This window comes from Emydura macquarii, unplaced genomic scaffold, assembly GCF_026122565.2.
Source record: "Emydura macquarii macquarii isolate MOO-44397 ecotype Brisbane River unplaced genomic scaffold, CSIRO-AGI_Emac_v2 contig_1253, whole genome shotgun sequence".
NCBI classification, from domain to species: domain Eukaryota; kingdom Metazoa; phylum Chordata; order Testudines; family Chelidae; genus Emydura; species Emydura macquarii.
In genome coordinates this window covers 34,640,153-34,710,518 of record NW_027131390.1, presented here as the reverse complement: position 1 = coordinate 34,710,518, position 70,366 = coordinate 34,640,153, and the positions used below count along the sequence as shown (strand labels likewise).

The 70,366-nt window shown below is 49.7% G+C and overlaps 3 protein-coding genes across 5 annotated transcripts; all 3 read right to left on the bottom strand.

Annotated features, from left to right (window-relative positions):
- Window positions 1–7,163: 7,163 nt before the first annotated feature.
- Window positions 7,164–17,210, bottom strand: CNGA2 (cyclic nucleotide gated channel subunit alpha 2). The gene is made up of 6 exons (XM_067548433.1): window positions 17,098–17,210; window positions 14,981–15,091; window positions 14,045–14,218; window positions 10,366–10,473; window positions 9,272–9,378; window positions 7,164–8,587 (listed from the first exon to the last, which is right to left on the bottom strand). Exons 1-6 carry the CDS (start codon window positions 17,208–17,210, stop codon window positions 7,164–7,166), a joined length of 2,037 nt encoding a protein of 678 aa, XP_067404534.1.
- A 12,216-nt stretch (window positions 17,211–29,426) lies between these two features.
- LOC137153283 (fetal and adult testis-expressed transcript protein homolog) lies at window positions 29,427–44,810 on the bottom strand. Of its 3 annotated transcripts, XM_067548434.1 has the most exons (6): window positions 44,703–44,810; window positions 40,680–40,893; window positions 38,927–39,093; window positions 37,007–37,092; window positions 32,705–32,783; window positions 29,427–32,198 (listed from the first exon to the last, which is right to left on the bottom strand). In XM_067548434.1, exons 1-6 carry the CDS (start codon window positions 44,778–44,780, stop codon window positions 32,067–32,069), a joined length of 756 nt encoding a protein of 251 aa, XP_067404535.1. In that variant the 5' UTR covers window positions 44,781–44,810; the 3' UTR covers window positions 29,427–32,066. The 3 variants fall into 3 exon arrangements, with proteins under 3 accessions (XP_067404535.1, XP_067404537.1, XP_067404536.1); XM_067548436.1 differs by lacking the exons at window positions 29,427–32,198; window positions 32,705–32,783 and adding an exon at window positions 32,784–32,906; XM_067548435.1 differs by lacking the exons at window positions 29,427–32,198; window positions 32,705–32,783 and adding an exon at window positions 35,055–35,272.
- A 7,661-nt stretch (window positions 44,811–52,471) lies between these two features.
- On the bottom strand, window positions 52,472–59,992 carry PRRG3 (proline rich and Gla domain 3). The gene is made up of 4 exons (XM_067549734.1): window positions 59,866–59,992; window positions 54,721–54,784; window positions 53,619–53,856; window positions 52,472–53,008 (listed from the first exon to the last, which is right to left on the bottom strand). Exons 1-4 carry the CDS (start codon window positions 59,990–59,992, stop codon window positions 52,472–52,474), a joined length of 966 nt encoding a protein of 321 aa, XP_067405835.1.
- Window positions 59,993–70,366: the final 10,374 nt, after the last annotated feature.

The following is a 70,366-nucleotide window of genomic DNA, read 5'->3' as shown; positions in this document are numbered from 1 at the left end:
TACAGTGGGGCTGGGAAGCCAAATTCAGTGACAGGTCTGGATTCATGCTAGAGATGGAACAAAACCAGAACCTCCCCCAACCCCACACTCCAGTGATTCAAATTAATGAGAGCCCAGACCCCAGTTCACTCAGTTTCAAGCTTGGGTTTGCCAAACTGAGACCTTCCACCTTGCTCATTCTGGAGATGAGACAAAACCAGAGTCTATCATCTGCACCTTATCTCTGAGACCACCAACTTTCCTGTCCACAAACCGAGGGGAGACCTAGGTTATCTGGAAACCAGTTCTAATCCAGACCTGGCTTGCAATTCTCAAAATCAGCACCGCCTCCTCACTGCCTCAGTCTTGGAGTTAAGGCCCAGGACTTGCAGTAGAGCGATGTTCCACTCCCAGCTGTGTCAATGGATTCCACTCACCACTAGGGCTGCTCTGGGGATTAGCTCCTTCCAGGTCCAACGCCCCCTTTTGCCATTAACTCACGCACCCTGTCACATTCCTCTCTCTCTGCAACTCAAGGCGCTCTCTCTTCATGGCTTGGTCCTTCAGCCAGATTACTATAGTCCTCCCCTTCTGCATTAGCAAAGCCCTATTGGACAACTGTCTCAGGCCATCTTCTGCTCCACTGCCTAGTATATGCCACTTCCCTAGTGGCTGGTAGGGGAACCCAGGCCTGCCCTCTACTCCTGATTCCAGCCCAGGGATCCTGCTTTACCTCAGACCCTTGTGCTCTTTCCCTGGACCCCTTCCTACATCTTCTGGCTCCCCATCTCTGGATTTACCAGCCCAAACTCCTTCCTCCCAGGCAGTAACTGCCTACTGCTTAACTTCATAACCCCAAACTCCCCTCCCTTCTCCCAGGGAGTGACCATGGACTACTTCCCCTGCAGCCCCTTTTTTCATCCAACTTCCTGGCTTTATACGAGCCCTGCCTGTTCCTTCCATCAGCCTTTTCAGCCCTGGTTCTCCCCCAGGTGCAGCCTCAGAAGTTAATTAACCTTTGCCTTGTGTGGGGTTGGCACCCCCTGACAGTGACTCTCTGAGTGACTTTAGGCAAGTCACTTAACCTCTCTGTGTCTCAGTTTCCCCACCTGTACAACAGAAATAACATTCTCGCAGGCCTGGTCCAGCTTCCACTGATGCCAACAGCAAGACTCCCACGGCCTCCCACAGGAGCTGGACTGGGCTACTCCTTGGGCAGGGTGGGTTGTGAGACTCAATGAATTAATGTCGAGTTGCTCTGAGGGAAGGCAACAGAGATACATAAAGTAGCATTAGAAAGGAGTTATTCTACCACAGCTGGCTCACCCATCCCTAGGGAACATAAAGCTGTTCATTTCACATTCCCAGCCCATCTCTTTCCTTGAAGGCAAACTGGCAAAATATTTGCTGCCATCCTCTTCTTCACAGTCTCAGGGTTCGCTTGGGGAAGAATAACGCTGTTCTACCCACACTGGGGGGTTAGCTTGTGTTATGTCCTAGTGCCTTAGGCGCTGAAATGGGGCTTGTTAAATGACGCTGTGCTCCGTGTGCTAATGAAAAGGGATTTCGATAAAAACACCCTCCCACTAAAGAGGTGCAGAAGGAAGAGTGGCAATAATATGCTGATATTACATCAGAATACATGGTCTTGCACAGACTGGCTGCATCTGGGGACAGGTGGGTACTGAAACCTTAACAATTACCTTAGCCTCTGCCAGCTAGAGGGGTTTTGGTGAGTGCCGTAGAGTAGATGGGGGGTAGTTCACAGCTGCTCTAGTGCTGGTCTTCCCCTGGAGGAACCACCGTACAGAATGGTTTAGGAGCCTTGGCTATGGAAAACGTTCAGCAATATTCCCATCCTCTCCCAGCAGGAGGCACTGTGGTAATGGTTTTCAAGCCTTCACTGGGGGGGAGCTTGGAGCTAGTCCACACCTAGCCGCATCCAGCAGAAGGCACTGTAGAGAGCAGTATAAGCATCATGGCTATTGAAAGCTCACAGCTCTTCTATTCCTAGTCCCCATTAGCAACAACAACAAACCAAATGGGGGGAAAGTGACATTTCAAAATGAACTGCTAAATCCCCTGCCCCTGATTTCATGGGCCTGTTTTGCTAGGAAAAGGGCTGCCTGAAGGTGCATCGGTGCCATCGTTCCTTTCCCTGCAAAACACGCCTCATCCTGCTCACTGGAGTATCCTCAAAGCTGGTGTTAATTTCATTAACATTCCCTTCGAGCAGTTCGTCACACTGTGATTTCCTGGCCGGATCTGCTCAGCATTCTTAACGCCATCCTTGGGGTAATTTGTCTACAGGCGTCAAACTTTCCAAGTGGATGCATATGTTGCATTAAAGATTGGTTCTTCAAAAAGCCAAAATATACTGTGAGATGCTATCAGCTGCCAGCACTGGCCTGTCCGGGCTGCAGGGCTAGCTTCTTTGGAACTAACCATAGCTGCAGCTGCTCCCTGCAGCCACTGTCCCAGTGCTGAAATGTCTATAACTGAAGGCATCTTAGGGCTTGTCTACACTTACTTCCAAGATTCAGCGGCAGTCGACCGGAGTTACGCAAGCTACGCAAAAAACTTGCATAACGCCCATCGACTTCTCTGCTTCTGTTCTGCGCGCCGTCTTCACTGCACTGCGCCGAGGGGAACTGTGTTCCCGTCAACGCAGCGCTACGCCACTTGAGAAGGTGGTCTTAGGAAGTCAATTTCTGGATTGACTGAGCGGGTCTTCACTGATCCAGAGAAATCGATCGGACAGTGGCAATTTTGCAGCCTTCAGTGAAGACATAGCCTTAGAATCCAACCCTCTCTAGGCTCCCTGCTGCCACCAGCCTAGTGCGGAAATGTCAATTAGCTGTGGGCTAGTCCCCTAGAAACCAAATCTCTTTGCTCCCCATCATTGGTCCCTCAGCGCCAATCCCAGCTCAGGACCGTAAATCTCTCTGTTCCCTGAAGTCGCTGCTCCAATCTCCAGGATTGCCCTAGCGGTGGCCTGTCTTTGTGCAAATGCTCCTGAGATCCTCCTGGGGGCTGCATCTCTTCATTTCTGCCACCCGCTCCCGCTCTGACACTTAGATCTCCAGTGAGAACATGGGACTGGCTCAGAGTCTCTCTATCTGCAGGCTGGGACAGCTTCCTTGCCTGTGGCTGGAGGAGGAATCGGATCATTTCCTGAGGGTGATAGGTGGGTGAGATGGAGGGATCCAATGCTCGGGGTGAAGCCAGGACCTACTTCTCTTTCATTATTCCATTCTATCCCCATTTCCGCCTCTGCCTGGCTCTGTCACGGAGCCAGCATGTGGCAGTCAGGATTGTGTGCAGTTCTGTGGTTCACAGCACCCTCGTGTGGCTCCTTCCCTGCAGCTGCAAGGTGACAGCATCCGAACTGGCAATGGATCTCTGTTTCTCGGGGAGTGGCGTGGATTTACAGCTTGACCTGCATTTGCAGGGACACGATGTGAGCTGCACACTGCTGGGAACACCTCGGGGCATTTTAGTTTGGGGGCTGATGGGATGGTAGTCATTTGCACTGGAGAGAGGAGCTCAAAGATCGGGGGTTACCAGGAGAGGGCAAACCCATTCTATGCTCCTTCCTAGTTCTGGTCCATCTCCTTTCCCAGCTGCATCAACAATAAAAGAAAGCAAAAGCTTCATTTATGGTTCTCTCCTTTCACCTACAGCAGCTGGCTGGCAGGACCATAGTTAGTGGAAATACCAGGTTATCTAGGGAATAGTTTCCAAGGGTGAGGCCTAGGCTGGGGTGAGCCTGAGAGAGATGACAGGAGGATTCTCCCTATCTAGGCTCCTACACTGTATCTGTCACTACAGCAGCTGAGCACATCCGGAGAAGCTGAGCAAAGCTGCTGTACAACAAAGGACCAAAAGGAAGTTGAGGCAATTAGTACCAAGACAGAGGAAGGCGAGTGGTTAAGGAACTGGGACCCAGACACCCTGTGTGAACTACTTGGGCAGGTCACTTAATCTCTCAGTGCCTCAGTTCTCCATCCAGAAACAGGGATAAGATTCCTTTCTCCCCCCCACGCCGTCTGTTTTGTCTGGTTAGGTTAGATGTTACACAGAGACTCTCCCTATGCATTTGTACAGCATCAAGTATAATGGGGCCTGTAGGTGCTTGAATCATACACATGCTAAATTCCCAGTGTGTGAAGGTGCAGGGACTGGGAATAAGGGAGCAGACAAATCTCCTGTCCAAGCTAATGAGGTCCACCTGATCCCAAATCTACCAAATGGGACAGGATGTGCATGGCCTTTTGGCTCAGCCTGGGCCTGGATTCTAGGGAGATAGATATAGTTCTCACTCCATCCCAAGGGAATGAAGTGGCAGCTGTGGTTGTGTCGAGATGTGAAAAGTGATCCATTTTCACTTCAGCCATGAAAACTGTTAGCATCACAAGTGTTCGAAATCTATCCACATGGTGGATATAGGGTGAAACATGACCTTTTCCATCAGCAAATGCCTCTTTTCATGGGGAAATTCAGCTCCAGGGAGGGGCTGCACTAATCATGAGTTTACATTAATTGGAGGAAAATTGCCAAGATATTAACCAGTTGGGATCAGAGACGTCTCCATTTGCCCTGAAAAATAAGTCCTCTGATCTCCAAGTGTGTAATAGGAGTGTACACATCTCTACAACATTTCTGCTCTCCACTTCTACTCTGAGGGTCTGGCAGCCCCACATGCTACATGTCCACTATGGGAAGGGACATGACCCTAAATGCTCCTTAGCAGGGAGATGATAAAAAATACCAGGTCAAATGGACTGCATTTTCTCATGTCAAGTTGCTGGAATTGGGATCAGCAGGGCACCATCGGCAGGAGAGAGGGCTCTGCCACCTGCAGGGGGCAGATATATTTTTCTAACCCTTTAAAGCGCATTATAAGCATTACAGGCCAGATCCAACCCTGGCATAAATTCCATTAATGTCAAAGGAGGGATGAATTTGGCCCACTGAGATACAAAAGGAAGCAAAAATATGCGAAAGGAGCCCATCATCTCTGGGCAGAGGAGAGTCAATGGGCCATGTTAACAGATTGAGTAGGATTTTCTCAGAGATCAGTAACACAGGGGGATATGTATATATCATTTGCTGTGGCTTGGGAAAACTGTCAAACTCCAGATACACACATGAACCATCTAACCTGCCTACAATTTCCAGGATGCCCAGCTTCTGCAGGCAGGGACATTATAGGCTACTGTGATTACAGCACTCAGGCATTAGCTAGCTCAGAGCTGCATGATGATAGTCCACAGCCCCCAGCGTACCTTGGTTCCGTAAGGACAGTGATGTTACAGGGTGCAACAGATCCTTTGAGGGCTCCAACTCCCAGAATGTTTTAGTTTGTAATCATGCAGGGTGCAGATGGCCCGTCCTGCATGGTAAGACTCATTGGTGTTTAAGCAGTCAAAATCAAGCCGTTATCGCACCCACACAGGTCGTTAAAAGGACGGTGCAGGCTAAAGTATTCGCTGGTGGGTAGAGAAACTTTTTGGAGGTTCTTTTGTGTCCCAAAGCAGAATCTCACCAGCAGATATGATTCCTAGGCTCACCATTGAAGGCCATGTGGTCCTAGGTGAGCATCTTGGGTTGGAGGATTTCCCAGCTGAAACTCAGGTGCTGAGGCAGACCAAGAAATGGTGTTTCAAGCAGCAAGATTCCAAGAGAGATAGAGGCCCCACACAGCTGCCTCTCAGGGACAGAGCAGAGCTGAGGTTGCTGCAAGAGAGAGTTGCCTGGCTGCTGTTTGTGACCAAGGAAACAGCTCATGTGCAGCTTGTAAATAAACAGGCTACACTAAGAATATACCGGGGGTGAAATCCCAGCCCCAGTGAAGGCAACAGGTGCTTTGCCATAGACTTCAAAGGGACCAACATGTCATCCCCTGACCCTGGGTCACCGATTTCTCCTCCAAATGGACCTGCAAGGCCCTGACACCTACTGCTGCTTGGCAAAGGGGAATGCCATGGAGAAATGTGGGCTCTGCTAACACTCTGTGAGTTACTCACTGTAAATGCAGGCAGCAGAGTCTTGCCACAGCTTTGTACCTTTAGAACAGGTCCTTTTAGTATGGCCGTCCCTGGCACATCCAGTCGTGATGAGAGAGGAGGGAGAGACAGTATCTTACTTTTGCACATAAAGGAGCAGGTGCAGCCAGCCCAAAGCATGGTGCAAACATCACCCTGGGCTTCTCTAGCCCAAGTAAAATTCAAGCTGCCACTGTACCCAGCAGTTAGGGAACAGCATGCCTGGCAAATCCCACTCTCTAGGACATCATGATCTAGTAAATGCCTCCAGGACAATTGCTTCACAAGCTGAGGGACCAGGTACTAAATACACACAGCAAGAGTGTTTCTGCCTGTTGAGTAAGATGTTCATAAAGGAAAATACAACCTGGCAAGGTAGGGACGAGGTGCTCCAACCCCCACCCTCCACTGCCAACAGCTCCCGTTCAGGGCTCGAGAGAGTCTGACCTACAGGGGAGATGCTGAAGCAGGAGATAGGCCATTGGCAGACAGATAGGGCTTGGGCTGGATTTTTTCCATCAGGTTTTAGTATCTTAAACATATGGAACCATACACTGGAAAATCGGTATTTACGTAATATAGGGTGTGTCTTATAAAAGCAGATATCAAAATACATTAATGAGCAACTGGTTTAGGGTTCAGTTTCTCGCTCTTTTGGTTGTTTAGAAGGGTCAGCATTCCCATGAGATAACAAAGAGCATCCTGACCAGCCCCCTTAAAAAAGGGAGAAGGACAAGTGAAGATCTCTGACTACATCAGTGCTTATGCACTGCCACCTAGACACTGATGGGACCCACAAGTGCCCACTGACTCCCCCATACAAGGCATTGAGTTAATGAAGTCCTGATCTCTAAAGCAAGAAAGAGTAAAGAAGGCAAGAGGACCGCAGGCTCCTTGCAGAAGCTAGACGGAAATGTTAGTCGCAGCAGAGGTCATTCTCGTGTTTTTACTGATCTGTGAAGTCTTGGACTAAGGCAGCAAGAAGAGAGAGAAACCTGAGAGCTACTGGAGTCAGCAGTAGCAGCACTTCTCTGGGTTTGAGAGAAGTCTCACATAAGGCTGTGGGAGCAATTTGTTCCTGGACTATAGAAGCTGGCAAACGCCATCTCAGCACAATGCAGAACATAGCCACAGCCCTCATTCCTTCCCTTCGGATTTAGCTTCCTCTTCTTCCTCCAGGGAGCTGGCTGTGCCATCAGAGAAGAATTCATCCTGATTGTACTGCTTTACCTTGGACTCCAAGACAGTGATGCGCTGTTTTAGCTTCAGCTGGGCAGCATTGTACTCGGTCAGGAGCCGGGCAAAACGGGTGTGCAGCGTCTCCAGGTTGGACTCTAACCTCTCCAGCTTCTGCTCCGTGTCCTTCCCTTCTGCATTCTCTGCGGCCGCAGACTCATCCAGAAGTCCTTCCTTGATCAAGATCTCCCGGCCACGCTCCTCCAGGACCTTCTTGGCATCAGGGTACTCGGTCACTGCTTCCATCAGGTCATCCTTAGACAGGCAGAAGAGATCGGAGTAGCCGAGGCTTCGGATGTTGGCCGTGCGCCTGTTGCCCATTTTGCTCCCTTTTATGTTGAGGATGCTGATCTCGCCAAAGCAGCCTCCCGCAGTAAGTAAAGCATACTGGGTCACGCCATCGTCCGCCACAACGGCCAGCTTTCCCTCCTTGATGATGTACATCTCCTTGCCAATGTCCCCCTTCCGGCAAATGTAATCTCCAGGGCTGAAAACCTGAGGCCGAAGCTTCAGCACTAGCTCCACTAGCAGACCAGCCTCACAGTCCTGGAAGATCCTCACCTTCTTCAAAGTCTCCAGGTGGACATTGATGGCAATCTCCGCCCTCAGCTTGTCAGGGAGGTTCTTGAGTACCTCTTGCTCATCCACAGCCTTCTTGTTGGTCCACAGGTAGTCAAACCACTTGATGACCTTGGCCTCCATGTGCCTGCTGACCTTGCGGAATTGCATGTAGTGCTTGATGGCATCAATTTTGGCCTGGAACTCTGCCCTGGTGGCATTCATGTTGGATATCATGGAGCCCACATTCCCGACTATGGTGGCAAAGATGAGGACGCCGATGAGGAAGTCGACAATAACGAAGAGGTACTCCTCATCACGCTCAGGGGCTGGGGTCTCTCCAATGGTGGTCAGGGTCACAGTGGACCAGTAGAAGCAGTAGACATACTCCCTGTTGAGATACCCGTACTCAGGGTCTGTGATATTGGGGTACACCCAGGTGTCTGTCCCAAACCCAATGGCCTTGGAGATGGCGTAGTAAATACAGGCGTTCCAGTGGATGATGATCAGGATGTAGAGCACCAGGTTGCTGATCCTGAAGATATTTGGATAGCTGGTTCTGGTCTCAGTCCGATCGAAGAACTCGAACATGCGGGAGAAGTGCAGCAGCCGGTTGAAGCGTAGTTCAGGCCAATGTAATCCCACTGCAAAGTAGGCCAGGTCTGTTGGCAAGATGGAGAGGGCGTCCAGCTTGAATTGTAAGGTGGTAATATAATTATCCCGTAGCTTCTTTGGGTCCTTGACCAGCAGACCCTGTTCCAAGAAACCTAACAGAGAAACAAGGGAAAGAATTGTCCTGGTTCAGATACATTTGTTCTCCTGGCTTTGGAGTAGCATTCACCCCAACATACACATATAGTCATTAAAATATTTCTAATTCCACCTGATCTGCTCAGTCTACAAGCCTTCGCCAACCCTCAAGGTCTTCATCTGGAAAAAGCCACCTAAGGGTACTACTTAGGGATTTACTCTGATGACACAAAAATAGGAGGACACACTGATGTTTCTGCCCTCCATATAGTGAATTAGCTCAGAGCTCTGCAGTGACAGACAGAAATTGCACAGCAGCCAACTACATTCTGGGAACATTAAATTCTACCGTTTTTCCATTTAGATTACTCATTAACTTAACAGATACCAAACCAAAGACACAGACCTAAAGCTGTGCCCGAATACTAATGGTAATGTGAGTAATTTTGTACAATTATTCATAGGTGAAGTTAAAAGCTGGATGATGAATCTTTCATTTTGAAACTTACTCTATTTCACAGAGCTTTTAATGAGATACTCTCTCCAGAGGCCATTTCCTGCTAGCTAACACCAAGGTATCGATTAAGCCACTCCTCCTAAAGGAGCCCCAGATCAGGCACGTCCCTGACAGCTTATAGCAGATCTCAGGTGATTAATATTAAAACAAATCCTTCCAAGTCCAAGATGCCCCTTCTGCTCACCTGTTCGCAGCCTAATGACAATATCGGCGATATAGATACAGTCCGAGACATAGTCCAGCACCAGCCAATGAATAAAGTAGCCCCTCTGGAGATCAGTGAAACAGGCTCTGTGGGAGAACCACATGGCAGTAATTAAAGGGAGTGCGTTATCAAGATACAGAAACCAACACAACCCCCATCACTTATACTGAACACAGGCTGGTACTGGGGTCCCTACATGCTGTCATGGGCACCAGGACTGATCTTTGTCAATTTCCAGCCATTCAACATGCCTTGGAAATTAAGTCCATTACATTTGCAACATCTTCCCTCCACAGAGCTAAGCCTCCCAGCAATAGCACAATGCCACTCCACCAACCCAGCACATGCATCTAACCTAGATTGAAGTGATTCTGCCTTTCCAGAGCCACGACAATAGCAAAACTGGGTTTTTTTCCCATTGATGCAACAAGGTCGATCACTTCCCGTGTGCCCCCTCATGGCTGGGGTGGGTCTGCAGCTGCTGCCTCAATTTCCCACCTTGGACTCCTCAAATATTCACAAGACATTCATGAGTCCAACACCGGCCGCCTTTTTTGAGGTCTGGCTTATTAGCATAAAGTTAAAAAACAAACCCAAAAAGTCTTCCATCCCAATGCCATGCTGGGCACAGCCCCACCTCCCAACGTGCTTTCCAAGATGCTGGACAAGACACAAGGCCTGGCCTGCTTTCTTTGCCTTCTCCCCAAAAGGAAAGCAAAACTTCCGATCAGGGCTTTCTCCCCAGTCGCAACTCCCTTCATCAAGGACCACTGCGGGAAACACTCTTCCTGCAGTTTCACTCTAGTTGTCCACTGGCCTCTGCTTTTCTCCCCCAGCCCAGTTTAGACACACAACCATCTCTCACATGACCTAATTCATCCTCTCTACCTGGAGGCAAATCAGCTGTATCACAGGTGGGCTAAGCCGTCCCTCCCTTCCAAGGGGCCAGCCACCCTCTAACAAGCGGCCACAGAACCAGTCCAAGACATAAGCCAGTTTCAGCTGGCTGATGCTGGCCTCAGAAATGGCATCCAAGGTGGTGGAAGGGTAGCCGTGGAACGCATCCTACTCACCTTGCCACGAGCAAGCACCAGTTGTAAAGGACAGGCACTGAAATGACAAGCAGCCAGCAGTAATACCAGTCTCCAGCAGGATCCACCACAAAGAGCTCCCATTTCTTCCTGAAAATAGAAACCAAGATAACCACAGTGGAGGAGGCTGCATGTGGTTAACAGCACAATGAGCATCAATTACATCTTGTTTTAATTATAAATTTTAATTAATTCCATCTAAAGATCTCTAAGCACCTGCCAAGGTACATCAGTTAAAGCCCTCCCCACCCAACACCCCTTTGAAGTAGGTAAAAAATGTGCTCACTCAATAAGCAGAGGGGGAAACTGAGGTATGGAGAGGCTAAGTTGCTTGCCCAAGGTCACCCAGCCAGTCAGTGGCAGAATCAGGAATAGAACTCAGGTCTTTTGATTTCCCTGCTGCTGTTGCCATCACTAGACAACATGCCCTCTCATATATAATCTGGTATTGTATGTGTCAGTACAATAGATACTGCTCTGAGTCTGCTGATAACTCTAGTGTTGATTAGGGCAGGGAGGGAAATCCGTGTCCATGTAGTTTAGGGGCATATGAGGCGCCATGCTAAGGAAGGAAAGTGGTTGCTGTAGCAGGTAGTACTGTGGAATTGCCATTTCCGTTCTGCTCTGTGCTGCCTGCAGTCTGCTCACTGAATTTGTGGGTCCAACCTTTGAACTGTTCGCACACGTTTGATCCTGCTTATCTGGGGACTCGGCAATGAGATGTGTGTGCAGCAATTGCCAGATTTCACTGGAGGAGAGAGGAACAGAAACTCTGCTTCCGAACTGATAGGCTTGTCTCTTTCACTCTATGCCAAGAGGACAAAACTCCCCACAGCCTTTGAATTTACAAAAATCCCACCCTGCGATGGAAAACAAAACAAATTTCATCCTTATCCATTTGTCAATTGCTAAGTCCCTCACCCGGCAGCACTGCTTCTGCTACCTTCAAAACCAACGTCCTCCGGCCTTGCCTATACTTCCCTGGTTTTGCACAGCACAGGCATTGTCAGCAGGAAAGCACAGAGCTTTGGGAACAACGCATTTGGCAGAGCCTGCAGGGCAGGTTCATGCATAGGTTCGGTAGGGCCACCACAATGGTGGTTGTTCAACATTGGTCTAAAAAGGGGAATTTTTTTTGTTGTTAAAAAATGGGTTACATTGTTTTCAGAGAAAGGGATTGTCTTCTACTGTGTTTGTATAGCACGGGAGCCCTGATCTCAGATGCAGCAGCCAGGCCAACAGTTCCCTAGTGGGGTTGTGCCATCAGTAGATGGGGATGCAGCGATCTCTAGTGTGGAGGACACCCTTTTGCACCACACAGCGTGACCTCACATGTATAGTGCCTGCAGAGTCACGATTCACGGAGGATGCCATTTTGTTCTACTAACCCCTGTTGATCATCACTGATAGGTTAGCACCAAGGAGAAATAATTGAGTTAGGATGTCATAATGCTGCGTCACAACATCACATTAATGACTTCACGTCATGACAGGTATTGTGTTACAGAGTGACCTAGATAAATTGGAGGATTGGGCCAAAAGCAATCTGATGAGGTTCAACGAGGACAAGTGCAGAGTCCTGCACTTAGGAAGGAAGAATCCCATGCACTGCTACAGACTGGGGACCGACTGGCTAGGCAACAGCTCAGCTGAAAAGCACCTGGAGGTTACAGTGGACAAGAAGCCACTGAATCAACAGTGAGCCCTTATTGCCAAGAAGGCTAACAGCATACTGGACTGCATTAGTAGGAGCATTGCCAGCAGATCGAGGGAAGTGATTATTCCCCTCTATTCGGCATTGGTGAGGCCGCATTTGGAGTATTGTGTCCAGTTTTGGGCCTCCCATTACAAAAAGGATGTGGACAAGTTGGAGAGAGTCCAATGGAGGGCAACAAAAATGATTAGGGGGCTGGAGCACAAGACTTATGAGGAGAGGTTGAGGGAACTAGGCTTGTTTAGTCTGCAAAAGAGAAGAATGAGGGGGGATTTGATAGCAGCCTTTAACTACCTGAAAGGGGGTTCCAGGGAGGATGGGGCTAGGCTGTTCTCAGTGGTGGTAGATGACAGAACAAGGAGCAATGGTCTCAAGTTGCAGTGGGGGAGGTCTAGGTTGGATAGCAGGAAAAACTTTTTCACTAGGAAGGTGGTGGAGCACTGGATTGGGTTACCTAGGGAGGTTGTGGAATCTCCATCCATAGAGGTTTTTAAGGCCTGGCTTGACAAAGCCCTGGCTGGGATGGTTTGGTTGGGGTTGGTCCTGCCTCAGCAGGGGGTGGGACTAGATACCTCCTGAGGTCCCTTCCAACCTTCAGCTTCTATGACTCTAAACCTCTGGAAAGTGGCAGCTCCCTGTAGAGAGCTCATTCCTGCAGCACCCCTTCTGAATATGCTCCCCTTCCATCTCTCTCTGTTCCAGTTCTGAGCCTATTGCCTCTGATAATTAACAAGCCACCTTTAATCTCACAGGGCAGAACATTTTCTTCTGCAGCTATTAAAGGCTCAGATACAAGCCTCTGATCTTTTTCTCCCACAGAAAACAATCATTTCTCAGCGTTCTAATTACCACATATAATGGCGGGGCTCAGACTAGTCAATGGAGCTCTGCCCTTTAATTATAGAGATGAAGAAAAGCCAGGTTATTGTTTTTCCCTCTGCTTGTATGTGTAGTATAGATGAAAGGGCTGGATTTGAAGAGCCTGTTAGAGAACTAGCCCTCACAGTGTACATGCTGGCAGAAGGCTTGAGCAATGAACACGCTCCCTTTGGCTCCTGCAGAGAATGAATCGAGACTTGCAAATACGGCAGCGGCCAGGTGACTCACTCACATTTGTCAAGGTCTCCTGGGAGTTCCTTCTGGGAGCAGCTATGGCTGAGGAGAGGAGGTTTGACCTAATAGCTGCGGTCTGGTTTGGGAAGCCGGGACACTGGAGTCCATTTCAGACTCTGCCTCAGACTTCCTATTTGAGCTTAAACACTCTAAACCAGGGGTTCTCAACCAGAAGCGTACTCTCCCCAGGGGATCATAAACCACCACGTTGCCTTCCCATAGTGCTACATGGAAGAGGGGTCTTGGCTAGATCAGAGGTTGGGGCCTGGTATAGAAAAGGGGGCCAGGGTATGGAAAAGATTGCCAGCCAGAGCTGTAAGCCTTCGCTTCCCCCTTCCATAAGATGGGGCACTACTGCTTACAGACCTTTCTAAAATGCTTTGAGACCCTTGGATCAAAGGCACTGGGTATATGCCAACTGTTATCAGCGTGGCAGATATAAGTTATCAGGGTCAAGGTCTAGTACAGAATCAGGGACGGCATGTGATTCCAGGAACCCCTGAAACTAGACGGTGAGTAAAGGGTACACACAAACTACAGACGCGCCATGGATTGGGGAATCCTTGTATACACTGCCCCTACCAGGGCCCAGTGCCAGCATCCAGATACTAACACAAACTGTTCAGAAACTGCTGGGTACGGCCCTCTGACACAGCCCAGCATGGCAACCCCAGTCACCTCTCGTTCAAGCTTGTATCAGGGCACACAATCAGTCGCTTAGCCCTCTGCACAGTGGGAAAGAGGGGCACACTTGGGAGTGGGGAGGAGGTCTACCCCATACAAGAAACATTTGGCTTTCAGCCAAGAAGCCAGATGGTTTTTAAGAAACTCTACTTTTTGCTTTTGCTGCCATCGTTTTCTTGGTCCCCTTGGTCGTTGCCACCTCCTGCTGTCACCGTCTGGAGCTCTGGCCCGCGGAACCGCTCAAGAAACGAGTCCGGCCTTTGTTCCTCCTCCCGCAAGCTCTTGTTAGCCCAGTTTCTGAGCACCACGACCAGCCGCACTATCCTGGCCAGGGAGAGAAGAAGTCAGGAGAGTCAGGAGTCGGTGCGTTTCCAGCGGGGGTCTTGTTCAGAACCGCTCCCAACCACAGCTGCCCGGATGCTGGCTGACTGTGCACACCTATTTCAAATGCCCATTCAAAACCATGGACCACTGGGACATGTAGTGTGCCAAAAGCATGAGCATGTTCTCCCATGTTCTGGGCTCGCTGTCTCTGCAGCCCATCCCTCCACACAGCTGGAAGCGCTTATTGCATGTCAATGGAGACTGTGCGGAAGCCAGCAAATCCCACATCCAAGATCATCAGATCTGGAAAGCACAAGGGTCCTGTCCCACTAAATGCAGTGGGACTGGAGGGAATTCAGCTCAGCACAGGACTAGGCCCTAAACCCGGAAAATGTCACCTTTTGAGGGCGTGAATGACAAGGTCATCAAAGAGCCCCCTTTGCCCAGTGCAGTTGGAAAAGGATTTGCCAGAGGTGAAAGGTTAACACGTCACTTAGTAAACACAAAGCGGCTGGGCCCAAACGCGCGGGTGAGTCACACAGCCCTGCAAAGGCAGCGGCGGTTTGAGCAATGGGGCGACATTTTGCAAGATTTTTCCAATTTCCCCACAAAACCTTTGCAAAGCCAAACCACCAAGGGGCTTCAGCACCACTCTCGTGGCAAAGCCACTGCGTGGCAGATTTCCCTCCACTGAGCTGGAAATGCTGAACAGTCCTCAGCCCTCATGGCTTCATCCCAGGCCGGGCTATTTCCTGCAAGTACCTGGTCAGGGCTTCTCTCCCTTGGAAGGTAGAGTTGCCTGGCTGATCAGCATTGTCCAACGCAGCCACCCTCTGCAGCTCTGAGGAGGTGTCATCATCTGCAGATGGGGCCCTGCAGAAGAGAAAAGAGATCGAGATAAGTCTCCGCTTGCTCTGTGTCCACCACCAGCTCCGTTAGATGACCTAGGCACTAGGGGATGAAGAGAAGAAATCATTTATCATCAAGATTCTTCCCTCCCCCTTCCCAGCCTTCTGCTCCTTGACCCATTCAGACCTGGGCTTCCCCCTCACTCACATGTGCTAGAGCAAAGCCGACCCACATGCCCCAGCCTCTCCCAAGCTGAGAGGGAATCCTCTCTGTTATTCCAATCCTTGGTTTCCTCCATTCAGCCTGGAGAGGTCACTCATGGTAACATCATCTCCCTGGTGTTCCCCTTCAAGCACATGAGCCCATCTGGCTTTCTGTGGAGAGTAGGGTGGGTGTCCAGCAGGAGCTGGAGTAAAGTGACCAGACTACTTGCACAGTGAGGTCTGGATTTCCCTTTGGATACTCTCCTGGTTTCATCAGCCCCTGGGGTTTGTTTTCACTTCTGAGAGGAAGAATGGCCCAATAGGTTAGGCTGCTAACCTGGGATTCAAGGTACAGGCATTCAAGCCCTCGTTCCACCACAGACTTCTTGTGTGATCTTGAGTAAGTCACTCTCTGTGCCTCAGTTCCCACCTGTACAGCAGGGATAACTGCACTGCCCCGCCTCGCAGATGTGCGGGAGGGTAAATACGTACTGACTGTGAAGTACTCAGACACTTCAGCACTATTGCTACCCCTCCTCCCTGGCTCTATAGAGCACAGATGTCCGTGGCTGCTCTCACAATTTGCCCTCACCTCTCTCTGTCAAGGGCACATTTCCCCCATTAAGAGCTCTTGCTCAGTATTATCCCTCCATCTTCCACTAGGTCGGCCACCAGGCTGGACACCACAAGGACACCCTTCCAGGACATGCTTAGCTGGCTTGCCTTCCAGCATCCTAACCGTCTGCTCTGCCCACTGAAGTCACTGGGACTTTACTACATTTACTCTGCTTGGCTCTCCATAGACCTCTCGCAGGTCCCTATTAGATCTTCTGCAGACATCATTCTCCCTCACTGGCCCCAACATTCATCTCAACACTTCATTTTCAAAGGTAATTAGCATCTTTCTTCTTTCCTAGGTCCCATGTCCATATAAAACTACAGGCCCTATAATAGCCTTGGACATCTAAAGCTTGGTAGTTGGGAGCTGGAAATTCCCTGCAGAGCAAAGTAACAGGTATTCCCTCTCTGTACCTGGGCCTTAATTTCTTCTCCCACCGAACTGTTCTTGGCAATCAGTGCTCACAGGTATTTAAACTGTCTAACTTGTTGATATTTCAATGGGGGCACATAAGTATCTGAGACAGATAGCATCTTCCAGTCTTATTGACTTGAGTAAGGGGTGGGTGAGGTCCCTCGGGGCATGCCCCAAACCTCTAACACATTTTAAATCAGTGGTGCCTGCACCCTTTTCTAACCGTGGGCATTGCCAGACCCACACAGAGCCTTCCTGGGATCTGCCCAACTCCTCACACAGGGCTGTGACTCCAAACTTAAGCCTCATCCCTCAGGCTTCCACCTGGATTCTTCCTGCACAACCCAGTTCTCTCTGTCCTGAGAGGGAGAGTCAGCCTTTATCTTCCTGAGCAGCATTAACGAGACGCTCTCTGGTCTGCCTGCCGGGCTGAGCCAGCAGAATAGTTCTGCTCCTCTGGACAAGGCCCTACCACCTGGTACACAAGCCAAGCTCTAGCACTGCGGTGGGAGGAGACGCAGAGTGCATTCCCCCTTCAGAACCGGGTGTTCAGGAGACGCCTTCACACACAGCCTCTCCCCAGATTGACTAGATGGTCCCCATACCACTCTGGTTGCTGTCAGCTGAAGTCCCCCTGGAGCTGGCTGGGCTGTCTAGATCCCTGTATTATGCCATGCCTGAAAGGGCCCAGTATCCCTTGGAGTAGTCTGAGGTTCACCCGTCTTTTCACCCCTACTAACAGTCTGCCACTCTCTTGGGCCCAGTTCTTGTTCCAAAGTGAAGAACAGCCTGACCTGCTGGAGCCAAGCTCGGTCCGCTCCAGATCATCCTCAGTACTGGTTGTGACAGACAGCCGAGGCAGTTGGGCAGCAGGCGAGTTCTTCAGACCATTACTCGTTCCCATCATCCTCCATGTGAGAAAGCCCCCAGCATGAACCCTGCCCCAAAAAGCAGGAAAGAGCAGAAAATAACTAGGATATGAAAGACATGCAGCGCACACATGCCACGCACCATGCACAGCTGTGAAGGCACTTGTTGGAAGAGGAGGCATCTAAGAACAAAAGGTTTGCTGACCCAGATCATACTATAAGGGCATTCCCCATTCTGCCTCCAGCAGAGGCCTCTACCAGAGGACGATGAAAACTACCCACAATGCATTTCATCATCACAGGTGGTTATTACAAACCATGGATGTGTGAATAAATCTGTTCATGCATGATCCATATGCAGGCTTGGAGTTAACTCACAGGACTGGAAACTGGAAGGCTGGACCCTAGACTCCCCGAAGGGTTGTCAGCAAAGTACTTCATCTCCTGGCACTTTCCCCATCTCTAGTCTAGCAATAACACCACTGGCTGCCTTGTCTCATGGGGCCTGGTTGGGAGCTGTCTTCTGCTCATCTTTTAAAAGCACTTTTATCTCCTGACAAGTGCAAGGGTGTATGTGCATAGAGAGAGAGACACATGTGGCTTTGAAAATCTCAGCCAGCACATCTGCATGTGTTAAAGATCACATGAAACAAAGGAGAAATGGTCTTCTCTCTGTCCTCCATACTGATATTTCCCTATTTCTCCCCATTTTTCTCTTCCCTCAGCTCTGCCTCTCTCTCTTCCTCCACTCTGCCTCTCTCCCTCGTGGCCAACCATTGTGCTGTGTGAGTGGAAAGATGCTCTCCCACTAGCTCGAATCTTTGCCACCGTTACCAGGGTGACAGCATCAACATCACGCAAAGCCCGAACAACAGGTGCGAGCTGCTCAAGGGGCTGCAACCGCAGCAAGGTAACTAGGCCCCTCAGAGGGAGTGTGCAGGGAGGAGCAGCTCCTTCAACCTCCCCTGGTGCATACTCAGAGGCTATGGAGGCAGAAGACTCCAGGCAGCGAAGGAAGTAAAAGCAAAAGTGCAGCCAGGTACCTGATGCTTGATGCATCGTGGTACCTGATGCTTGTTTGCTTAAATAGAAACCTGACCGGCAGGGCAGCACAACATCCTGGAAGTTTGCCCAGCAAGCCACATCAGGCACAAATTCTCCACTCCATTTGAAACTAAAGACTAGTCAGTAAAAGGGGGATTTCTGAGCCTCCTGTTGGCAGCAGTCATTACCCTGCCTCAGGTAGCAGCAGGATAACTATCATTTAGACGTAAACAGAGCTGCGGAGTTGCTAGATCAGGGGTTCTCCAGGTTTATCATGGGGTGCTCACCACATCTTCATAGAGAGATTGACTCCCCCAGCCCACCTTCCCACTCTCAAATCACACACACAGTCACCATTCCGCAACTTCCCTGGGGCCACTACAGCGAGGGCTTACGTGGAAAAGTAGCACCAGGATTCCTTTAATTCAATTTAGTAGCTGAAAGCCAAGAAGAGATTCAAGCCAGTTCTCCCCTGCAAGTGCCCCACAGACCAGCTATGTATTAGACAGAAACATCTTGTTTTATTTCTGGGGAGAGAGAGGGAGATTTTATACTTCCCCCAAAATAATCCCCAATTCACTTTTAAAACGCAAAGAGGGCTAAGCATTGTCCCCTTGTTTACTCAAAGAAGTTGTAGTGCGGTATCTCAAAGGCTTCAGAATTGCTGTTCCTTTGAACTGTTTAAATACAGAGGCAGACTCAGGGGGTCGGAAAGTTTGTCCTTAGACCTGACAAACTGTGCCGAGTGGAACTTTCTGCCAGCAACACAGAAGCAAGAACGGGTCTTAAGAGGCACAGGCTGTGCCATTCCAGAGAACTCATATTAAAGTGGTTCCAAGCCTGCTCTCTATTACACCAATTATAATGCCATGTGAACCAACGATGGCTCAAGGATTATGTAACTGGACAGAGAGCACTGAGTGTTTACTGGTCACGAAGTAAACCTCTGACTGGCACAGCATCTCAGATCCCCTGGGGAAAAAAAAAAACAACAACTCTGTACATCCTCAAATGAACTGAGGAAAAACCCCAAGTGCCTACCCTGCCCTATCTCAGATAGCATGTTAGATTACATCATCCCCAGATTCAGGAGATACGGCCCGGTTGAACTAGAGGCCCAGCTCTGGACTGGGCAGCTGTTCCATTTCAAGCAGATACTCTGCTGTTCCATCTTTGCCAGCTCCTGCAGCACACAGTTGAAGTCCTCGTGCATCACCCCCCTTACCAACATGCCTAAATCCTGACTGGTGCGCTCACCTTGGCAGACGAGAAGATTTCCAGGCCTTCCATTTCCAGGCCCCCAATCTCTGCCAATCTTGCCTACGAAAGGACTAGCTAGTGCCACTTCTGTTTGCTTCGGTGTGAACACTTGGCCCTTAGGAATGGAACCAAGAACACAAAACTCATATCACAGAGGCCACCGAAGAGGAGCTTTGTAATGGGATGGTTTGTTTTTTTTTACTTCGAAGTCCTTGAGCTCTCGTGTCCCCCAGCAGAGAGTGTAAAGTTCCTTTGGAGCGAGGTGGAAACTGATTTGCAAATTCTGACCTCCTGCTCCCCCTGCCAGTGTCACACCGCATTATTTTCCAGTCAATGCTACTGCGTCCATTTCAGACTGACCCAGGATCCCTAGGATTCATGCTCTCTTCTGCCAGCAGAGACCCAGCTTTGGTGCTCAGCCTCTTTCTTTCCAGGCCAGCAGGATTATGTAACTGAGAAATAAGTCAGCAGAGTAATTCGGTCCTGAGGAGGAGGAAATTCATCACACCACTCCATAGAGGGCACCCTGGCTGAGTTAGGACTGACACTGAGAGCTTAGTGAGGAGTCTCTCCCAGCCAGCCCTAGAGAAGGAGAAGAATCTTATCAGAACGGAGAGATCATCTCTCCAGGTGAACACAAAACAGGGTGGGGATTATTTATGGATAATTGAGAAGGGCATAGACTCAGTAACCTGACATGCACTACACAATCCATGGAATTCTGCAGCCCAGACAGGAATGCTGGCACCGGTTGCCATGTCTGCTGAGACGATCCGTCGCAGTGTGAAGTGCAGGAAGAACTAGGGCTGGTCGAACAGTGGAGGTGGCAAGTTCAATCTGGCTGCCTCCTTGCTCCTCAGGGACGGGCGCTGCCTCTGCCAGGGTTGTGCCACTTGCCCAGCAGGCTGCAACGTGTGCCTAAAATGGAGACACAGTGGTTGTGGGGTGAAGATACCCCTCTTAGCATCACAAAGGCCTTTGGCAAGGAGGATGTTTCATCAAGGGCTGAGGCTCAGCAGACTGACTCAGGGAGAGGGTGCCAGGCAGAGGGCCTACAGTGGAAGTCCCCCGGAGATAAGAATGGGAGGATACAAAGGGAGCAAAGATTAAATGGTTGAGGAAACAGCAATAGGAGAGTAAAATAAAAGCAGACCAGCAGCCATCCATGGTGAACCAGCGTGCGAGCGCACTGGTAATGCAACATTTGGCTACAGCTGATTCCTCTCCTTGCCCAGCTTTCTTACCTAGTGGCACGTCAAACACCCCATAGTTGTGTACAGCCAGACACTGGGGCTATCTGGCAACTGCAAACATGTCACTGGAAACAGAACTGTCACCACCTCTCTCTCCAAAGGCAGACTTCAGGTGAGAGAAAGGAGCAGCTCCAGCAGTACAGAGAGCCTGTACACACACAGGCAGGCCTGGCGCATCTGCTCCAGAAGACAGTGGAGAGCGATAAACACCTCATTGAACAGAGACGGAAGGGAAGAGATCAGGCCATTGCCTGCCATGACATTAAGTCATTAATGTGATGTTGTGACGTAGCATCCGAATATAGTTATTTCCCCTCAGGGCTAACCTACCTATGATGACCAACAAGGGTTCACCGAGGGCAAATCTCGAATACTGCATGTGCCAGAGCTAAGGCATTCTACAAGGGGTGACGGTAGAGCAAAGACCCACGGAGATGCCAGGATTGGACTGGTTCAGAGAAGTTAGTGAAAGCACACGTGCAAGTGCTGGGGCAAAAGAGATTGCAGGAGTAGGAGTGGGAGAAAGAGAGTGGATGGCTTTGTAAGACTTCATACAGTCTGGAGGGGACAGAGCAGAGAAGAGCTGTAATGCTAAATCGGTGCATGCTGAACGGCAGAACAGGCAGGTGGGAGTTGAAAAGGATTTCATGGGAATTTCTTGGCACAGAATAAAGCTGATATATAGGACAGTCTGCAGGGATGGGAGTAATGAGGAAGGACACTACAGGAAGAAGAATTCATGCTGGATGTATAACTGCTGGCTGAACAATGAGGTGTGAGGAAGAGAGAAGGCTGTCTAATGTTTCCCTGGCCTTCCTTACTTCTAAAGCCACCCACACTCCAGCCAACGAAATTACACCCAGCTGGGCACAAAGAGCAGCAATGTTAGGAGGCAGACATCACAAGATTGTCTCAGTCTGCTATGAATAAGGTTAGTAGCTAAGTATCCCATCACCAGAGTAACAGGGGGTGGTGCAGGTCAAGGGACTGAGTTGCACTGAGTGGTGCAAAGGGGTGCAGGACTGGGATTGCAGGGAATGCAGCAGGTCAGGACTGAGGGGCTTCATCAGAGTGTGTGGTGGGGGGGGACCTGCACTGGATGCGGCGGGGGGGGGGGTGCGCTGTGCTGCAGGTCAGGAATCAGATCTGATGACAGAGCTTACAGCACCTTACTGTACTGTGCCTAGTCAAAGACAGGACGCTCAGTCCCTGATTTGCACAGATGCTGAGCCTCACCCCAGTTATAGGAACATTGCTGCAGAAGTCCTCGTCGCTGGGGGCTCGAGTCACAGTGGAGAGGGGGCTCACCTACTGATGAGATAATTGCAGGGTCAGCCACTGCTCCCCCAGAGCAGTTGTGCAGGGGAGAGCTGCAGGGAGTGGAATTCCCACAAGACAATACATTTTATGAGAGAGAGCCCAGTCCAATGCTTTGGCGAAAGTGAGGCTGCTCAGTAATAATTTATGAATTCCGTATATTAACCTGGTTATTGGGGTGTTTACTGGAGGACTATATTGGGTTAAATCAACAGCCTCATTGGGAAACAAGCAGGAAGACAGAACAAAGACTCAAGATAAGACAGCTCTCAGCCAACATTTCCTGGTTGTTACAGGACAATGGCAGAGTCAATGGCCCTGAAGAGACTGGCTCAGCCTGCCACTGAGCCCACGCAACTGATTTTGGACAGCAGGGCCAAAATGCCCGGGAACTGAAAAGACAAAGTCACTCCAGCAGAATAACAGTGACTCTCTCTAGGGGGAGCCAGTTACTGTTGGAGGTTCCTGTGGCTGGAACCCAGGACCCGCAGGAGTGTCTGAAGAAGCTAAACCTGGATGGTAGGGCTCTAGGTAAGTTAGAGATGCAGGTATGTAGATGCTGTTGTTTTAAAATCCTTTTCTCCAAATGTTTTATTCCTACTGTTCAGATTAAACGCTACTTTGGTTTAAGCAATCTCTCTGGTCAGTCTAGTCACAGAGATCAAAGACCCCTGAAGGGAAGAAGTGCAGGAGCCAAGCTTAGGCTTGGTCTACACTTACCTTGGCAATTCGGCGGCAGTCGACGGGAGTTACGCAAACTTGCGTAACTCCCGTCGACTTCTGTGCTTCTCTTCTGTGCGCTATCTTCACAGCACTGCGCCGATGGGAACCGCGTTCCCGTCTACGCCACTTGCGGGGGTGGTTTAACTGCGTCGATTTCTGGATCGACTGAGCAGGTCTTCACTGACCGCTCAGTCAATCCAGATAAGTCGATCTGACAGCAGCGACTTTGCCACCGTCAGTGTAGACATGGCCCTAGTCAGACTTGCTGGGTAAGCAGAGTCAATACACAGGGCTCTGTAGCCTAGGGCCCAGTCTGAGAGTGGGAGAATCAAGGAATTCTGGCCCGGGAGAAGAAGGCTCAAGTCCTGAGACCTGAGGGAGTGAACTCAGAATCCACAAAGGGGACAGAGGTGAGCAGAGATGGGCCTTTGGCTGCACCAACAGGAAGAACAGGCAGTTCCAGCCCTCAGAATCTTTGGGGATCCTGGCAGCTGGACTGGTCACCTGTCACTGCCCATGTGACCAGACCACGTCAGCACAGGATGGCAGCTCAAACCTCCCTTAGGGTGACAATGTCTGAGCTGTTCTTACCAGAGGGGCTGAGCAACTGGAATTCCCACAGCTGTCCTGGAGACCACAGATCCCTAATGCAGTCACAGGGCAGAAAGCAAACTTGTGGCACTGAAAAAGAAGTCTGTAGTGTCATCCTGCCCAGCTCCTGGTGACACTCAGCCTACCCTTTAAACTGTGCTCCATATACCCACAGTGGGCAAACTCCCAGGTACACCGCTCCATTGCAGGTAATGTAAGCAGAGGGCACAGATACTAATAATAGAGAAGTACACAGTGAACACACCACTAAACAACACTGCAGCTTAAAAAGACACTCCATGTAGACACAGACATGCACACTGAAATACACAAAGACCCACAGACAAATAGCCACTGAGTACCCACACACACATACACATCTAGGGATGTATTCCCGTAACACCACATACTCCTCCACTAGAGACAGGCTGCATGGACACAATTATACACACAGTTTTTCATTCCCATATGCACCATGCACAAAACAATAGACATAGATTATACACAGGAAATGCAAACAACAACACTTTTGCACATAAACATGCAGCCTGCAAAGAGATGAGCACATGCATACACATATACAATGCATTATAAACTGAAGATCTTTATCTACAAAGAACACGTCTACCAATATACATATATACATAATGTAGAGGGGCAATGATAGTCACATACCCCACCCTCAGTCATAGGTATACAGGGTACAATTCACAAAAACGGCTATACTGGGTCAGACCAATAGTCCAGCTAGCCCATATCTTGTCTTCCAACAATGGCCAATTCCAGGTGCTTCCAAGGGAATGAACAGAACAGGTAATCATCAAGTGATCCATCCCCACTCATCCATTCCCAGCTTCTGGCAAACAGCAATCTGGCATATGTACACATCCAGCTATGCATGAAGAGTAAACTCCTAGTCTTTAAGGTCAGAAGGAACCATCATGATCATCTAGTCAGACCTTGTGCACATTGCAGGCCACAGAATCTCATCCACCCACTCCTGTAATAGACTCCTAACCTCTGGCTGAGCTACTAAAGTCCTCAAACCATGATTTAAAGACTTCAAGTTACAGAGAAGCCACCATTTATACTAGTTTAAACCCACTAATGACCTATGCCCCACGCTGCAGAGGAAGGCAAAAGCCACCCAAGATTTCTGCCAATCTGACCCAGGGGAAAATTCCTTCCTGACCCCAGCAACATACACATCATACCTACAGCCACTAGACACATGCATGTGCACACTGAGAGATAGGAGAATATAATCACATATGGCCCACTCAGAAGCATGCACCCAGGAAGGACAGAGCTAAACAAGCCACAGAATTGACCCCCTTTTACTTACTAGTCAAACATCCCGTACAGCACAGTGTCCAGTGGCCAAACTCAGCATCAGAGCAGCCTTTGTTATCATAAACGATTTGTTCCAATTGGCTCAGCCTCTCCGGTGGCGATGCTGTCTGACCCAGTCGCTCGCATCCAAGCTCCCGTCTCAGTGCAGAAGGTGGATGCAGCAAGCCACACGCAAACTTCTGTTACCTTCAGGGACTGATGGGGGCTCATCACTCCAGTAACATTCAGCAGCTTCTGAAGACTGTTTAGTTTAGGACTTTTTCTTTAAAAAAAATCCATGTATTGATTTGAAAAGAAACTGTCCCTGGTTCCAAGATGCTCTGTCCCTGTTTCCAAGATGCTGCCTTTCCCCTGGCCTTGGGAACCTGGCTAGTAGCCCATGGACTATAGCTTATAGACAAGAAATGGAGCAAACTTTCAGATAAAAGAGAGTAGGGCATGTGTCCCCGACAGCAGTGAAAAGCTCTCCAGGCAGCTCTGAGCTGGCCGTTCTCTCTCCCCCTGCTACTGCATGCGCCTCCCCTGTGCACTCCCAAAGCACTAGGTGTACTTCACAGGCATTAATCACAGATGGCTTTGTGTCTGGGGAATGAAAGGGGAGGAGAGATAGACGTTCTCCCGCTCCTTCTAATACCTCTGGGCTGGGACTGCTCCCCTTCCCAGCAAAGTCACACTCCATCTGCATCTGGCTGACTCTGCACCTGCCTGGAAAAAACACCCTTCCCACAGGGATATCTGTTTCTTTCTTCCCCCTGCCCTCCCAGGTGGGGAGCCAGACATTTCACAAAGCATTCAAGGAATAGTGTGGCTGGACAAAATAGCCATCAATTGCACTTCCATAGCAACTTTGGTCTGAGGATTTACAAACCTTAATGAATTAACCAGCCCATCCTCTCTGTGCCTCATCAGGACGTTAAGTGACTCACACACCATTTCCCAGACCCGAAGAGCTCGGTGTAAACTCAGAAGCTTGTCTCTCTCACCAACAGAAGTTGGTCCAATGAAATATTACCTCACCCACCTTGTCACACTGAGCCATTGGCATTCAGGTGCTGTGAGCTACAGATTCAGAATAAACTAGGAGAGTCAGGACTAGAACCCTGGCATTCTGCCTCTGCACTGCACTGCACAGCCTCCTTGCTTTACTCAGTACCACCCAGGATACTAAAGTCAGCCATGGCACTAACATTATTTTCCTGTGCTGCTTTCTCCATGCCATGCTACAGCTGTCACTCGGACCGAAAACTGCAGAAAAAGGCCAAAATTTTAATATCATATGCCTCGATCACCACTTTGGACACACACACACACCCAGCAGTCAGAGCAGGAAATTAAATCTGACACACTAGATTATCAGGGAAGTGAACAGGCTGGTTTGGAGATTGTCAAGAGGGCAGAATTGTGCAGGGGACATATTTCATGCGGTCATCTTCAGCTTTTTAGGGGATATTAAAGCTTTTTAGAAGCCACTGTAATAGGAGTGGGTGCTCCATTTGCACCTCAGAGCTTCCACAGATTTATAGGAGAGGTGTATTTTATCCAATCCCCAACTATGTTAAAACAGCTGTAAGCTGTAGTGGCTAATTATTTGACTAAATCAATTGGTTGCCACCTCCTGCGGTGCTATCATGAGTCTCACAATATTTGGTGTTTTTCTAAAAGCCCTAGGTTCTGGAGTCATGTGATTAATTGAAACTCTCATCTTGCATTTCAAACAAACCATTTCTAGCCCTTATGGTTGCAGAGAAAAGCTTGAAAATGTGAATCCTAAAGGCCGAAAACCCAGAAGGCAGCTGAAAAGAATCCAAAGCCCTGGGCACCACAGAGAATGAATCTGATGTTCTTTCCCTTTATGCCAGCATGCCCGACGGGAGAGCAAAGAGGGTGCAGACACCAGCCCCACTGCCCACAGCCACCTAGAGAAGCTCCACAGGAACTCCAGAGCCCTGTTTGTTTCCATTCCTTTGTGTCATGGCCAAGTGACTGCCCTGGCACCTCTTTGTCACAAGCCACTTCAGACACCCTACACCCAAGTGCTCTGTCACTTCCCCTTCCTACCGGCCGCTCCAGAGAGGAATACTGCTGCCATGCTACCAGCACAAGGGCCACAGTGACGCCAAAGGCAAAATGGAGAAGGGCAGATGACAGGGAGAAAACAAACCCTTCTCTAGCTGTGGGCATAGTTAGCAGCAGCCCAGCTGCAGATCTGCATCAGTCTTTGCAAGCCTCACGGTGCCCCTGTGGAGCATCATTACAGACAGGGAAACTGAGGCACGGGAGTTAAGTGACTCATCTGAGGCCACTGTGGGAACTGTGCAGGCACCCAGCTACCAGAAGCTGGGGCTCCCTGCACTGTACTCAGACCATATTGAGATGTTGGATGTCCCTGGGATTGCTGAAGGAGGAGCCTGCTTAACTGAGTGGCTGCACAGCGAAGTTAGACACAGGGGAACTATTAGCCCCCAAATGCAGCTAGCAATGCTATCGTTCAGCAGCAATAATATCCAGGAGCTTTCCCCCTTCCAAACTGATCCATTCCCAACTCTGCCTCACCCCCAGGCAACCAGGCCTGCTGGTTTCAGGTCAATGCCACAGCTTTCAAAGCCAGAATTTGACTTATGGCTTCCCTCTTCATTTTTCTGCCTCAGAGTTTCTCATATTTTTGGAGGAACTTCAGGACATTTATTTTCCTATCAGAGCTGTCCTTGCTCAACTGGCAAATAGCAAATCTCCAACCCCCCCAGATCCAAAATCCCCACCCACTTCACCAGGGCCCATCTGCACACCAACAAGGAAGGAAGATTAAGCACCACCCCTTGGCCCCACTCCCTTCCCCCAGCAGGTGTGCCTACCACTGCATGGGGCCATCTCCAGACAGATTAGTGGGGCATTTCTGAATAGCTGGTACTATCAAAGCCTCCACCTCTGCCTGTCATGTCTCACTGCCTCCATCCCAACACACGGGAGGGTCTCTCTGTAACACTGGCACACAACATTTAGCTCTGGGGCTAAATCTCACCCAGCGGTGGGTCTCCCCACGCCGGCCCAATCCAAGGGGATGACGATCTGGTGTTGCAGGAGAAGGGGGTTATGAAGAGAGCTACTTTTTGCTGAGAGTTACAGCCCTCTTCCCTTCTACTTAAGTCCCTCGGTTCCACCCAGGGCTGCTGTTACATCTCCTGCACCCTGTGTAGGCCCTGAGAGCACCATGGCTGGAGAGGCACTAACGCCCTTCAGCCTAGCTCCATACACTCACTCTGCTTTGCCACATACTAGCTGATCTCCTTTGGCATCTCCAAATGCCTGCCACCTATCAAGTGAAACCTCAGGGATAGTGTGAGTGGAAAGTGCCCAGGGCGAGGGGCCGCAGAGCTGAACGGGATTCTCCAGGAGCCATGTAAACCTGATGTGTCTGTATTCCTGTCCCCGAGCCATGTTCTTCGTTTTCTACATCTCCTCATTGTCTCAGGGGCTTGTCCAGGCCCCACCACCCCTAAGCTCCCAGCTGGGCTCAAGCCCTAGTTTTTAAATGAGGAAGTGTAGTCAAGTGGATGGTACAGTGGGCTAAAAGTCAGGACTCTTGGGTTCTAGTTCTTGTTTTACTGATGATTGGTTAAGTCACTTCACTTTTCTGTGCCTCAGTTTCCCTTATGTGGAGAATGCCCATCTCCAAGAGGCGTTTGTAGAAGTTAGCTGCACGGAGCTTTGACATCCTTGGGGGATGGAGGGGAAGCATAGAGGAATGCTGTGGTGAAGGACCACCTTCCCAAAAGCCAGGGACAAGTCTCTTCCTGCTATAGAAGAGCTGACCCCATCCAAGGAGCCAGGAGCTCACGCTGGACAGGGGCAGCCTGCCAGCTGTCTCTGGCCATCACAATGGAAGAGGATCAACAAGAGCAGCAGGACAGACAGCAGCTTAGCCAATCAGGTTTCCTGTCCCTGCTGGAGAGGATGTCCCAAGGAGGAAAAGACTGTTCCTCACCTGGAATCAGCAGCAGCATTGCCAAGCCATGAATAGCCCCTGGTCCTCAGGTTGTGTCGTTTTTTATTTTACTCTGGCTGGCCAATTTAGCCAGCATGCTCTTACAGCGGCAGGAGACTGGAGCCTTATTCAAAATATACATGGGTGGCTAGAACCCCCAGCACCAGGTCACAGCCCTGATTATTCCTACCCTGGCTGATATGGTGAGTGGGTTCAGAGGCCACCTGGCAGGGCCAGGATACAGGTGGTTGGGGCTAGTGACTGGAGCAGGAGTCAGAGTTGGGAATCAAGCCACGGGTCAGTGTTAGAGACCCAGGGCAAGGTTCAGGACAGGACACAGGAGTCAGACAAGGCAGAGCCCAGTTGTACTTAAGAAGTAAGGGGGGGGGGGGGGAGAAGAGAGCATGTAGGAGATAGTTACAAAGACAAAGCCCCACTATGAGGGTGGCCCTGATACATCAGGAGGCCTGGTCATCCTAGTCATGCAGATATGTCCCTCTGCCACTCTTTGGGTTTAAATAGGAAGCCCTGACCAGTCAGAGGTCCCTGTATTCCTCCAGCCAGGGCCTCAGGGAGGCATCTGTGATGTAGCTTCAGGTTTCATGGTCTTTCTGCTCCATCACGTAGTAGTAAGTTACTATGGGGAAGCAGGGAAGCGAGTCAACGGGGAAACCCACAGACCCAGGCTTGAGACCTGTGGGGGTTCATGACACCGTTAGCCAAGAGGCTGCTTTGTTTAAAAATGCATTTTATTGATTTATATTTCCAGGTTTATACAAACATACAATCAGCAAGACATATGCCTTATACAAAATAAAGCCTTATTGCACCACTGGTGACTGGTCAGCACTTGCCCCTGAGTAGACAGAACAGACTTGATTCTGCAAGTTGCTGAGCCATCCCTGCTCCAAATGATTTCAATAGAAGCAGGGGGCGGGGGGGATGGACATCCCACAGGACCTGTCTTTAATCTAGGGTCAGGAATGGAAAGCACAGCTCCCTACAGCAACCAGCTCCTGTTCTAAAAAGGCAGGAGCCCCAAAAGAGCACACACATTTCTGGCAAAATTCAAGCTGAGATTTGAAAGAGGAAAATCTGCTACAATGACATGCAAATGGAGTGATAAGTGAGAGGAGCAGGCCCACCTGAGCCCTGTTGGAATGGCTGGGGCCCTTTGGAAACCCCAGCCAAGAGATTTGAGAGAAGCTGGAGCGACAGCCCTACAGCCTGAAATCCGATCACCACAGAATACCCCACACAGAAGCAATACAAGGTCCCTCCCTATGACCTCACCCATGTCCCTTAACCTTGAGATGAAGGCACCACCTCTAGGCTGACAGCCAGCTAGCCCCATATGCACACCATCATTTCATCATGAGACAGCTGAACAATTAGCAGATCTCAGCTTCTGCTGCAATAAATCTTGATGTTCTCCTCAGCTCAATCACTGGCCTCCAAGGCACAATTTGCACCCACACTGATTTATGGGTCAATTATTTAGGTGCCCAAGAATCTGATTTATAGGCCAGGTTACTTGGTACAATGTAAGTCATTTAAACCTCTACATATCTGTGCCTGTAAATCAGGTACTTGGACATCTAAATGACCTAAAGTGCATCCATGTTTATTTATGGATGGAATAAGAGAAGCCTGCTTACAACTGGGCTAAACACCTGACCCAAACTCTGGCTGTGTGCATTGTTACATACATCAAAACTAACTGAAAGATTCCCTATTATGGCCATGAATCGTTGTGTGAGAGGACAAGATATAAGCACACATGCTAAAATTCACCATTCAGCTGCATTGTTTTCTGCTATCTACCATCCATCCCCTCTTGCAGTTGCACATTGTCTATTTAGATTGCAAACCCTCTCAGGTAGGGTCCCTGTCTGCGTTCATGTCTATAAGAGTGCTTGGCAGGTTGCGCTATATAAAGGATAATATTGCTGCACCTAACCACCATTCAAAATGGGGGAGTGAAGTCAGATGCTTGTGCAAAAAAAGCGCATTGTGGGCTGTAAATGAGCTAAGCAAGACCTCTGCATATGTGATCCAAATGGTTAACACTGTTCTGAAACAGCAGATTGCAAAGATCAAAGAAGGTAAGTGGCAGCAGTTTCCAGACTCGTCACATGACAGTTTTTTTTAAGCCAGTAATGAGCCAAGAATTGTCCTTGTATCTTAGGGCCACTTCAGTCGCTCAACACGTCATCTTGGCAACAGCTCCATATTAGCAGCCATAGGCACCTTAGCACAGAGCCTGAACAATTCTTTTCTACCCCAGCCCAAGCCTGTAGCACTCCTGGAATACATGGTGCTACAAGAGTTGATTGAATGGATTATCATCCAGCTGATGGGGATCTCGTCCTCTGAGCCTATTTATACCCAAATACCCACATCATCATCCAGACTCCTGGACTGTAATGCTCCTAGACAACACCTGAGTACCAACAAAGATCTTACAGATCAACTTGCAATGTCAAGGATACCAATGTGCTTTACAAACTAAATAAATACAGATTGCTTCACCCACCACAAAAGATGCAGCCTTCTCTGAGATGAGACATAGCAGCTGTTTGAAAGTGCACAGGCACTCAACACGAATTTAGGGCAGGAGATGCACAAGTGCCTAAATAAAACTCCAGGGGAATCATAAGGAGTCAAAGTTTAGTTACCCGGTTGGAACTGGGCCAGGAGACCAGGGCCGACCATATTCCAAAGGCAGTGGAATTTTGGATGCCCTGAACTTCATTAACATCTCCTCTCTGAAAGATGGCACCAATAGCAGCCTAGCACCCCCTAACACCAGGCTGGGGCACCAGTTCAGTGCAGATGCAGAGGAAAAAAAGAAAAAGGGTCACCCCTGAATGACCAACACTACTACTTGCAGCACCTGGGTTATCCTTGGAGGCTTCCCACCCAGGTACTGACTCAAACCAGCTTACACCACCAGATTTCATATTGGTATAGCAGTAGTGATGGGATATAGCTACAGCCCAAAGCACCACATATGGAGGACACAGACAGAAGTTCATTGTTTATAAATAAGCACTCTCCATCCTTCCCAAACATCTCCTTGTAGTCACTGGATGTAGAGCCAAGTGAACCCAGCCTTCCAGTTCTCACTTCCCCCAGCACCACAGGTACATCCCAGTCTGTTCATCTTCACACCAACGGGGCCCAGAGGTCTCAGATCCTCAGGGGATCTGCACTATGAGAAGGGGGTCAGTCGCATTAAAGCAGCACAGAGTTTACTGTTCAGAAGTGCTCTAGCAAAGATTCCCCTAGCGTGCTCTCACACACACACACACACACACACACACACACACACACACGCTCTCTCTCTCCCCTGGGATGACTAGGGCTCTTTATCTCCTTAGCCAAAGCCAGGTGTTGATGAGACACGCAGAGACTAGCACAGAGTAGACCAGAAGCTCCTTCTGACGCCAGCCGGTACATTGCTCCTCCAGAGTCCGCAGCCTACCTGAGATCTTGTTCAACTGCAGAAAAAGCAGCCAGGTCAGTTACAAGTTATGCAGCAACTGAGGAATCCTAGGGTGATGGAAAGGAAGCTGCCCCTACCCTCTACCAGCTCTCAGCTACGCCAGGTCTACCTTTCCCAGCAGGGGAGACCGTCCTGGCATGGAAAGGGTCATCATCTGTACCACATGAACACAGCAGGCAGTTGCTCAAGGAAGCAAAACATTAGGGCCAGCAGAGTGCTGGGGCCATTTAGTGTCAGTGAGTGGAGTCTGGGAGAGGCAAGCCCTTCCCATTTGTCTTAGGACAGCAAAATCCCCATAGCAATCTATGAGGATAGGAGCATTGATTGTGAGAGGAGCCCATAGACACTCTGATCCCTCCTCTTATCGGGGGTGCCCACAAGGGCCAGTGTAAGAATGCTAGCTGTGGAGAAGCTCACTGCTGATCCTGGTAACTGCGGTCATTATCCCTTAAGCAGCTTTCACAGACTCCAGTTGCAAAATTTCTCTTCTCTCTCTCTCACCTGTTTTCTCATTGCTATAACATCAGTCACGCCGATCTCCTCCAGGGAGCTTTCTGGGGCTAGCCCTGTGTCATGGGAGCTAGGCAGAAGGAAAACAAAGAGATGCAAATTTGCAAACAAAGATCAAGAGAGGCAATCACATCAACCGCTGTATGTAGCCAGGAAGAGGTGGGAGGAAAGGGTATTCACGCACAAAGCACACCTGTTGGATAGGGAAATCAAAACACAGATGTTATTGTGGAGATGCTGCATGTCTTTTTAACCACTTAAACCCTGCCAACATGCATTCCTCAATAACCATCATTACAAGATATACAACCCATGCTGCAAAGGGCAGTGTTACAGAGACATATCTATATTGTTAGGATCCCAACATGTGGTGTGTAGAGAATGTGATATTTACCAAGTGTCACTTTTCTATATACACACAGTAATTAGAATAGTGCATGCAAACACAAAACAGGGCCATGGTCTCAGCTGACAAACTGGCATAGCTCTATTAAAGTACATGGATTTATGCTGATTTACACCAGCGGAGGATCTGGCCCATTGTATATAAAGCTGTTCCTCCCCCCACTAAACTCAAATGGGGACTGTCTGTCCCAGTGCATCAGCCATCAGATTAGAATCTCTCTGAAAAGGAGGGGTCTCTAGTTACTCTCCATGACCTCCAGCAGGCTCACATCACTAGTAAAAGGATTTTATTGCCCTCATGAGAAATTCTATGTGGCACCTGGGAGGCAGGGTGGGGCGGCGGGGGAAAATCCACTCGTGTTCTGTCTGCTTCTTACAATCACCAGCAATGAAGATTCCCCAGTTGGCATTAAATGACAGACCTGCCCATGACAATATACGAGGCAGAACAAACTCCAGTTCATTGAGTCCTCAGGACTACCAGGAGTAAAAGCTTTGTCCCAGGAAAGTCAGTGGATAGGACTAGAGCTAGGTTAAAAGGGGACTGCCATTTTCAGATCACTTTCCTCATGCAGTACTCCAAAACAGATTCTCAGCTAGTATGGATAGATATAGTTGCAATGACTTCATTGCTCCCATTTACACTAGCTGAGAGATTCTGGCCCAAAATGTGGAATAAGTTAACACATAAAACACAGATAAGAGATCTCTGGATTTTAATTAGTTCCCAAAGTTTTCTCTGGGGGTAAACACCACAATCCAAGACAGTATGAAGAAGGTTAAGGAAATGGACTCTGAGCAAATATATAGAGTTGTTATATGTAAGATACAATAAATGCAATGACAAAAAAAAGTTTGTGATGCAACAGTGCTAATGTTACCAGACATCAGACACCAAACAACCACCCAAAAAATTGTAATTGAAAAATCATATCAGGTCTAGGTAGTCCTCGTTATGGTATAGAGACTGAAAGTTGCTTTTAAATTCTAACCCTCTTTTTTCCCTAGTGATTCAACTTTCAAGAATGTTATCCTAGCAGAAATTTAACAAAGGTTTCTTTCTGGTTATGAAAGTTAGAGCAAAATCAGTTCAGTCATTTTATGCAGTGGGTGAAAATAAACATTTCGTATATCAGAAATGGTGCATTTGCGTAAGAGAAAAAAAAAAAAATAGCCAAAACTCACATTTCAAACTTGGCTTGTTTTGTAGAGAAACCAGACTTCAAAAAGCAAGTCAGGTTTGAAGGGAGTTAGTCAAGCGGTTTTCAATAAGTGAATGTCATTTTGTGTCTACACAATATAGCTTCTGTTTCCCCTCTCCTTCCTCAAAATCATTTGGTTAAGGAGGTCCTAGCCTACTGACAACACAGATGAGGTGTAAATTGCAGGAGCCGCACAGCTCAGTGTAACAGGATCCTGAAAGATAATTTAAGGATGACTGCGTTATAGCCACTGGTGTAGGGAGCCTGCAAAGCTCATCATCTGTGCAGAGAAGAGAGCTGCTGCATCAGAAACCCATGCCAGAGGCTCAATCATGGAATCTGCAGCCAAATAGCTCTGGATTCCCTTTCCCGCCCCACCCATTTCATAAAAACCAACCAGGCAGTGTAAATGCAGAAAACCAGCACTCGTGTAACATTAAAGCATAGCCTGAACCATGTGAACGATACAGGAGGCATTTGATAGCCAAGGGAATTATTGATGTTAGCAGAAGCAGGTGGACAGAAGCCTGGCTCTGGGAGCTTCAGGTAGACCAAGCTGACTGAACATCTTAGTTTCCCTCACCCCATCACCATAGGCTAGCAGCTGGGACTGTAAGACAGCAAAGAGCATGAAAGAACCCACGAGAACATTCTGAATGGCTCCTCTCCTGTTCCCTACAGGTTAAAAAGCACATGCCCCCTTCAAAGACACCATGTGGCGTGAGGCATATAAAAAGCAGCAGCCCCTAGAGAGAGTTGTGCAGATGCAGGCCTGAAACAAGCCAGATGGAATCACCTGGGCTGGGCTTGGACATGGGCAGACTTCTTAACACGATGGAAGAGTACATGACCCAAGAAGCACAGCATCTGGAAGATGTTCTGCAAGGAGTAGATCCTGCCATCCTGGGTGAATGGTGGGAATGGGGGGCTGGACAGTGGGCTTGTGTCTGGCCTGCAGGGCACATACAGAATCATGTCGGTTATTTCCTTCCATGCTTAGCTGTATTTCTCGTCCCTCCACTCTACACACTGGTGCACCCGGGGACCACAAGATTTGGCTGTTCTCTGTGACCTTATGATGGCTCCAAGCCTCACAGTGGAATACACCTGGCAAGGGAACCATCTCACTTACACCCATACATCAAATGGACACAAATTAGCTGAAGCAATCTCAGAACCATTAGCAATTATCTTCAAGAACTCATGAAAGACAGGTTTGGTCCCAGAAGACTGGAGAAGGGCAAGCACAGTGCCTGTCTTTTTTAAAAGGGGAAGAAAGAGGACCCAGGAAATTATAGACCAGTCAGCCTAACTTCAATACTTGGAAAGATACTGGAAGAAATGATTCAACAAACAATCAGCTTGTCACCAGAAGACAACAGGGTGATAAGTAATAACCAACATGGATTTGTCAAGACCAAATGCCACACCAACCTAATTTGCTTCTTTGGCAGGGTTATTGGCCAAGTGGATAGGATGGGGAGCAGTAGATGCGATATACCTTGATTTCAGTAAGGCTTTTGACTCAGTTCCACATGACCTTCTAAGAAGCAAACTAGCAAAATGTGGTCTAGATGAAACTACTATAAGGTGGGTGCACAACTGGCTGAAAGAGCAGTTATCAATGGTTTGCTGTCAAACTGGGAGAGCATCTAATGGGCCCATCAGGGGTCTGGCCCTATTCAATATTTCATGAATGACTTGGATAATTGAGTGAAGAGTATGCTTATAAAATCTGTAGATGATACCATGCTGCGAGGGATCACAAGCACTTTGGAGGACAGGATTAGAATTCAAAATGCCTTTCATAAATTGGACTGAATTTGACTAGATGAAATTGAATAAAGGCAAGTGTAAAGTACAGCACTTAGGAAGGGAAAAAAATGCACATCTACAAAAAAATCTACAGAATAACTAACTAACTAGGCGATAGTACAGCTGAAAAGAATCTGGAGGTGATAGAGAGTCACAGATTGAACATGAGACAAGAATGTGATGCAGTTGCAAAAAAAGCCTAATGTCATTCTGTGGTGTATTAACCCAAGTGTCATATGTAAGACAGGCAAAGTAACTGTCCCGCACTACTCGGCACCGAGGCCTCAGCTAGAGTATCATGTCCAGTTTTAGGCACCACACTTTCAGAAAGATAGGGACAAATTGGAGCGAGTCCAGAGGAGAGCAACAAAAATGACAAAAAAGGTTTAGAAAACCTGACCCATGAGGAAAGGCTAAAGTAACGGAGCATGTTTAATGTTGAGGCTAGAAGACTGAGGGGGGACCTGATACTACTCTTCCAATATGGTAAGGGCCGTTATAAAGAGGATGATGATCACTTGTTCTCCATGTGCACTGAAAGTCAGACAAGAAGTAATCAGCAAGGGATATTTAGGCTGGGGGGAAAAAAAAAAAAAAAAAAAAAAAAAAAAAACACACACTATCTAAGGCTAAGAATGGTTGAGTACTGAAATAGGTTACCAAGGGAGGTTGTGGAATCCTAATAATTGGAGGTTTGTAATAAGATGTTAGATCATCCCTGGCAGGTGTTTTGTCTAGGTATAGTTGGTGCTGGGAGATGGATTAGATTGCCTTTCAAGATCCCTACCAGCCCTTCATATTCAACCAGGTCACCAGCTCAGAGTCAATAGGTTGGTGCCCCATCTTCTTATACCACCGGTATAATTCTCACCGGTCAGGCTTCTGGCCTGTGCCACGCAAGGCAAGCTGGGGGTTCTCGCTCCGAGTTCTCTCCTTCCGCAGTCTGCCAGGATGGGCCTGTTAGAACACATAAATGATAGCATTAGTATTGAAAGTCTGTGAGTCATTGCCCTTATTAAACCTCTTCAACCATCCCATGGCCTCCCCTATGCTCTGCCACCATCAGTCATGGCAGTAGCCAGCAGAGGGCAACCCCCCTGGTAACTCAACATAATTGCTGCAGCTCTCTTTCAGCACCACTGTAGTTACTGTGAAACTGCCATGCCAATTGGTTTTATCGCAGTAAACAAGTCTGCCTTCACAGCAACACGGGCCTGATCCCATGGTCTGTACTCCAGTAAAGCACCCACTGGCTTCAATGGGAGTTTTGCCTGAGTAAGGACCGCAGGCACCAATTTCAAATTCATACTCTGTCACTGGAGTAACAGAATGATCACCGATTTATGCAACACCATCCCGGCTGACATTGTGGTAACTTTAGCCCCACTCTTTAAACAATGCACCACATAATGTATGTCATAATTATACAAGCATTCAGTCCATAAAGGCATTAATGTGACATAGTAGGTTAGATCCAGAAGCAGCATATGCCAGAACACATCTCCACACCAGCCTTCCCCATGATCAGCCTGGCTCCGTGAGAATACATAATAAGGACACTGTCTAGATACAAAAAATCAGAGTCAAATAAAAACCCTTATTGAAGCTGAAATAATTTGTATAGAACCTCATTTGAAATTTGTTTCTTCTCTTGCATTTCATTTGCCTCAGACAGCAAAGCAAGACTGGCCGTTTATGCCTTGGTTTGATCACAGACTAGCCTCCTGCCACAGCCTATGAGGCAGCTTAAAATATACTGTTCTTGGAGGGGACAGATGGAGTTTTGCCATTCCACAGGAGCAAGAGAAGGCCTGGTGAGCCGACCTTCCCTGAAAACATTTCCACTAGTATCAAGTTTTAATGGAACAACCTTGACCATGGGCCTGAAGTGCACATGACCACCCCCCCCCCCCCCCCCCCCCCGTGGCTGATAAGGGAATGCTGCAGCTGGGAAGGGGAACTGCATGAAAATGTGGTGGCTCCCCGGCATTTCCCTTCGTTTCAGATCACAGCTAGGGCCTGGCTGGAGCCAGAAGAGTTAGATTTGGCATTTACGTCACCGAGTGAGCTCTGAAGAGAAGGAAATTAAGCTCTACATATCCCAGCACTCCTGTAGAGCTCCAGGGGGTGAAAGCACCTTACAGGAGGCCTGGCTGGATGGTCCAAGTGACAAGAGATGCACATCTCTACTTGTAAGTGTTGAGAAATGAGAGATAGCTTCTTTCTTCTAGATTAGTTTTGCATTAGAGTAAAATTTTCCTCAAGTAGCTGACGCTGGATTTTTTAATACTGTTTTGATCACAAGTACTGCTGAAACTAATTCCTTTTGCTGTCTGACGGTAGGAGAGTTGCTTGTTAGGAAGGGCTTGAAAAACGCCTGATTTGGCCTATCTATGGGACATACCACATCAAGCAAAGTGGCCCCAGTGTGGATTCTGCAGGATGCATTCTGCCCAGAGGAGATGACAGCAGATGGCGTCAGTGGTGGAGCAAAAATGAATTCAGAGAGAACCCCTCCAAAGACCTTTCGCTCTAGACCGAACGGGTACTTCTAGGAGAAGACTTCAACATGGGTCATCCTATCAATCTATTCTGCAGAGGTGGGGGCTCTCCTTTAACATGTGGTAGGTCATTTCTCTTAGATCAGGACTATGTCACAGGTACAGGGCACTAACAGGTGGCCTATGGGACCCAGGAGGAAACCAAAACTGGGGACATTTCACCATCCCAGGAATTTCTCTCCTGGAGACTGCCTTGTTCTGGGTACCCATGTCTGTTCTAGGCACAGTACCGATCGCTTGCGTTTCTGGGTGCCTGATTGGGTGGTGGTGTTCAGAAATAGGAGCTCCCCAAATGCTGCCGGCAGGGTGGAGGGGTCCTCAGGTGCATGCACAACAATAGAGGGGTGCTGCTGTCGTTGGTCCAACAGGAGAGGCCTTAAACCAGCTTCCATCATCTCTACGGAAAGAGAGGGCAGTTAGAAACACATGTGTGTGTGTTCCAGAACGTAAGAGTGTAGCATTCAGACCCGTGGGGGAGAGATGCCCAAATCCCTGGGAGAAGTAGCTCTGTGTTTCTATGGCTACCGATACAGTACCCCACCAGGAAAACACACACACAACCCTGCAGCTTTCACAGTCATCTGCAGTCTTTAACTGGTGCCTGTTCCAGGTTGTCCCACAAATCCATTTCAGGATTTCCTGTCTGCTTCCAGTAATCACTGGAGCGCTCTCCCATTGGCTGAAAGTGGGGCAGGCTTCATTAGCACGCATTACCCACCCACCCACCGGCACATGGAAATCCCATGCCGGGATTCTTACACCCACATACAATGGAACCTGAATGGAGAGTGATGACAAAACTCCTCTGAATGAAACATTCACTGCTCAGCACCACGTCTCTAAATCTAGCACTAGTCGGACACGCACCAGCTGTGCAGAGGATAAGTCAGCCTTCCTCGCAAGGCGCACAGAAGGAAAGTCACTTTGCTAGCAGCTTTGGAGTTGCATAGTGACTGTGGTTTCAGAGTTACTGTTCAAAGAGCAGGGGTCAGGGGTCTTCGTTTACCTGGCATCCCAAATAGGCGAGTTTACCAAACGGTGGAGAGAAGGAGCTATGGATCACACACTGGTCATAGGTCCACCTCCCTCAAATAGGAGGTTACTCCAGGCTCTTAGCCAGCTTGAGTGGCACCAAGAGGATTTTAGGTCCTTTCCTCCATCACCCCACCACTCTCTGATGAGCACATGCCCTCTCCCTGACCTCAGCTGAATGGCACCCCACCTCAAACCCTCTGCCCCCAGGACCGCGCACACTGAGCAATCCTTGACCCCAAACATTGTTGCTCTCACCCTTTCCGCAGCTGCAAACCTGCCTGTGTTATACCTGCCTTGTCACTAGCTCTACAGGCATGGCCGGAACCCACCCTCACCTTAGCCCTGCTTGGACCATTATTCATCCTCGCCAGCATTTCCGTTTCACCTGGGCTGATTCAGTCTTTCTTGGGTTCCTGCAGTCTAAGATCCAGAATGCTGCAGCTGGACCACTCTGTTGCCCAGAAAGCTACATTACCCCTCTCCACCATCACCATCTCTGGCTTCCTAGCCACCTCCAGCCCTAATCCAAAACCCCCATGTGGCTGTCAAAATTCTCCATGGATTCACACTGTTCCAGCTAAACCTCCATACTTCATAGTCACCTTCTCCTGCATCTTCGCTCCACACTTGGTCTTGTATGTGATTAATATCACTTCCCACTTGCTTCCTGTCCCCCGCTGCCAAGCATTTTAACATCTCTTCCCCCACACCTCCCTCCTGCTGCAGGAAGGCACTGATCTTTTGCCTCCTTATCACTCCAGCCCCTGCATTGCTCCTTCTCTCCTCTCACATAGCAGCAGCCAATGCAATTCTCTGAACCAAACCCTCCATCCCCACCCTCTCTGCAAAGCACATTGGGGCCACCTGACAGGGGATGCTACTCAGAGTTCATTGCATTCTACACTGTGGGCTAGTCCATGTCCAGTCAGAGCCAGCCCATTACATCACCTGCCAGCGATAGCCTATCAGGGATGTGCATCTGGAAGGAAGGGGGAAGCTCCTCAGCTTTTCTCTCCTCCTCCAGTAGGCTGGACTCATCCACCATCTTCAGCCTGTTGGGCACCTGCATCCGCTGGCTGATGGCCTCCATGAAGCTCAGGTCACAGGGGGCTCGGTTCACCTCCAGGCCCCGAAACGGCCACATTGTCATTTCATTCCCAGCCTGTGATGTCACACAATAAAAAAAAAAAAAAAAAAAAAAAAAAAAAGTCAACACACCACTGAAAGAGAGGGATCAACACCAACACAGTCTCACATCTTGCCAAGGTGGGCACAATTTAAGATGCAAAACTAATAATAATCAATCATCATCATCCCTAACTCTCAAAACGCCTTTCATCACTAAATCTCAAAGCATTTTACAAGGGAGGTCATCTGTGAAATGAGGATAATGATACTGAGGCAGAGAGAAGTGAAGTGACATGTCCAAGGTCACCCAGCAGGTCAATGGCAGAAGTAATCTATGTAAAAGGGACACTAGATTTTAAAAGCCAAGGAACCGCACATCCTAAGAAGTGTAGCTGGTGGGAGGAGGGGGAACAGATTCTGACAGATTAAAATTGGAAATTCCTGTGGGAAGGGGGGAAAAAAGGTGTTCTCTTCCATTTCTCCATATGCCAAGAGCATATGTATGCTGAAAATACTTTCAGCAGTAAATGACCTATTTTACAGTAAGGAAATGAGCAAGAAAAAACAAAAAGTAAAGGGTCTGTGGGATAGAGCACAGGATACATGGTACAGGCAATCAATTTTTCCATCAAAACTGTTTTTTGAAGGAAAACCAGTTTTCAGCTAAACAGAATTTTTCATGAAAAAAGTGTGTTCTTTCCACAGAAAAATTTCAGGTTTTTGTCCAAAAACCATTTCTTTCAGGGAAAAGTTGAAATTTTCCAGGGAATTTTCCCCACCGCCATTTTCATCTCAATTTTCTACAGGCAAAAGGCTTGTTTTCTGAGCAGCCCTACTGTGACTTTAAGAAGGAGAGAGAAAAGAAAAAAAAAAGTCAGCGTCTTTTCAAGAGGAGGAGCTTTTCAAAATGTAAAGGTGCAGTACATAGCAAACACAGACGTGGCCATTTTACTGTTTAAAAGCCAGGTGAGATGAGCTAGAGGGAAATCTGCAGTAGGCAGGGGAGCGAAATCCACGAGTTCAAGCCACCAGACAAAAACACGAGAGAGCAAAGGTGTAACGGTGAACTTCCTAACAGATGGGTTGTGTCTGAATAAAGATGCTTGTTAGAACAAGTGTCAAGAAGATGGTCCCAAAAGGAGCCAGGGACTACCACCCCGGCTTTAAAACCCAAGAGGGCTATCAGTGTCAATCTCCCACTTTAGAGGCACCTGGTGGGTTTAGAAAGCACAGGTGAGCAGCCACCAACCAACAGAAATCAAGCCAAGTCCAGCCCAATGTTACCACAGGGTTACCCTGTTAGGACAGTTCTGTCCCTTCATCAAGTCTCCATGGCAGGTTCTGCCACTGAGCACAATGAGGCAGGGACATCACATCCCTCTGCCGCCAGCCACCGGTCAGAGAGCAGCACCCAGCATGACAAGACGCGAGTAGGGTAACCAGATTGCAAGTGTGAAAAATCAGGACAGGGGATGGGAAGGGTAATAGGCACCTATACAAGACAAATCCCCAACTATTGGGACTGTCCCTATAAAATCAGGACATCTGGTCACCTTAGACAGGGGGAAGTACTGGGGTAAGAACCTGGCATTACTGTGACAAACAAGCTTAGTGAAGAACAGTAAAGGGCGGCCGGGGGGGGGGGGGAAAAACGCTGAGCCCTGCCCCAAAGATTAACAAAACGAAGATGAAAGACAAGAGGGGAGCAGCTCCGGTAATGGAGAGTAGAGAGACCAACACAGGAAGGATTCAAGGAGTGTGTTTCTACAGCCAAGGGAGTTTTGTTCTGCATTTATTTTAAACAACAGCTCAATTCCTTTTCCATAGAGAAAAAATCATCATCAAATGGGTCCCAGGGCCCTAGCAACAGGCTCTCCAACGGCTGCTCTTTTGAAGCTAGAAGCCTAGTGGAACAAGCTGCACTGGCTGGGAGCAGCAGGAATGGAGGTAGTGAGAGATGCTGTCCATGCAGCTGAAAAGAGGGTGAGAATAGCCCCTTGAGTACCAGCCCCAGCTCTGCCACAGACTTGCTGAGTGACCTGGGATAAGTCACAGCTGCCCCATGCCTCCATTTCCCAATCTGCACCACGGAGAGAACACCAAATTGGTGTGTGTTTGTGGTGCAATAATCCCTCTCCAAGGCAGGAGAGGAGGGGGAAAACACAAGAGGATTTGGGCTCCCCAGCTCACACAGGTAACACAACCACAGAGGAGGCAGCAAAACATAATGGACAGAGCACTGGACCAGGACTCAGTAGATCTGGACTCTATTTCCAGCTCTGCCAGAGTGGCTTTCAGCAAGTCACTTCCCCTTCCCATGCCTCAGTTTCCCCTCCTGTAATATGGAGTTTATGACACTGACCCTCTCCCCCCTTTGTAAAGCTCTTTGGGATCTATGGATGCAAGGCACCGTATATGAGCCTGGTGTCCTCACCGAAGGCGTTGATGTCCAGAGAGGATTTTAGCAGAGAAGAAAACATGCAGCCTGGCTTTTCCCAAAAGCCTCCCCCAGGTTTTGTTCTCTTCATAGATTTAGCAGCAGCTGGTGGGGGAAGGACTGAGAAGCAGGGCAGCAGGAGCAAGGCTATTTCCATTTGGGGAAAAGAAGAGAGAGGAGATGGAGAATCCAGATCAGAGTCAGATCTCAGACCGATCCCTCTTCTCAGCCAATCCCGCTACCTCCTGCGCCACACCTCCACCAGGTGGATTTCCTTCTTTAAAACTCATGGTTTTTGATCTCTTGAAATTGGCAACTGCTAGGTTTGGTAGGAGCTCTCATCAATTGCTGAGCAGGCCATATTCTGAGCCCATGGGACTAGAAGTAACTCCCCTGATGCCTGCCTACACCAGATCGGAATATGGCCCAGTCACCGCTACGCTGGCCGGCCCAGTCACTGCATTCCCACAGCTAACTCGTCCCTGCAGAGAGCACTTTGGGACACCAAGTGCGATAGCAGCGATGCTATCGGGAACAGAGTGCCCTGTCCTGCTTGATGTACATCAAGCTCTGCCCTTGGCACCAAAGGATTCTGGGGGCAGCCTGGCTTGCAGCATGGCATGGAGCCAAGGAACAAAAGGCAGGTAGGCTCTGTGTGCAAGGAGGTGTGCGACATACACAGCAATAGCACAGAGGCAGAGCAGAGAATGAGCTATGCTTACATCCACAAGAGGGGGGCCTTGTTAGACCACAGACAGCAAGAGCTGAGCTCCAGCCATTAGGAAAAAGAGGGAAGGCTTTGCCTTGTGGGGCTGGCATGTGTGAATACCTTGAATAGTAGAATACAAACCCCCACTTTAAAAAGACAGAGCTTATTTAATTTTCCCTAAAGAAAACAATAATGCAGCCCCAGCTGGGGGAAACCAGACCAGAGTAAACTGCACTAGATTTGTGCTGAAATCAAGAGCCAAAACTCCAATCAGGAGACAGGTTCCTTTCCAGTTCACTTTACACTGCCCCTGCCCCATCAGTCCCAGCACTCCAGATCCTGTCCCTAGGACACAGGGCAGCCCTATAAACACACTTCTCCCTGCAAGCCAGGCACACATAGGTGCCTGGCGTAAAGTCAAGCAAATTGACTAAGTCAGGAGCCTGGCCTCCTTGTCAGGCTGCATGCAGCTGGGAAGAGAGAGAGAGAGAAGCTGGAATCATTCACAAAGTTAGCCTATGCAAATCCACAATGAATTCTTCTAGAAAGGAAACTAAACTTTGCTACGTTATGCACCACCTCTAAAGCAACAAACCCACACGCCCCTCTTTGCTTTAGCCAACTTTAGCCTCCTTTCAGCTCGCTAGTTTTGTGTTATTTTTGCATTATTTCCCGTTTTTTAATGAAACTTACTAACCTGTAAACAACTCTTCTTCCGGCCCCTTGTAATCAGCTGGAAGGTGATGTCAAGCCCAGAGGGCCTGATCCCTCCCATTTTGGTCGGTTAGGCTCCAGGAAAGCTGTGGGATTGGCTGAAGGATGCAGCTGTCCTTCATTCTTTTAAAGAGACAGACGGGCCTGTTAATGAGACATGGCAGGTGGCTAATTAGCACCTGTCTTCTTGTCTGTGGGAGCTAGAAATCCACTTATCTTGTTGCGCACACAATATGTTCAGCATTTCTCCTCCACTCTCCTATCTGGTGAGTTTCATACAGCACAGGACCTGACCCTGCAAACAGCTAATTGTTCAGGGCTGTGCAATATTTTGCTCTTCTATGCTACTTTGCGTCTGAGGATCACCAAGCATTTTACAAACACTAATGACTTTAGCCTCTCAGTGAGAGATAAGTAACTATCACCTGACAGACCAGGTGCACTGACTTATCTAAGGTCACTTCACCATGGCAAAGCCAGGAATAGAAATCAAATCCTGATACCAGTGCTATGCTTTAACCACTAGACCCGTCTCCCACCCATAAGGGTTCTAAGACAATGCTCCTCTGTCATTCCTCTTTCAATTCCTTGTAAGGAAGTTATTAGCTGTATTACCATCGTGCTTAAAAGCTCCAGTCGTGGACCAGCTCACCATTGTGCTAGGCGCTGTACAAACAGAATAAAAAGACAGTTCCTGCCCCAAGGAGCTTCCAATCTAAGTATTAGCATGAAAACAGGATTCTTAAGAAATCCATTGCTCCTGTTGTGTTTTCCCCATCTGAAGTTATAATCCCATGTGACATTTTCAGGCGTTTTCCATCTACAAAACCCTGGTTACCCATGAGACTGCCTCTCTCTGCCTACTCCATCCAGATAACCCAGTGTTCCTGCTGACAATAGCAACGGAAGACCTCAGCTCTGGAACTCAGTCTCCATATAGACAGGCACAGTGTGTTTGCTAGAGGGATGGCAGTGTAAGAGGAAAGTGCTTTCTGGGGTTGTGCTAGGGCTGTTTTTTCAGCTCTCTGTTATATATCATAGCAATATTACCGAGAAGCTGCCATTTAATGAAAATCCTTCTCAGTAGCCTTGCGATTTTGTTATTCAAAAGGGGGTAGGGTCCGGTTAAAAATAGATATTTTTTAAAACGTGATTGGGCTGTCCGAGATGCTGAGCACCTCTTATCAATGGCAGTGTAGAGCTGTGGTTCCCAAACTTTTCTCGGCCATGGCATACCTTGATACCTTTAATTATTTTGAGGCACGCCACCAGATAGTCTGCAAATGAACTCCTGAATATTCATGAGCCAATTCAGAACTCTTCAAGTAGTTTTTCAAAAAATTCCGTGGCACACCCGCTCAGGCCTGACGGCACCCCTGTGCGCCGGGGCACACCAGTTGGGGAACACTGGTGTAGAGCATGGAAACTAAAGCATATTACCCTTGAATTTCCTTTGCCCCGATTGGTGCAGATTGTTTACTTTCTGCATCTTTTACTCTGGACAATGAACACTGGCCCGTTTCCCTGGCACATCTCCAGTCAGTTTTACCTAGCGGGGTCTTGTCCTTATGTGGGCTACAGACATCACAGGGGAAAGTTTAAATCCAAACAAAAACCCACATGCCAGGCCTAAGCTGGCCTGACGGAGTCCCTTAAACAATCTCTTTCCTGTAAATGCCTCTGAGAGCCTCAGCAAGGGGTGGAAGTTTTATAAATGTCAGAAAACAAAATGCAGGACCCACCATCAGCACCCCATCAATCTGTGGCGGCAACCCTGCGGGTGACTGCCTGCTAAGCACTATGAGACGATGGACACATGTGGCCAGTTTTAAGGAGTTCTGCATCCCCTTCCTGGAATCATGGACTGGAGATCCAATTCCTGGCCATAGATTTTGGTCATGAAAGGACTTAAAATAACCCCCAGCTGCCTCCATCCTGCTGTTTAAGGGGGAGAGTCTCAAAGATGCCTACGCAACCTGGGAGCACACATCCCATCAGGGACTTAATGCTCCTAAATCCCTTACAGGCCCCGGTGGAAATCTCACCCCACATCACCACTGCATACATTTAATCAATCTTAGCATGGGACACTGCTTGAAAACTCATGGCAGCTGTCCACTTCATGGCTTTATCGGCAGCCAAGCACTATTACCCAAGGAACGCTTTGGGCCCTGTTGGTTAGCAGTAGTCTGTACACAAATGTAAGCTCCGTGCAGCAAGGACTGCATTTCGTTCCATGCGCTGAACAGTACCAAGCGTGGCATCTGGGACCACCTCTTCTTCTCGCAGAAACCAGAACAGCAAACGTTGCTTTCCAGACAAGGCTCTCCAGCTGCTTTATAAGTATCACAACATGCTCTCCTCTTCACAACATGCCTGTGAAGGAGGGATTAGTCCCATTTTACAGAGGGGGGGAACCCAGGTAGAGGTCCCAGCACAAGTCAGCAGCACAGTCCAGAACACAGCCAGTGCTATGCTTTAACCTGGAGACAATATTCCCTGTATTTCCAGCCTAGCATTCTAGGGCCCGAAATGCATTTCAGGCCAGGCCTTATCTTTCAGTAAGCATAATGCCAGCCTTAGCCATGCGTGCAGAGTTCTCAGGCCTTCCTTCCAAGCTGAGTTTAATCTTGCTGGCCACCTTCATCCAAGTTAGAAAGCTAGTCAATGAATGGCACACTGGGCTCAGTTCATCCAGAGCCCTTGTACCTTGCATAGCTATTTACACTTGTACAACAGGGGTGAAACTGATATCCTTGTGATTGCGCAGTGCTTCACTTTTCACTGATGTAAGTGACTATACAAAGTGCAAGGCTGACCTGGGCCCACAGAGAAATTCTCCTCCATCCTAAACAGGAGCAGATCTTCCAGAATAACTGGAAGCCAACAGGTTAGTTCAGTTACAAGAAAAGTCACACTAAACAATTTCAACAGTGGTTTTTTTTAATAAATAATATTTTGGCACAGAAATATACCAAGTCTTACAGAATACAAACTGCAGGGTTAATTACTGTGAACATTACACAGAGAGAGAGAGAGAGAGAGGAAGAAATTTCCATCTATCTCCCTCTGTTCCTTTTCAGGCTCCGGTGGGGTCCTGACACGGCTATAGATCATATATACCTCTCAGCCCGCTAAGGCCCAGGTGTGGAACACAGACCCAGAAGGAGAGGGACACAACAACAGCAGTGTAGGAAGCTGCAAACAATGCAAGTTTGGCACCTGGTACAGAAATAATGTTTTCAATAACTCTCCATTTCCTGAGTCCACATTTCTGCTCAAACATTTCCCAGCACTAAGGAGTGAGAACAACACAGGGTGTGCTTGGGCCACAGGCAAACCCGGGACACTTGAGAGGTATATGAAGCGACGGGACTTTCCAACCCAGCTGAAATGTCATTTCAGGTGCTCATGGGAGGAGATTTGTGCTCAGATAACATTACAGGGATGGCAGTGCTGGGCGTTTCAATACTAGCACAGTGAGACCACCACATCGGAGGCTTCCAATGAGAATGGGGGGGTGGCACATGGGAGAGAGCAAAAGCCCACCCTTGCTAAACAGAGCTCCTTGCAATGAGGAACTCATCAGCAAGATTGTTAAAGGAACCAGTTGGAGGTGCATCCCATGAAGCAATTGGATTGCTTTCCAAGATGACATGCAACAGGAGTACGTGCAGTTTCTTTCCTTCAGCAATTCCCTTCATGTCTATCCCAAGTGTGAGCGGTGGGCCCTGGTACCAGGCAGGGCATAAGTGCACTGTGCAACTCAGGGGCACTCCACAGACGTCACCAATAATCCATTTCCCCTCAAGAAAGTAACAGCTTCCAAAGCAGCTTTGAAAAGTGGACATCATCAAGTTAAACATCAGACACTGCAAGGCAGAATTAGCCTGGCCTGTGTTACTGGCAACTCTTTGGGTTCCTAAAAGCAAAGTGAGTTTATTTTACCCCATTTGTGTACTGGGTACACTTTATCCCCATGCTGCCCTGGTCAGTTTTTGATCATGGTCAGTTTCACTTTCTGGCTCTTCTGCCTTAGCACAACTTTGCAGTTTTTAGATTCACAGAGCTGCAGGCGAGGTTTAAAGAGTTTGGGGAGGTTTTGGACAAATTGTTTTTGCTGATGTCATTAAATCTTTCCAGTGCTGGGGTTTCTCTTTGATTTTACTGTCCTCATTGTGCTTCTGTTTTCTGAAGAGAAGGAAAGAATTTGGAGTAAGGTGACAGCCCACAGGGAAACAATAACAAAGGTGCTGTGAGTCACAACCAAATTCACTGCTGGTATATGACAATGGAATTGTGGCCTCTTAAGAGCAGGGAATTTGGTCCACAGTTTAATTAAGCTGCTCTCTGTAACTAGTGCTCCAGCCCCAATAAAAAGTCAGTGACTAAAAAACAGATATTTTGCAAAAAAGATAGTTCAAAAGCCAAACACGATCACTGGGTCTGACACAGTCTCTTTAAAAAAAAAAAAAAAACTGCTGACAAAATTCTGAGATCCAGGCTGGAGCAAAATCTGCCCACTCCCTCAATTTCTGCACATTCCAGGCATTCTGAAATGGGCCCAAGAACAGACAGGAGGGAGCAGCCTGAGCGTGTGAGCTCCACTGTATCTGCTGGAAGCTGGAACAGGGAGTGTGAGCTGCAGCTGTAGAGGGTCTGACAGTGCGTTCTGGTTTTAAATTGTTAGTCCTAGAGCCTGAAGTTCAACACAGCCCTTAGGGAAACCCCATGTCCATGCACCAAAGCCCTCTTAAACCCCTAAGGAGAAGAGTGAAATCTCACTACGCTGCCCTCTGCAGGCAGAGGAAGCTCAGAAGCACCTGCAGAACCTATAGGAAACTTTCCTCAACTCCGCCCATTTATCCTGCACTGGATCCTTTTTTCTTCAATCCAAGGATCTCAAAGCACTTTACGTGCGATGAATTTAGCCTCACAACACCCCCGGGAGGTATTGTCCCCTATGGATAAGGAAACAAGCACAGAGAGGGCAACCGTCCCACGGTCACACAGTGAATCAGTGACAGGGCCAGGAACAGAATTCAGACCTTCTAGCTCTCAGTCCTGTGCCTTAACCACAATCTCCCTACAACATGCAGTCTCCATGTTTGTGACATTTCATATGTCTCCTTACAGTTACCTGTGACCATCCCCAAAACTTACAGGGAAGAGTGGCAATTTGACCACTTGGTTGCATATAAAGCACAGGGTGCTGTGAACATGGGATCCTCCACATAGTCACATTTATGAAGAGAGGTAGCGGCCTGTATCAAAGACGCACCATACAGAAAATGCCTCCTACCCACATGGCCAACCCCAGCCTCTGGAGACATTGGGGGGGAAGAATCCACCAGGCCGCCGCCAACTCCCCGCACCGTGCTTCCTGCTTAATGGAAACATTGCAAAGCATCTTAGCTGAGGGCAACATAGTTCAGGTGGCTAATCAGAGCGGCTGAGCAACTCGGGACTTTCTCAGCGTTATGGGCTGGACGGCATTGACTTCCTCCTTCCCCCACTTCACTTCCCAAGGGCATGTTCATTCACAATTCCCCTTTCCCTTTTTCTCCCTCCTCTGCTCTCCCTCATCTGTTTCTCCTGCCTCCTCTTGGTCTGCTCTGCCAGCTAAGTGAGACCCAGAACATAAGGGGCAGCAGAAGACATTGAAGTAAGTTGTGCTTGCCTGACCCTGGAAAGGGCACCAGGCCATACAGTCCTAAGTCAACTTACCTTGGGCTCACAGAGTCCCAAAGATTCCCCTTTGCCTTGGCAGGTTCTGTACAGTAGCCTTAGCACAGACCACCCCGTGGGCCGTGAGGAGACCTGTCTCACACCCTCCCCTTGCAGAGCTGATCATGCTGCAGAAGCAAAGCTGGCAGACAGGAGGAATGGACATGGGGAAGCACATCTGGGGTGCAGGATGGCAGGGATGAGCATGTAGTTCTACACCTCCCTTTCTGCAATGGTTCGCAGACCGCACTGGCAGAGGAAGCTGGAGCCTGATGGGACGGGGAATGGAATAACTGCATCCAAATTATGGGACAGGCACCGGCAGAGGTCTCAGGGGGAGGATGGGGAAGGGTCAAGGGCACTGGTGCTGGAACTAGGGGTTCTACCGCACCCGCCCTGGCCTGAGATGAATTCCATTACATACAGGGTTTCCAGTTTGGTTCAATGGCTCTCAGCACTGTTCCAGCACCCCTGGTCAAGGACGAAGGGGCATCCTCACATGTAAAGAAAGGGAAGAACCTTAAAAATCTGCCAGGACCAATCTTTGATTTGGCATCATGCAGGGCAAAAGGACACACCACCCAACCGGCTGCCTCAGCCACGCAGAAATAGGCATAAAAGGACAATCCCAGCTCAATGCCCTCATCTCCAATTGCAACAGAAGGACCACTCACTAGAACAGACATGATACAAAAAGCAGTAATCACTGAGACACAAACCCCAGATACACACATCTAGAGACATTCTCTACACAGGAGCTCACCACTGGGATATTCCCCTTTGGAAATAAGATACAGGATCACAAATCACCTCCCTGGCGGCAGCCCCTTCTCTCGAAATATCCCAGTGATGCAGAACACAGATGGGCAGAATGAGTAGAGAAGAGGGAGGAGACGTATATAAACTGCATCTGACTCATTGTTTCAGGGAACAGAGCTAACCAGTGGATTCATTTCACCCCCGTTACAAAGCTGTGCAGGGATCTCAAGTATTTGACATTCACACACACACCTGGCAAGAAACCAAAGAGAAGGAAATCTTCCAAAGGCAAAATAAAATGTCAGTGCTAAACAAGTGAGCAGTGATCCCTTCCCTCGCCCAGAACAGAGTCCACAATCCAGATGCAGGGAAAACCAGGACCTCATCCAGACGTAGGAACAACACAATTGCTGTGGCACAAACCATCATTGGCTCGACTGATGGGTGTTGAAAGAAACATTTGAAAGGGCCTGTCTGTCTGATCGCTGGCCCCATATCTATGGGCATCTCAACTCCGTGGGTGCCAGGGACAGTGTGTGCATATGCAGTGGGGCTGAGGTGAGTGCTGAGGCAGCAATGCGGCTGTTTCAGACACAGGACAACACTACACCTATTTTTTGGATTGAACACACCAGCGAGAACCCCCTTGCAGGGCCAGCGACAATCTGCCACTCATCTCCAGCTGTTTTGGCACTTATGGGAAGGGCTGGCGGGGCCATTCTCCCTGCTCCCAGTCTGGCGGTCCGCGGAGCACCCCTCCCCGCTTCTGTTAGTGCCACTGTCCCATGGACAGAGCCGCCTGCTTGGAGTGGGCAGGAAGTGCCTCTTGCCCCCCAGGAGATTTGATTCATGCTGTTCCGCTCTTCCAACCACAAAAAGAAACGGGCTTTGCTGGGCCGCAGGGAGAGGAACTCCCAGCGGGCCACTTCTCAGAGATCCCTTCACCCCAGTGATCATGGGCACCAAGGACCCTAATGTCACCTGCCCGGGTGCCTCTCAGGGGCAGGTCTCTCTCCACGAAGAGGCTGTGCGAGCTGGATTGTGGCTGCAGGAGAAGGGGGGATCTCCAGGGCTTGTGCCTTCTTGCACCGGTGGCTGCTCTTCCCTGCACACCTGCCTGGACTCTGGTGCCACTCCCCCCCGTTCGGGACAGTTATTTTTGGTGAGCAAAGAAGGTAAGGCTTTTCCGTGATGGCATTGTCTAGTAAAAGTGAGAGAGAGAGAAATACAGCGGAAGGAGGGTCCGGGCGCGGGGAGCTGGCGCCGCTATTTGCCCAAGGCGGGGGACACGCCCACTATCTCTTCATACTTGGGCGGCGGGTCATTGTAGGAGACGCTGGTTTCCTCGCCGCTGCTGCTCTCCGGGTGCCCGGTCACCTCCTCGTAGGAAGGGGGAGGGGTGGCACTGGACAGGCTGGAGAGGACAGAGACGGAGTGCCCCGGCGGGTACAGAGTGCCATCCACCTGGGAGCTGCCCCCGGCTCGGCTGTCTCCAGGCACCCTGCTGCCCGGCTCGCGCTGGGACTGGCCTTCCCCCTGGCTGTGAGACGTCTCTCGGTACACCATGACTCTGGGGAGGCTGCGACCTGCTCGGCTGGCCAGGTAGCGGTTCTGGGCATACGAGGGACGGTGGCGCGTGGCCTTCTGCAGCTGGCACCTCCAGATGATGAACAGGGCAATGACTATGAGCAGAGCCACGCCCAGGAGAGGCACCACCACGTACATGGCATCCGACCGCTCCGTGCCCTGCCCGGGGTCCTTGACGGAGTAGACAGAGTTGGTATATCCTTTCCAGAACTCCATCTGCAGAGAGAAACAACCCAGCTCCAGTCACGGGAGTCGGAGCAGAGCGCCTCTTCATCTCAGAGCAGCGCCTCTTGGCGGGGAGGCGAGGGGGACACCAGCAAGGGGCTGCTCTCTCACCTGCCCAACCTCCACTCTTTAGCTGAGGCAGAACTGTTCCACCACCTCCTGCTGGTTCCCCTCCAACGGGGCACAAACCAGGGAGCCAACACCTGAGGCATCATGGGACCCAGCGCACCCGTTTCTGGGCTCTCCCCCTGGCAGCAGCAAGCAGCCCAACGAGAGGCCGAGGGCCTCTGTGTGAGTACTGCCCCTGGCCAGGTTAGGCTGGGGGGAGAGCATGCCATGAGCACATGGTGCCAGTGCCAGTAATGCCTTGCCAATCCCGTGGCTCACAGGGCAGAGACACCTGGAGGGAGAGATGGCGAGGCATGGGAGAGATGGGTAACAGAGAGCTAAGCCCAGGTTTCCTGCTGACACCCAGGGAACAAACCAGTTCGTGGGCAGGACAATCCACACTCTTTCCCCTCCATCTCCTTCACCCCCAACTCAGGGCTCAAGTTATTCCACCCCTCGGGTTCCAGGACCCACAGCCTCTCCCCCCACGTACCGTTTGCTCCTTGTTCTCAAACACCTCCTTGACCTCCTCATAGCTGCAGATCTCCTCGATGCACTCCCGCTCGATGGTGCCCTGGCGGAACTCCTCCAGGAAGCTGTTGGCACGGGGGAAGCGTTTGAGAACCGAATGGGCGTTCTTGGCCCCCAGGAACACTGAAACACACAATGCAGAGAGGTGCTGAGGACTCCCACACACCCAGTCTGACCACAAGCCGGCCAGCGGCCTCTCGCTGCCACAAGACACAGGCGACTGCACAGACGGCAGCTTCAGCTACCCAGCAGCATAGGCGTGGCGGAGGCACCCACTGGCTTTGCTACACAGCCCAGTGCAAGGGCCCACCCAGTCCCACTGGGTAGGAGGGCCCAACGTCCTACCAGAGAAAGGGCAAAACAGGAGCTGAGCAGCCGCTTATGGGCTCTCCTGCTGCCCGGGACCAGTGTCAGTGTGATGGGGCTCGATGGGAACCATGGGCTGGGCTGGGCAGGACTGAGGGAGGACAACAGCAAGAGAGATTCACAAGTACAGCTTTAATAATCCCCCCCAGCAGCAGAATGCAGAAACCATATCACAGCCCCCCACCCTCTTTCAACAGCCCTGCATGCTTCAAAGAGGGGCCCCGCCCCAGGCGTGCAGGATAAGACTGAGGGGAAACGGGGGACATGTGGCTGCTACACTGGGCTGTTTGTAACTTCACGCCCTTGACGCTGTTGTCTGTCCTACCCTCCTCCCCTCATACTCCCATCCCAGGGAAAGCCGGTGCTGGAGGGGATCAGAACCCAGCCCACAATCAACCCACACAATGCAGCGCCCTTCACGGAGGGGCTCTAGGCTGCATCCACTGACAGCATCTGATGGGGCCAGGGCACGGGCCCATCGGCCAAGCTCCTGGGGGATTTTAGTCACACCTGGGGTACGGTGTTCATGTGCAAACCTAGCCCTTGGGTAGATTTCACAGTGTCGCTCCCTGCGCACTGAGGCTGTCCTGCTGCAGTATCACACAGCAGCAGCCTCCTGTCTAACAGCACAGGAAACCTGCACAGCCCCCAGTCTGGGCTGATCCAGCCACCTGGTACCAGCAGCCCTGGTTCCTTACAAGAACTCGTGCACTCGGTTCAATGGCCTGGGAACCTCCAGCTGGATTACAGGCAAAGCGCCCACTGCAACAGGGCACCAGAGCACAGTTGATGCTGCGAGGGGGCAGCTCTGTTCATGGCCATAACAGGAGACAGCCCCAGTGCATGGGGACGAGGCATGGCTAGAGGAATGGGAGCTCCCAGTGCCGACGGTCTGAGCCCTCCACAGGCAGCGCTGTGTTGCCAGCAACACAAGCCCTGCTCAGGAGAGCCAAAGCACCATGCATCCAACTGCCGGCCTGCCAAATAACGAGCAGGGACTCTCGGTTCAGAGGTGCCTGCATCTGAGGGAAGGAGAGGGGGGGCTTGGAACCCTTCTCTAGGTCACAACCTCAGCCCATGCTGCAGCCACGTTACAGGCCAGTAGAATAGGCAGCGTCTGCACCACAGTAAATACAGCGGGAAATGATGCCAGTCCAAGCACTAACAGAGAAGTGCACCCCTCCCCCCTCCATGCTGCATTCCCAGCACACCACCCTGAAGCAGGGGCTTGTGGGAGATTCTAAAAGGCCCCTTGGATCCCAGAGGGATTGTGGGAGATGAGGCCAAGCTCCTATAGCTCCTCTTTATTTCCAACTCCCTTTCTCAGACAGGCCAAGAGAAAGGCTCAGCTCAGGAACCGTTCCAGCTGGAGCCTTGGCGAAGCTGTCCTGACAGCACCTGCGAAGAACCAGAGACCAAAACTAGCAGCTCCTGCAGCTCTGGCTGCGACGCTCGTGCCCCCAGGCCCCGCCCCTCATGGATCTGTGCAGTACGCAAGGATGACACTCCCCAGATGAAGCCCCACTTTGGGGCCAGACCATACCGCAGACTGGGGACACCATGTGTCTCAGGACCTGGGATGAGCAGCAGCGGCTGCATAAATTCACACTAAGGAAGGATAATTTTCCATGCTGTGGATATGGACTAGCCTCAACACGGAAGCACCAGCCCATGAGGAGGAGAGCTCCAGTCACCCTGCAGCAGAGTGGAAGCTATCTACCCAGGACAGTTATTTGTCTCTTGGGTCCAAGTTTGGGGCTCAGAAGTCTCCCGCAGGTGCTGGTTTCAATCTCTTGCAATAGCATGGCATTCCATGCAGTGGCATGGGCCCAGGGCAGCCATGGTGGCAGAGAGATTTCATGGATTTAAACAATTAGGATAGCTCCAATCAATGGAAGCTCCCCTGTGCTCTATCCCAACAAGCCAGAATGTGTTCAGAGGAAGGGGTCACACTCACTGAGAATCATGGGAACAGCATGCAAACACACCCAGGGTGCTGAGGCAGAGCGTACAGGAGAATGGTCAAACACTCGGGACTCTTCTGAGTGAACAAAGGGGAACCTTACTCTCACTAAACAGTCTCCAGCCCCACGGCAATTCAGCATCACCCTGCAAGCCAACTAGTGCCTCCATTCATGAAACCATTCCCAGATGGTACAAACTCAGTGACCTGTACCCAGAAGAGTGCACATTTGGGAGCCAAGGCAAGATGCATACGTAGGTTACCTGCCGTGACACTTCAGTGACTACTGTAGCAATTATATCTGCAATCACATCTGCATTTTGCAAAATTCATGTGAAAGCAAAGGCAAGCCTTCAGTGCACAGTGCAGTGAGAGGGTAGCAGGACTTGAAGCAACTTACACACAACCAAATGGTTACACATAAAACAGTTTTTTGGTTTTTTTTTTTTATCAGCATAGCCTGCGACTTGCCCAGATAACAAGTGCTCTGTGCACACACTTTCTAACTGATGGCAGAACTTGCAGGAAGGCTCACGTCAGCAGTTAATTAAAAATGTTACCTTGTCTTATACGAGGAACCATTTATTGCTATGTTGGTGGCAGGTTTCTCCTTACGTTTTCATGTGACCTTCATTTTTCCTACTCTCCACTGGCATGGCGAGTGGTTTTATGGTTATACTACTCTGGAGACATCGAGGTGACATGCCACCATCTTTCGCTCGTGATGGGATACACTTGATGGGTTGTGCATTTACTCTTTTCCCTGTGGTTTATTAACATTTGCTCTGGTGATGGAGGAACGAACTGCTGTTGTCTGGATTGTGACACTGGCAGACCAGAGCCAGAGGGCGGCTAACGCTAAGATCCCTGTGTCTGAACTGAACACTGACAAACACATAGCTGGAAGCAGTCTGCTCACTTGTGTGTTAGTATTAAAACATTGGAATTCTAAGAACATATTTAGGCTTTACTGAATGTTTGTGAGTTGCATTTAGCTCACCTTACAATATGGGACACAGATGCTATAAGTAATATTCAAGCATTTGTATTGTAAGTTTCTGTGACACTGTAAATCACTAGACAGGAGAGAGCCATTAACTATTGTGAAGTGCTGGTTTCCAGCAGAATGTGTTACATCCTGGCCAACAGGGAAGGCCCATCAACACCAGATGGACCATTGTGGAACATTGAGGAGAACAAAAGATATTTGTTGCTCTGCTCTTCCCGCCCTTCCATGAATGAGTCATGCAAGTGGATTCCTCCCATCAGCTAAATTCACAACTCAGAGCACATGGGGGGATAGAAATACAAACCCCTAACAAGAAAGAATTCGATCTCTATGCTGCTTGGATTCTGGGGGGCAAGATTTTATAGCCATAAGCAAGAGATCCCCAGAACTTATCCTGGGTTAGCTCTAAAGGGCATATAGAGCTTGCTTATTAGAGAAGCTTCTACCTTTTGAAATTTCAGACTGTAACTCCTTTGTGTATATATGTTGACCTGCTTTAACCTTGTAAATAGCTCATTTCCTTTTCTATTTAATAAATCTTTAATTTATTATGGGATTGGTTATAGGTGTTGTCTTCAGTATGTTTAAGGTGCAACTGACATGCGGTAAGTGACTGGTCCATTGGAACTGGGAGTAATCTGAATATTGCTACGATTCTTGGGACTGTCTATCACAAAGGTACGCTCACCTGGGTGGCAAGATAGATGGGAGCACTCCAGGGGTGTCTGTCTGTGACTCCATGTTAAGGCTGTGATAGTGCCTGAGGAGTTGACACTTACTAACTGGCTGGTGAAATAGAAGAATAGAACTGGCAGGCAATTTAGGGTTTGTGTCCTGGTTCTTTGCAGTCTACCCTGAGGTACTCACACTCCCAAGTCACTGGAGACAGTTCGACATGGATAATAAGGAAGGATGTGAATTACACTGACTTTTCTCCAGACTCTGCTTTATTATACAAAGATGCAGGCTAGCTGCATTACTAGACGAGAGCGACGCAGTTACAAAAACAAGGGCAATGGAAAGAGAATTTTACAGAGTCACTAGGTGCAGCTTGCTGGGGCCCCAGCTCTCCTTCTGTTTTTTCAGTCTTTGTGAAGGAACTTCATGGGGAATGGCTGTAAGGAAGCAGGAAAGGAGGCTGCAGTCCCACGGGAAGCACCAGCCAGCTTAGCGGGGTTGTACTGAGCAGATGGTGCAGGAATCAACTGCTGGATCAGCTTCAGCTGTCATTGTCTCTTGAGTCTTCGTGTACTGGATGGAGGTATCACAATGGAGCTATCTATCCCCAAGTCACCTTCTCTCTTTCTGGAAACAGCCTGGCACCAGCTCCACAGCCTCCGGCCTCGACCCATCCTGTCCTTCAGAAGCGGATCTCCTTTCCTCCTCGCACTGGAACACTCGCTCCAAGCTCCTTTGAGTCTCCTTCTGGGTTTCCTGAAGTTACAAACCTGTTCTCTGCTTTTCCTGGCCCTCAGGTTTGCCAGCCTTTCCACCACTGTGCAACCTGGCCACCTGCCGCCTTCCCTGCTCGGAGACATCCATGGTGCTGTACTGGCTTCTATAATGAAAAGAAACAAGCAAGAGCTTCAATAAGCGAAGCGAAAGCTCGATCATTCCTTGGATCATCAAGGAACGCAACGGAAGTCATCGTTCTAGCCCAATTTTGAATGCCAGTGCCTTCCGAAAAGGGTCTCCTTGGACTGGAGACCCCAGGGACCTGTTAGAATTCTCAGTTGTTACAAGAAGGACAGAGACACTAAATCATCGCTCCCCTGGTTGGAACGAAGGGCAAGGAAGGATGGGGAGCTACTGAGTCAGTATAACTGCACTAATAAAGGCTACTCATCACTGACAAGCAGTAGCCTTGGATACATGTCTGTGCTGATGGTCCCAGCAAGAAGCAGCAAGGGGATGTCAAAGAGGGAGGGGGAAGGCTGGTAAGTTAGCTCTGGAGTCACTCAATCGGATTTTGGGGGACAAGCTCAGTGAAAGCAGGGGCTGCATGAGCTTCTACAGTGTAAACAGGAATAAGCCTTGCCCCCAAACTGGATCGGGGGACAGATTTTCAACAGCACAGAGACCAGTGAGCCCCGCGGACGGTCGACAGCTGGATCCTTTGTGCCTCTGAAGATCTCCCTCTGTACACTGGAGCACTGGTGTTACGGGAGGTTTACAGACACAGGGGGCAATAAGGGCTAGGGTTAATTGGCATCCCCAGAAGATTTCTTTCAATGCATTCAGTGTCTGACAGCAGGTAGGCTAAGCAGTAATTATCCCAGCAGCTCCCATGGCCTGTGTTAGCTGTACATCACTTAGCTATCAAAATATGCCAGTGACTGTCTTTCATGCATTAAACAGACAGGAGGGCATGTGATGGAGGCTAGATAAGAGCAGCATGCTAATTGGGTACCGTGGCTCAGAGGCCAACAGATGCAGTGCCATATAAACATCAGGCCACAGCCAAGAGGGAGCTTCCTGAAACCAAGTTCTCAGGTGTGGATGTAAGCAGCAGGTTGTGTTATTTCGTTTCTCCCCTTGCTTCTCCAGCTCCCAGCGCAGGCACATGGCACTGCTCAGCGGCAGCTGGGGACAGCCACCGGACAGGGACCAGCAGCTCATACAGCCAGAAAAGCACTGGGCAGGGCTACTGATTGGGAGGCCAGAACTGGGGAATTATTGGGGAGGGGTCAGGCAGCTGTGGAGCCAGGGTGGGGGGATGGCAAGGCAGACACTTTCGCTTTTGTGTGAGGTGACAAGGGCCTTTTAAAAACACTAATTGCAGGTCCATAAAACCCCACAGAACTCCTTCCCCAGCACCTGCAGTCAGCCTCCCCACTGGCATGAAACGTATCATATCAAAGAGCCGCGTACCTGGCACGGAGCAGCCCTCGTCCCCCGGCTCCTCCTGCTGGATCAGCTCGACCGCTGTCTCCACTCTCAGGGCTGGATCCTGGCACTCCCCAAGCAGATCCTGAGATCCCAGCGAGATGCCTGGCATCTCCCAACCAGGCTCTCACCACAGCAGCACCCGCAGCCTGTGCCTGCCGGCAGCACTTCAGGCTGCCCGGAAGCTCGAGGAGGGAGGATTCAGTGCAGCTCTTTAAAGATCAAACACGCTTTCCACCCTGCTATTATCATCCCAGCTTTATCATGCTGAATTATTAGCCCCTGGATGTTTTCACAGCACAGCTTGCGAGCCTAAGCAGTGGCCATCACAGAGGGTTACTCGGCTGTTCATTTGCACACCGACTGCAGGGCCTGGGTCACCCATGCCCACCGCACTCTCTGATCAGCCCTTACCATGCTCCCAGGAAATCCTCCTCTGAGCCATGCTAGCAACTGGAGTAGAACAAAGTCAAATTGCCGCTAACTGTTGTGAACACAGTGTACTGATGTGTGCCACCGCCTGGGCGGCACTGCTGAGACAGGGAACAGCTGCCAAAGTGGCAGTGTGGAAAGCAGCCCAGGCAGGCGGCCTAGGCAGTGACCAGGGCACGGTGGCAAGAAAGGCGCAGGACTTTGTGCTAATGATCCATCGATAAAGTGGCCTGTCTTGCTTAGAACAAGGCTGAGCCAAATGGCGGTGTGACTGAGAATGCACGGGTGGGCGTGAGTGCATGGTGTGTTAAAGGCGTGCTAAAGGGACCAGCTGCTCTACTGTACACCAGGCTTTGACTCTGCCGCCCAGAAACACAGAGAAGAGACGTGCAGGAAGAGAAGGCAGGCTCAACCCTCTGCTCCAAGAAGAGGCCAGGACACTGCCCCACTTCTTACCCCGAGGCACAAGAGACTGCTCCCACCCGCTTCTTGAAGAGGAGGCTGAGTCCTTCCCCCACTCCACGTGCAGGAGACCCTTCCCCCCCACTGCTCTCTCCTGAAGGGATGGAGAGACCATGCTTGCCCCTCCCAGGCCTTGAGGCCCTCGCTGGGAAATACTTACTTGCCATGCTGCCTTGCTCAGATACTCAGGGCTCTCACCTACCTGTTGGGAAGAAAATGGGAGAGTCATGGAGGGCTCAAAGCCGCAGGCCCTTGGTCACACCAGTAGCAGGGACTGATCTATGGGGAAAGCTGGGTTTTTCTGGGGCCCAGGCAGCCTGCTGCAGGTCCCAGCTGAGTTCTATATACCCCACCCCTCTTCTTTATGGGAAACATGACCCCATCCAATAGCTCCTCCAGGTGCCTGCAGTACACACCTTGCATCGCCGAATGGCAGCCGGCCCTTGCCAGCTCATCCAATGCGCTTTCAGCCCCCCTACCCACATGTCCACACAGCATCTGATCTGCCCCCAAATCCCCCAGCTTCAAGACAGAGCATATCAGAGGCTCTGCATAACCCCAGGATGCCCAAGAAGCTGGCCACAAGGTCTTCCGGGAGTCCCGTCAGTCAGCACAGGGCATCTTCGTCTCTCAGGGAACAATGTGCACTTCAGCAGGAGAGTGGAAAAACACCTCCATGCCGCCTTCTCCATCTCATCATGCAGGAGAGATGTAGCACACCCCAGTCCCCACACATGAACGGGCAGCTTCATATCATCTGGCCTCAGGCTGACGGCTGAGAGGCACAGAACATGCTTTACAACCTCTCCCCATTGCAGCAGACTTTATAGTTCACAGCCAGCCCACATCCAACATCCACTGCCCCCAACATTAGCCACCCTTCACTGCAAGGCCAGCACCTCCTACCTGGCAAGGAAAGCTCCACCAGCCACTCTACGCCCGCACTGTGTACTGAGAACTTAGGGCCCGATCCTGCAACCTGCTGTGGCCAGGTCTACTCTACGGTTTTGCCAGAAGAGCTAGGTCAAAAAAATCCACACCCCAACCAGCATAGCTGTGCTGCCAAAAACCTCCATGTAGATGCGGTTATGCCAGCATGAGTCCTTTTGCCGGTACAGCTTATGTCAGTGGTTCCCAACCTGTGGCCTCGGGGCCAAAAGTGACCCGTGGGGTCTTTCAAAGTGGCCTGCCACTCCCCTTCTGCTGGCTGCACAGGGAGCTGCCGCCTAAGTACCCAGGCGGCGCATGTTGCTACAGGGCTACAAAACCAGTGCAGGCTCCTTACTGCAACCAAGGGGATAGATCAACACTCCCCTCCTCCGGCTGTAACAGTGAGCACGGCAAAGCACTCTGCCTGGGTCCCCAAGTGCTGGGGTCCCTGCTGGAGCCAGAGGCAGGGGAGCACTGATTTCCCATCCCCCTGGCTGCAGCAGGAGCTGCTGCCTAGAGACCCAGTTGGAGCACATGGGGCTACAGGACACAGCTTCCTTGCTGAACTCCTTCCATCTGGCTGCACTGATGGGAGGGGGAGCTGGGTTTGCTGCTTGTGGAGCAGCCAGGACCTATCATGCTTGAGGAGGGACAGGACTCTAAAAACCAGTGCCTTCCGGTTTGGCCTGCACTTAGCAGGCCACCCACTGTGACTTAGCTGCCAGGCCATGTGTTTCACTGTGTAGTGCCAGTCACTCATCTACAGCAGTGCTTTGTCTGTGACATACTGTGAGTAATTTGTAGGTGTAAAATAGTGAATGTAAGAACGAGCACAGTAGCATCAAAATGTTTGCTTTAAATATGTAGCCATTTGTAGTCCTCAACGGTGTTACATGTCAATGCATGTTTTAGGAGTTGACAGACTGGTGGCCCTTCAGGGTTGTAGAAATGAGATTTGTGGCCCTCGAGCCAAAAAGGTTGGGAACCACTGGTCTATGTTGTTTGGGGGCATGGTTCAACCATATCAGCAAAAGAGCTCTTTATGCCACGTCTCCACTAGGGGGCTCTATGGGTATGGCTAGACCAGAACGGCGGTTTCTGCAAAGCCTCTCTCTCGTGGAGATTGCTCGGAGTGTCCTCAACTCCCTGAGTCAGAAGGAACTGAGGCTGCTCAAACACCTCACAGGATCGGACCCTTGAAGAAGAGAGTTTGGACACCAGGGTGCATATAGAACCGTGTACATAAAATGAAAGATGGGCCAAATGGCCAGGTGCCCAGAGCCAGGCCAGAGTGTGAAAAGCAACAAGATTTCCTCACCCCGGATGGTCTGATCAAAGCCGATCTGCAAAGCACACAGATACCGTACTACAGATTTGAAAACTGCACCTGGTACCTGCTAGCTTTAAGGTTAACATACCTGCCAGATGAAGGAGGAAATGTCCCTCTCCCCGCTCCCCTTGGAGAGCCTCGCCCACCGAATGTAAGCTACTCGGGGCAGAGACCATCCATTCAGAGTTTGTACAGCACCTGACATGTAGGAGCCCGAGTAATGGACCAGGGCCCCAAGGCACTACTTCAACACAAGTTGAGTAATAGTAATGTAGTAATAGTATCCCCAGCTGCCAGAAAGAGTGTGCAGGGATGCACTGCTTAGGGAGATTGAGCAGCCTGCTACTCTACCCTTCCCCCAGCTCCTGCTACTCTATCCATGCCCCCCAACAGCCTCCAATTTATTTAATTTTGCATCCTCCTCCTGAACAGTTCCAGTGGATGCTTCTGCTGCTCACAGCTTTTCCATGTAGCTGCAGAATGACACAAACTGTTGATTGTTTCACTGTTGCTTAGCCTATTGAATAGCAGCAGTGAAAATGAGAAGAGTTCCATTAATGCTGCATGGCAAAACTAATCGTACAGAAGAAGTGCTACAGCTGTCTGCAAACTCGGAAGGCAACGCTTCCTTTGGAAGGTTAACTTGCTGCAAATAATAAAATCACCCAGTGTAGAAGTGTCTGGTTTACCTCCACACACAGGAGAAATCTCTTATTCACCAGTGACAAGTGGATCCTTCAGTCTCTATACTACCACCGCCCTACTGTGCTCTATTGCTACCTAGCGGAGACCCATGATGCATCATTTCAAGAACTCCCCAGCTTTCCCTCCCCCAATCTCAGATCTGCACAGGAGAACTCACCCCCTCATTCTGTGGCACAATTCCATCCTGGGGCTCTAGTGACATTGCAGCCAGAGAAGTAAAAAGATTCTCACCACAATTTATTTTTACTGGGTGGGGGGACAAGAAATAAAAGCTATACTAGTCTGAGGTCCAGGATTTACAGTACTCCGATCTAGACCAGTACTTTAAGTAGCTCAGCTAAACTGAGGTCAGTGACAGTTTCTAAGACCAGTTACTTTAAATCACCAGTGCTAGAAATAAATGTCACATCTCTTCAAAACCCAGGAACCTAGGCCTTCCAGCAGTACAAAGCAGTTGTTTCTCAGCCCAATAGGACAGGGAGTAGCGCCCCTTGCACACCACCTCTTTGTGATTATTGCTAACATTTCTATCCACCGACAACACCACAACTACATTTCTGACATGATTTTAGAAGCTGTATCAAGAAGGGCTAGAGACAGAAAATAAGTCTGTAGGCATATGGAATGCACATTTCAGTGGCCTAAAGCATTCATCTCCAGCAGTCTGTGACATATTGACTGCAAAATGCATGCTGGATTTAAAGTGGGGCTGAAGGAAGAAAGCAAGATAACCTGATTTTACGGTCTGCTATCTCACATACCACCAGGGGTTTTAGGCAGACAGACTGGACCAATATAGATGCTTTCAGCACTGAAATTTTTTTCTAAGCTCTGGTTAGCCCAATACAGGAAAGTTCAGTGCCTAAACCATAGAAGCGACAGGTTGTAATCAGCCAGTTGGATCTTCTATGGACTATAACAAGATCAGCTGCATCAGCTATAATCAAGAGTTGCTTTGCGCTGGCTAATTTTTGCTTATGTTCAGTTTTCATTAAGAAATAAAAATTGATGTGACAACAGCAGCAGGTTCTACACAAACCCTCATGGTCCACCAACAATACTTAGAAGGGACCTGGTGCTCTGCAATCCTTAACTTATCCTCACACAAGTCAGTGACAAGAACAGGGAACAGAAAACAGGAATCCTGGTTCATTAGGCCACATGGTCTCCCTGACAAGCCCTCTTCATAGACAATGCATTTCAGGGGGCAGGGGTATGCGTGTGTGGGGAGAGGGAATGATTTTAGGAAGAGTTTATATTTTAAACTTAATTATGAGCTTGAGGCAGGGCTGATAATACTTGAACTGTGCATGCAAAGGGCTAGCTGATGGAAGGCAGTCATGTAAGGAAGGTGAGTATATACTGATCATGAAGGAGTAGAGCTATTTAGTCCAATGGAAAGACAACCTGGTAGATATGAAATTAAATATTCATACATCTATATTATACACATGATTGATGTGGACATACCATAGCAGTAAAGGACACACACACATATATATATATATGTGCATTTATATTCTAGACAGGTATTTCACATTTCTAAACACAGCAGCATTACAGACACCCATACAAAACATAGGGTCTGGAACAAGAAATATCCACCTCAAATGACAATGAAGAGTTAATTTTTTCTGCCTAAGGATGACGAACAAGCTAAGGAACCCAAACCCAGAGCCTGGCTTCAACGCCCACCCGATCGGTTCCCCTCCCTCCTTTACCGAACAGTGTTTTCCTCCTCTATAAATACACCATCAATAGGAGGTTGCCATGGCAATGGTGAGGAGGCGTGAGGGATACAGCAATGGGAATGCTGATGCTGATGCAGTCACACATTCGTGTCTTCCAGACCTCGCAACCCCCGGGCTCCCTCCGCCCAACAATGATGCTGAAGGAGGAACTAGTGCTGGTAGAATATGGTGTCCTCTGCCTCTAGCAATACATGCAGACTCTGCGTGGGTGCGTGGGCCGAGGGAAGGAGGGATGCATGCAGAGAGCCGTTAGCCAGAACCCCCGATCCTCTTGCCAGCGCTGGAGCAGGTTGCGGGATCCCGTAACACTACTGACGTGCACTGGCACGCCAGGAGGCTGCCGGATCACCAGTCGTCACACCGCCAAGGATGCCAGCTCCTTTGCATGTTCGGAGAACTATTTTTGTTTTTGAAGCCAAGATCAACATATCAGAGAAAAGACTCCACCAGCTCCGATTCCCAGAGACCACAAAGCTCCATAGTGGCCAGGATGTCATCCCTAAAAACCAATCCACAAACCTCCAAGGGGGCCAGGATTCATCCCCAAAAACCAACCCTAAAACTCACAAACAGCTGTCCAAGCTGATATATACCAACCATGCACCCTCCACTGTCAGCCCCCCAGCCCTGCCCTGAATCCCACAGGAGCCCCACTGGGCACACTTTCCCCCAGTCCAAGCACCCACACACCTAACTGATACTTTCTCAGCTCCTCGGAGCTTAGCACTCCTGTACTGATTCGCGTCACTCTTCCTACCATTGCCATCCATGCTTCCCCTTTCCCCACCCCACCCCCTTACCTCCCCCACCACTTCCCTGACTCCCTCCTGATTCCCAAAGGCGGACTCAACTCCCTTCCTCTCTATTCCAGTGTCCAATGCCTCCCTCCCCCTCAACTCCTATCCCAGGACTGTCCCTCACCCCTCTTCTAGCACACACCCACAGCCTCTACTGAGCCCCCAATTCCCATAACTATGTGCTGTCTCCAGCTCCTAAACAGCCACACTGCTCCACATTTCCCTGCCCTCCCACCCCATGTCTCCCCCCTTCCCCTCCACTTCCCCAGCGCCCCCACCCCAGACCCCTGGCTCATCCCTCCTCCAGCTCCCCTGCCCCATTCCTGTATCTCCACCTCCATCCACCCCCCCCCCCCCCCATCCCCATTGGCCCCTTCCCACTGTCCCTTCTCTCCCCCTTTGCTCCAGCCCCCTGCCCCTCCACCTTCCCCTATTCAACCAAAACCTATACCACTCCCCCTTCCTTTATCCTCCCCAAACCTCCTCTCCTCCAGCCCTCCTGCCCCTGCCCCATATCTCCGCCTCTATCCATCTCCATCCTTATGGGTCCCTTCTCCAACCCACCTCTATCCATCCCCATGGGCCTCCTCCCACTGCCCCTTTGCTCCAGCCCCTTGCCCCTCCACCTTCCCCTCCACTCCACCCTCCGTCTATCCTCCCCAACCTCCCCTAGTCCCCTGCCCCTCCCCGACGCACCCTATACCCACACCCTCACCCCCGCCCCTCTCCCCGCCATGACCCGATCCTTCTACCCTGCCCCCATGTCCCCGCCCCCACGCACATAGCTCCTCCCCCGCTGCCCGGTACCTCATGCCCTCCGCCGCTCCGGGCTCCCCGGTCCCCGCGCAGACACACACACACACAGAGCCAGCGGCTCCCCGCCTGCCCGGCGCAGCCCAAGCCTGCAGCCACCACTGCCCACCTGCGGAGAAAGGGCGTAGCCTAGCAGCCCGCTCTGTCCAATCAAAGTTCGGGGGGCGGATCCGGCAGACGGCTATATCCAATCACACAGCGGCTAAGGCGTGGGCGCTCCATCCAGTTTACCCTATCACAAAACTGGAGGGGAGGGGCCGCGTCTCCTGCTATATCCAATCATAACGTGGCAGAGGTGGGCCTTACCGCCTGCTGTGTCCAATCATCGAGCAGCTTTTGAAGAAAGGGCCGTCCCATTTCTGGGTTGGAAGGCCTCTGCGCCGCAGGGTGCTCCGGGAGTTGTAGTCCTAATGGCTGGGTCATGCCAGGACGCAGTGGGAGGTGTCTTCCCTCGTTGCGTGTCTGGGGCGCCCCTCACCGCAGTGTCTGGGGCTCATCGCACTGGGCCGGGGCCTTGCTGGCTGTGTTTGCAGTGGCCAGGGTGACCAGATGTCCCGATGTTATGGGGACAGTCCCAACATTCAGGGCTTTGTCTTAGACAGGCGCCCATCACCCCCCACCCCGCCCTGATTTTTCACACTTGCAGCCTGGTCACCCTAGCAGAGGGACCAGGCGCCACCAGGCCTGTTAAGCCACAATGCTCCACTTGCACCAGCGCGTTGCTGGGCAGATGGGGAAGGGCCCCCTTGGTACCATGCAGTGGTGCCTGTCAGCCCTGGCTGAGACCACAACCCCATTGTTCCAGCTGCTATACCCACACATCGTAAGGGGCAGGCACCGCCCCGATGAGCTCACAGACAGTCCAAGCAGACAAAGCCAATAACCACATAGGGAGAACAGGTGCAAGATTATTATGCTGAGATGGACCAGGTAATGATGACAGGTGGTGGTAGCGCATCATCCCACCGCCAGTGGAGTGCGGACCCCAGAATCATCAGTGCTGCAGCTAACAACAACAGCGACGGGCTCAAGCCAATAGCTCGGAGCTGCAACAGTTGGTTGCAGCATCACAGGGTGCAGCTAATAAATAGCTAAAACCAGGATGATGATGCTCTGCACTTCTACAGTACCTATTATTTAAGGCTCTTGCAACAGCATTGGGGAGAAACTGGCCACAAAGAAATTTAGGCTGGAAATAGAAGACTTGTAACCAGCACACGAGGGAGGTTCTGGAACATCCCGGACATCCTGGTTTTTTGTACCTTAGAGGAGCCAACCCTACCATTCCTAGGTTCCTAATGCTGTACAAACAGCCATGGCATAGGCATCACATAGGGCCTAGCTTGATTTTCAGCCTTTAGGTGGAGACTAGAGTGCAGGAAATTTGGGGGGATTCTCTCTTTGACATGCAAAACGAGGCCTTTAGTATGGGAGTGACGATAACGTACGTACACAATTGTAGCTACAAAACATTGATTTAAAGGGCAACAGCAAAGTGATGTATAAATTGGGCGTATCAGTCATTGACGCATAATATTGGAGAACATAAGCTGCCTTTTCGCTAGAAATCAACATTTTCCCTTAGCTGAATCAAACTGAGAGGAGGGGTCCATGCTCTTCAATGACAAAAGGAAAGGTCTGTGAACTCAAACGGCCTTTGCCAATGCAAAAAAAGGTAGCTCAAGGAGTTCACATAATCTCAAACTCTGCAGGAAAATGTCAACTAAATTGCAACGTTCCTGATGTCCTCCAGGTGTCAGTAGCTGCTCACATTTAAGAAAGGCCTGACAGTACAGTAATGAGGATGGATGTGGATTAGAGCAGGGGTTCTCAACCATTCCAAACTACTGTATCCATTTCAGGAGTCTGATTTGTCTCGTGTACCCCAAGTATCACATCACTTAAAAACTACTTGCTTACAAAATCAGACATAAAAATACAGAAGGGTCACAGCACCATTACTGAAAAATGGCTTACTTTCTCGTTTTTACCATATAAATTATAAAATAAATCAATTGGAATATAAATATTGTACTTACATTTCAGTGTGTAGTATATAGAGCAGTATAAACACATCATTGTCTGTATGAAATTTTAGTTTGTACTGACTTTGCTAGTGCTTTTTATGTAGCCTGTTGTAAAACTAGGCAAATAGCTAGATGAGTTGAAGTACCCGTTGGAAGACCTCTATGTGCCCCCAGGGATACATGTACTCCTGGTTGAGAACCACTGAATTAGAGGTTCTGGAGTTTTCATGACAGTTTACAAGCCACATAGGGTTTGGTTTGGAAGCTGTGTTTTAGAACTGGGACCCTTATAACAATAATAATACCTATAAGAACATGAGAATGGCCATACTGGGTCAGATCTATGGCCCGTCTAGCCCAGTGTCCTGTCTTCCGACAGTGGCTGGTGCCACATGCTTCAGAGGGAGTGAACAGAACAGAGAATCATCAAGTGATCCATCCCCTGTCATCCAGTCGCTGCTTCTGGCAGCCAGAGACTTAGGGATCTGAGCATCAAGCTGGGTTCTTCCTGGCTCCTGGATCACCAACACGATTAAAGATTCTGCAGCTGGAATTTACAAAGGCATGGATGATCCAGAAGCTAGACCAGACCCCAGCTCATATTCAGAGCTGGGGTGGCTCTGCCGGGCTGCCCGTAAGCTCATTTCCGTCCACAGAGGCAGTAGCTGTGACTCAGGATGGGCTGACACCTGAACTTGCACCAAAACCACCACCCTAGTTTTGAGTCCCACCTCTTGTTATTTCATTGAAGGTCTGTGTATGGACACCTGGTTCACCTGTCCTGATTCTCTACTGACTTTGGCACACTCAGAAGAGGGCACTTTGACTCTGGGATAAGAGTGCCCCTCCCCAGGGCTTGTCTACACAGACATTGCACCAGTTTAACTGGATGGGGGACACATTGCACCCACTTTAGTTAAGCTGCTGCAAATGCATGCATGGGATGAGCCTTGGGCATCCTCTGCAGACGTGACCTCATCCCCTCTGCAAGCCTGATCGCTCATCCACAAACCCCAGCCAGCTGAAAGAGGAGCAGGTGAGAGCGCGGAATGGGTTCAAGAAGATGGGGACACTGGGTGCTCAAGAGGCAAATATGCTCACCCCTCAATCAATTCAGGTTTGACTGCTGTCCCTGGAGCCTGGAACGCGATCATCTTCTAGCAGCATGACTAGAACTCGGATCTCTGATCCCCAGTGCAGATTTAACCACTAGACCTTCTGTCACACTATTGGTTCAGC

What these genes read in the sequence shown, in the direction of transcription:
- CNGA2 (XM_067548433.1), bottom strand. Translation starts at nt 17,210, where the DNA reads ATGATGGGAACGAGTAATGGTCTGAAGAACTCGCCTGCTGCCCAACTG. An exon ending in GGGAGAGAAGCCCTGACCAG is followed by an intron (nt 14,219 to 14,980) that starts GTACTTGCAGGA and finishes CTCCCTGGCCAG; the next exon opens with GATAGTGCGGCTGGTCGTGG. An exon ending in TGGTGCTTGCTCGTGGCAAG is followed by an intron (nt 9,379 to 10,365) that starts GTGAGTAGGATG and finishes GTTCTCCCACAG; the next exon opens with AGCCTGTTTCACTGATCTCC.
- PRRG3 (XM_067549734.1), bottom strand. Translation starts at nt 59,992, where the DNA reads ATGCCAGGCATCTCGCTGGGATCTCAGGATCTGCTTGGGGAGTGCCAG. An exon ending in CGAGGGCTGCTCCGTGCCAG is followed by an intron (nt 54,785 to 59,865) that starts GTACGCGGCTCT and finishes GCCCTGTTGCAG; the next exon opens with TGGGCGCTTTGCCTGTAATC. An exon ending in TTGAGAACAAGGAGCAAACG is followed by an intron (nt 53,009 to 53,618) that starts GTACGTGGGGGG and finishes TTCTCTCTGCAG; the next exon opens with ATGGAGTTCTGGAAAGGATA.
- LOC137153283 (XM_067548434.1), bottom strand. Translation starts at nt 44,780, where the DNA reads ATGGGAGGGATCAGGCCCTCTGGGCTTGACATCACCTTCCAGCTGATT. An exon ending in TGATAGGCTATCGCTGGCAG is followed by an intron (nt 39,094 to 40,679) that starts GTGATGTAATGG and finishes CTCTTTCCGTAG; the next exon opens with AGATGATGGAAGCTGGTTTA. An exon ending in ACAGGCCAGAAGCCTGACCG is followed by an intron (nt 32,784 to 37,006) that starts GTGAGAATTATA and finishes CCTTCTGCCTAG; the next exon opens with CTCCCATGACACAGGGCTAG.